The sequence below is a fragment of the Protopterus annectens genome, chromosome 17.part0 (genome assembly GCF_019279795.1).
Source record: "Protopterus annectens isolate FY-2018-M chromosome 17.part0, PAN1.0, whole genome shotgun sequence".
Taxonomy (NCBI): Eukaryota; Metazoa; Chordata; order Ceratodontiformes; family Protopteridae; genus Protopterus; species Protopterus annectens.
The window spans coordinates 694,362,680-694,434,768 of NC_056751.1; the positions used below are offsets into that span (position 1 = coordinate 694,362,680).

Here is a 72,089-nt window from a genome sequence, read left to right on the forward strand (position 1 = left end):
TGTCTCCTGTAACCAAGGTACAAGATTTGGTGCCTGGGTAAGTTAATCAGCTAATGTGCCATCCCCAACTAGGACATTTTGCATGCACACATATAAAGAATGTGTCAGGTTCATCTCTCTCACACAGCAACAAGTGCTGCAGTACCTGCAACAAATTCTCTGTATTTAAATCTGCTGCAAAGGCAGCAGGACGTTCCAATGATTAAATCTGCTGTGCATGCATGCATCTGTCCTTAAAGAAGAAATTGCACAGAAGACATATATATTTTTTAATTGTTTAACTAAGTGTTGTGGTAGCCCCCCCCCCCCCCCAACCAGTAGGCCCAAAGCAACTGCCTAGATCATCTAGTGCTAGATCGGGCTCTGTCAAATAACTTTCCAGTCTGAACCTATAAAAATATATGTAATTTCACTTTGGGTCCAGAAGAGAAATACTATCAAAACCTCATGTACTGTAAATTAAACACTATTTTGGTATGATATACTAAAAATGATATGTCTTTTAAATAATATTGTAAATATTGCTGTACAAAAATGCTGTATTTCCTTTTAAAGAAAGTAAGGAATGCTTCTATATTATGTAGAGAGGTTCCATTGAACCATGCTGGGAACACAATAACCATGTCAGTGCAATGTATAAAAATGAAGGTCCTAGAGATCAATCCAGGTGGAGTTTATGCTTGGATAATAGTTCTAGGAAGTGTGTTATAGCAGCAAAGAGACTCAATGGGTTATCCTGAAACAGTCTTGAAATATTCCGCTGATAATCTAGCCAGAAAGAAGCTGTTTGAATTTATTTTTGGACCATGCCTGGCTGGTGGATAACTGCCATTAGCAGGCTTTACAATAAGAGGAAGAAATTGCTATCTAAGAGTAAGAGGGAGCGAGCCCTTAACGGGAAACATTCTCTCCTCAGCTTAAACAAGAAAATAAGACTTCTTGTGAAGTCCTCCGCAGCTAACTATGAATCCATATTTGCTTCCTCAATTATGGACAACCATAAGGCATTCTTTAGTTATATCCATAACATACAAGGAAAGGCCCAGATATGTGCTGAACTGGTAGTTATTGATACCACATATACCAGGCCTGTGGACATTGCTAACCTGTTAGTCCTTGGGACCTGATAACATCCCAGGCTGTGTCCTACATGGGGTCAAACAAGTATTAGCAACACCATTGGGTATTCTTTTCAATCAAAGTCTAAGGACTGGCTTTGTCCCAGCTGAATGGAAAAAGGCTACTGTTATCCACTTGCACAAAGGCAGAGCTTCCACTGACCCCGCGAACTATAGACCTATTAGCCTGAGCAGCCTTATCTGCAAGGCCAGGGAGAAAAATCATCATGGACCTTAGCAACAAAGACATTTTTAACTTCCAAACACATGACCCTACTGAAATCTGGATTTGTCAAAGGGAAATCATGCCTGTTAAACCTGGTGGACTTCTTCGAGACAGTCACCAAGGCCCTTGATGCAGGGAAATCTGTGCATACAGCCTACCTAAACTTAGTCAAGGCTTTTGACACTAACCCCCACTCAGGCATAATTGTCAAAACTCACCCAGCTAGGTATCAACCTGTATATCATTAGATGGGTTGCTAAATCGCTCATTAATAGAACCCATTTAGTAAAAATAGGGGAATCTACCTCCAACAGTAGACATGTAACCAGTGGTGGTCCACAGGGATCAGTCCTGGGACCTCTACTGTTTTGAATCTATTTCTCAGAAGTGTAAGCTAAAACTAAAGGTCTGTGGCTGACAAAGTTTACTGATGACTGCAAACTGGGAGCAGTCACAGAATCTCCAAATGATGTCAACATCCTACAAGATGGTCTTACATGAACAAATGATTGGTGGCAAACTCATGGCCTTAAATTTGATGCAAAAAAATCTATTATCATCCCTTTCAGTAAGAGTGATGTTTCTGCTAACTACAACATCAATAACAACATCCTAAGTATGTACTCCGTGGTGAGAGACCTCTGCAAACATGTAGACAGCGACCTTACCTTTGATCACCATGTCTCCACATCGATAAGAAGGTCATTCTATATTGCTCATCTCATGAGTAAGGGCATTGCCTCCAGAAAAAAAGAAGTTATAACCTCCCTATACTTTTCCTTTATTCAGCCAAGAATTGAGTACAATGTCCCTTTTGGTATGTACCTTTTCAAGCAGCTGCAGCAAATGGAGAGACCACAAAGTTTCCTCACAAGGAGTCTTTAGCATCTGTTCTATAAGGACTGTCTGAAATCACTGTCATTTTATTCTGTTTCATACAGACTACTCAGAGGCGATGTCTGCCTTGCATATAAGGCAATCTTTGACCCTCCTTTATTTGAAATGCTGCATATCTGTAAGTCAAATGGTACACAGGTTACTCACTCTAGTGGCCTTAACTTGGTATGTGACATTAATAGAACCTGCTGGAGGGACAGATTTGTCTCCCAGAGGTTACCATACCTTTGGAACAGACTCCCGCTTCATGTCAAGGAGGGCACCTCATTGGCCCTCTTCAAATGCAATCTGGAAGATTAGATGGGTAACTGTGAATTCACCCCAGGGGTTCCACCTATGTCCCTCTTAGACAGGGGTGATAGGTGCTGATCATGGAAATAAGGGTAAAACTTGGCTTGGCTTGTAGGGCTCTAGGGCCATTAGCTTAGTAACCTCCTATGATCCTATGAAAAAAATATAAACGGCATCAATGTTACGGGAGAAACTGGCAGAATTGGCATAGAAAGAAAAGTGATATATATGCTTGCAGTACAAGTCGATGACACACCCATCGAAGCCATGAGAAAAACGAGTAAAGTAAGTTTCTTGTAAGACACAAGAAATTCTTTCTGTGCTACCTGGGAGAACAAACATGATTCAACACCATACTGAGACCATTCCTCCAGAAAAGGTTAATTTCAAACCTTAATAAAGAGTCCTAGAGAAAGGCTGGGTAAGTACAAATATGTTTATGATGTGGGTAATATACTTAAGATGTGGGTGATGCAGGCTTCAAAAAATGAGTAGAACAGCCTCATAATGTTAATTCCTAAGCCTCTTTAAGCAATCAGGTTCTATAATTATTTTAAGAAGCTGAACAATTTCATAATTTACAGATACCTAGTGCCTCGAGTTGAAATATTGGGGAAGGCAAGCTTCTTTTTTTTAAACATTCTTATTGACATAACACATTGCATAGTGACATCAGTGCATATTCAATTATAAAACAGAAAAAAACAATGAAGCATAGACACAATGTACATTTTTATAAACAGATACTGCTGTGAAATACCAGACCAGTTGCAAGCTGTTCCTTCCTATTTCTCTAACACAGCTGAAAATCTTAGTTTTTCCTCTGCATGCTCTTTTTTCTAGTTCTATTACTTTTTGAAACAGTTCTACTTGATAAGCTTCATATTCAGCCAGTCTTTCGATCATTTCAGCCTGTGATTTCTCCAGTTTTATCAGTTCATCTGAGTAGCTATGCAGAGCCTCTTTTATTCTTTCCAGCCTTTGGTCATTTGACTGTATGTATGTCTCCAATATCTCACTTAAACAGCTCTGAATATGTTTGATTTATTTTTTCCACTAAATTACTGAATGCCATCTCCTGTAACAATTACATGTGAGGTACTGTTATACATCAGTCCATCTTTTACCCATGATCCTCCTGGTGTAGCACCTACAGTCATTATTGATCAGAGGTTAGTCATGTCCTCTGCGGCTGTTGGGAGGCTCCTTAGTTGACAAGGGAGAGACATTCCTTCTGGCCCTGGAAGAGGGGATAGAGAAGGCTTCCCTACTGTGTCAGAATGCTGTGCCCATCGCTGGGTAACCAGCTGCTGCTATTAGTAACATGGTTGGCCCTATTTTTCCCAGTAAAAAGAAACAGAAAATCAAGCATGTATCTGCTCCTCCTCAACTTTCTTTGGATAAGAGGAGCTTACTGGATCTGGCTCAAGGTTTAACTGAAGCTATTGATCCTTCTTGTAAAATATTTGGTAAAGAAAGAAGGATTCCTCTTTTCCTAAAGGGATTCAAGATTCCGAATCTGAACAGGAAGATGCAAGAATGGATACAGGGTTTTTTTCATCAGATTTCTGATTCAGACTCGGAGTCAGAGTAGGTCTCAGTTTCTGATTCTCCCTGTAGGGGTTTCTCTTTCTAAGAGACTATTGCTAGAATGTGCCACTGTTTCCAGTGGGAGAATACTGAGGTTTCTCATTCCCTCAGAAAATATTAAATGTTGTTACAGAAGGATTTTCCAGATCCTGCACTCATTCTTCCTGCTCTGTCTGCTTTACAGGATGCGTATGTTACTGCCTGCTATTTTCCTGCAAGTCAGCCATCTGCCCCTAAAAAGGCAGATAGGATATATAAAGTTCTTTAGTATTTTAAGTTTATATACACTGTTCCCAAACCTGAACCAGCAGCTATAGCTATAGCTGTTCCTACTGCTGCTAAGCACTTAGGTATTTCCAGTCCCACTCTTTCTGATAAGGATGGGAAAATTATTGACATATGTGGATTGAACCCTCTAAATTAGCCATAGGTGTGAGTGTGCGTGTGAGTGTTTGGCATGAAAGAACAGTTGTGGCAGGGCTACACAGCTGGTGGTGTGAACACTGGTCCTAGATTATTGTTTCTGTTGAAGTAACACCCCAACCTCATTTGCAAAAATGGGAAAAGGAGTTATGGATGGATGGATCTCCTGTGCCAAGAGTAAAACCTGATCAGTTCTAACCCACTAGTGTTTTTCTTCTGTTTTTCTAGTTAATTTCCTTTCACTTTCTCCAGATTTTTCAGTTGCTTACATCCAGGTTGTGCAATGACTAACCAGTAACAGACTTGTACCCAAAACAAATGGATTTTTATTGGCTGTTTTCCAAAGTGTAAGGTTTCACACTGGGAGAGTTCTAATTGGCCCGTTGATAAGTGTGTAACTATCTGTGAAGTCAGGAAGGCAGATTATTGACCATATTAGAGTTGACATAGAGGATACTAGCAAATCCTGGCATATATTTTGGACAAAGTAACTCTGCTGCCTTACTTTGATTTCAGTCTCTCTCTCACCCTCTCTGTCACTCAGTCTTTCTTTCTGTGTACATACACGCGCACACACACACACACACACACACACACACACACAGATATATATTAATATATATATATATATATATATATATATATATATATATATATATATATATATATATATATATATGCATAAAATAGACTTTCCCTCTGATAACAGCAATTCACCAATGAAATGTGTGCTGTTGTTGTGGTGCTATTCATTAATATTGCAACGGCCCCAGCCTGCCATACAGTTTATCACTTGGGATGGGCTGACAAAGAGAGAATGGAAGAATGCATGTGACAGTGCCTTATTCAAGTTGTTGAACAGGGATAATGAGGGCATTGGGCATTCAGCACAGCCTCATTCGTATTTGTCATAAGGACAGTCTTTGTGCTTATACACCCTACCTCTTCCTTTTCCTGATGCATTTGGGCAACACTGTGGTCAAACCTGCATGGTCTTACATTCCAACCTGCACTCTTTGCAAAATGCTATTCATTATACATTCATTTTTTAAGTTATTTATTGGCACATGGTAATGTGTCAACTTTTTATGGTCAACGTTTCAGAGGTCGACATATGAGCTATTTGACTAAAGCGGGTACATAAATATATATATCTGTGCGTGTGTGTGTCTGTGTGTGTGTGTCTGTGTGTGTGTGTGTGTGTGTGTGTGTGTGTGTGTGTGTGTGTGTGTGTGTGTGTGTGTGTGTGTATGTATGGGTGCAGTTCCCTGCCTGCTATTTTCCTGATAGTCAGCCAGCTGTCCCTAAAAAGGCAGATAGGATATACAACTTTCCTCAGCAAACTAGCATTCCTCTAAGGCACGGCATGCACTTTATAAAGTCTTACTGCTTTGGAGGTACACTGAAAGCCACTTGTAAAGTGCTAGAGGTGTTGTACCAAGTAAGACCAAGTGCTTCTGGTTGTGGTAAGTGATGGATTGTGTTTTAATGCCGACATTTCAAATATACTGAAAGATTTGGCATTAGGTGTGTGTGTGTGTGTGTGCATGCGTGTGCGTGTGTGTGTAGGAGTGCTTGCAGGTTAGGGCTAGAGAAAGGGCTAGGTGAAGTGCTAGATTTAATGTTGTGCATGAGAGCTGATGTACGTGAAGCATGCATGTCTGACAATCTTCTTTAGTGTTAGTCTTATGGAAAGGGTTTTTGGAAAGGTAAGTATAAGTTTGTGGTTTGAAGCAGGGCAGGTTTATGGTTAGCACACATTAGTAAGGTATATCGGACAAAGTATACACACTTGCACACACAAACACAAACTTTTTCCTGTCTTTTCTTGATATTCCTTATTCATTTTTACCATGACTATTTTCATATGCACTTTCTTCTTCTGAACATGTAGCTGTCAGTTTCTTGGAGTCCTATCCACATTCCCCTCATAGGACTGCCCTTGTGAGCCATTTTAAACCTAGCTAATTACCTCATGTGAGAATCAAACTCTGCACTTTGTGTCTGTAAGGTAAACACCTTAACCATTATACCAGCCTTCACCCAAACAAAGGCTCAAACCTATGAGAAGAGCTGTAGGTTCATAGATTAGTACTAGGCTAGCCACCGTTGTGGGCCATCTTAAGTCTAGCAAATTACCCCATGTGAGAATCAAACACAGCACCTTGTGTTTGTATGGTAAACACCTTAACTGTTATGCCAACCTCCCAACTCTCTTGCTTTATCCTGAATTCCAGTATTTTTTTACTGTGCTTCTCTTTATAACTCCCTACTCTGTATTACTGGCATTTCTTTGATGAGCCTTTATGCTTCTGTCAAGAAACATGGCGTCTAACAGTAAAGACCACACTCTCATGAAGCTGCATTATCAAGAGGCAGAAGTGAGGGTGTTACATCAGTCTGTACATTGTTTTATCTAAGTGAATTCTAATGAAGCAATTTTGGACCACCTACGTATTGAGCTGGCAATATCAGGCAGTACCAGATATAATAGCATAACCCAGTCATTTTTAAGAATAAGATTCTTTAGTTTATGAACCCATAGTACAGCTCAGTAAAGTAATGCCAGTTTACCAGTTCCTGCTACTCTTTATGTTTTCTGTATAACCTATCTTTTTACTTACTTGCCTTGAGTTCTCTCCCACCTATTTTGTATTGCAATGAGTTCTCTCCCACTTTAATCCAATATTGAAATTATAATCTCCCCAAATCCTTACATATTTACTAGTTTTAATTTTGTTTTCCCAGTATTAAAAATTATTAGTGCATGTGTCTGAGTGTGTTTGCATGTGTCTGCACGCATGCGTGTATGTGAGGCATGCACATGTATGTATTAAATGCTCACTTTTGTAGTATCAGAAAGAATTTCAAATAGCATAACAAACTATTCATCTGGTATTATCCAGTCATTTCTCGCTCCCTCACTCCTTGCCATTTATAAAATGCTGTATTGTCAATATTTTAAAGTTTTTCAATGCCTTTGCTCCACTACCAGACCTACAATTCAGGTTTTTCTGCAATGCTGTAGGTAAAAATCTGGTTGCAGTTGCAAACCCTAAGGGTATCTTCTCTTTTTCTTGTTAGACTGCATAAAGACTGCTCTTCACTATCTGCTATTGTCCCACCCACTACATGCATAGATCACTATCAGGACAAATAAGTGCCTTATAGAAGGTGTCAGACGCCTAGCAGATATCTAAGTAAACATTGTAAACTATGCACTGTGGATTAGTTTTCTACTGAAACAGCTAATAAAATCAGATTAATGTGATGTGCTGTCACTCTGGAATTCTCATAGCCTTGGCACTCCTTTAATGTGAAGGAAATAGGTTTGATGTTTGGTAAAACAGTGACTGTATTGACAAAGGAGCTACTAACAAAATAATGAGTGGTCTCCAGATGCCATTCACAATCTTTCCGCTGATTTTCTATAGAAGAAATGTGTGCATCATTTTGACTCATGAGCCACTGTTGGACTTACTAAACTTTTCAGCAGGAAGTATACCACAGCAGGAACTATACCACAACTATGGATGTTCCCAGATCTTTGCAAAGTAAAGAATTTTGTGTTGATCCATGCATACCTCTCAACTGTACAAATTTTCACAGAATGTCCAGATTGTAGCTTCATATTTTTGATCCATTTCTCATACAAATTGTGGTTTCCTGGCAAATCATTGGCAAAGTATTGAGGGTTAAAGTCAGAAAATAATGACAGACATTTTAGTTTCAGACTTTATACCCTTCAGAAAATTCGTGCTAGTGCAAAACTTGTTATTCTATCAATTTTATAAGTTTCTAAAATCAATATTAAAAAAGCATCCCTATTTTGGGGCATTTGTCCTCCAATTATTGATGGCTTTGGACAGATTTCTTGCTCAAAGAGGCTGAGAGGTATGGATAATACTTTCTCTACAGAACACAATACACATAATAGCTCATGCACCAGTGTCTCACCTGTCAAGCCCTTAAGGCAAAACACAAAGTCAAACATATTAGTCATATGTTATTCCATCGTAAGACACATAGATGTCCCTCTCACAGGCTGGATAAGGAAAAGGTCATGGCCAGCTGTTTGTCAAGTGCTAGGATCCAACATATCACACATGCACTCAAGTCTCTCAAAAACAGGTTCTATTACGACTCCATCATAGTCCATGTTGGTATGAAAGACTCGAGATGTGCCTCTCTGGACTATATGATGAGAGACATGACGGAGCTCTCAGACTATGTGTCTCAGGCAGGTATGTCCCTAGCCTTAATCAGCATTTTACTTTCACCTAGGATTGACTTCAATAATTGGCTTAGTTTCTGGTATCATTCTAAGATGATCTAGTATCTATCAGCCTGGGATTACATGACTGACAGACATTGATGCTTTGCTAAAGATGGTCATCATCTGTCACCCCTGGGATTTCAGCTACTGGTTAAGGTTCTTGCCACCCCATACTGCGTTTTTAGGCAGTGTCTCAAGGTCAAAATTCCTGATGTAAAAACTCCATCTAAAAACAACCTCAAGGTTATACTGCTAAATGCTAGGAGTCTTAACATGAAACTGTACTCACTGGAAGCAGTCCTCACCTTGGAAGACAAAGGCATTTGTGTAGTCACGGAGACCTAGTTCAAGGCTGTGGAGAGCACCCCAGCCATATCAGGTTACACCTCCTTCCATACAGTCAAACCATAAACTGAATGCATGAAAACTAATGGAGGGGGTGTATCAATACTCATTAAAGATAAATTCACCTCCAGATTGGTTAAACAGTATAATTTCCTAGAGATACTTCCGGTGCAATCAACTGTTAGTAGGATACTTATTTAAGTCATTGCCAGCTACAGGACCCTCTCCATGAATCAGGACACCTACTCTGCCTATTTGGATCTACTTGAGTCTATCAAGATACATCCCGACACCATGGTTTTGGGTGACTTGAACTACCCACCCACTGACTGGGTAAGTTACTCATGCTCAAACTCACTTGCCTAAAGGTTCCTTGACTTTGTTAACTCCATTGCCCTGGATCAGCTGGTCAGCACCCCCACAAGGAATGCCAACATCCTGGATCTGGTGCTTACCATTATGGGGGAACCACTGAAGTACCCCCAATGTGAGGTCTTCCCTGTTGAGATGTGGCCACAAATCAGTCTTATTTGAAGTAGTTATCGCACCTGACCCCCCCCCCCCCCAGCAATTAAACTAAAAAACTTCTCCAAAGCAGATTATAACCTCTTATGGGATGGTGTAAATAGCATCAATGCTCCCCCTCAGTGGAATTGGCAACTATACCGAGTTCTATACCAATACTTTATACAAACACCTGTATAACTGCATTGACTCAGCTGTACCTGACAGGACCAAAACAAGCTCCTCAAGGAAGAGCAAACCTGCCGGGTGGACAACTGCCGTTAACAGGCTTTACAACAAGAGAAATAAATTGATGTCTATGAGTAAGTGGGAGTGAACTCTAAACTAGAACCACTCCCTCCTCTGATTAAACAAGCAAATAAGACTTCTTGTGAAGCCCTTCAAAGCAAGCTATGAATCAATATTAGCTTTCTGAAATAAGGACAATCATAAGGCATTCTTTAGTTACATCTGTAACCTAAAAGGAAAGGCCCAGATCTGTGACAAATTGGTAGTTAATGATACCACATATACTGAGCCTGTGGACATAGCTAACCTGCTGGCCAACAGGTTCTGTGAAACTTCACTCCGTTGTCTCCACCACACATACTCCATGACATCTCTACCACCTGTCTTGGATCTCTAAAGAGCAGGTCATAAATGCCCTCTTTAAGGCCAAAAACACAGTATCCATGGTACCTGATAACATCCCAAGCAGTGTCCTACATGATTTTCAACAAGAGTTATCAACGCTATTGGGTACTCTTTTCAATTATAGTGTAAGCACCAGCTTCATCCTAGCTGAATGGCAAATGGCTACTGTTATTCTCTTGCACAAAGTTGGTGCTTCCACTGACCCTGGGAACTATAGACCTATTAGCCTTACTAGCCTTATCTGGAAGACCATGGAGCAAATCATCATGGACCTTACCAAAAAAGATATAGGTAATCTCCAAACACTTGACCCCACTCAGTTTGGATTTGTCAAAGGGAGATCAAGCCTATTAAACCTGGTGGCCTTCTTTGGGACAGTCACCAAGGCCATGCACAAGGGGAAATCTGTGCATACAGCCTACCTAGACTTAGCCAAGGCTTTTGACACTATCCCCCACTCAGGCATCATTGACAAACTCACCCAGCTATGTATCAACCCTTATATCATTAGATGTGTCACTAACTGGCTAACTGATAGAAAATATATAGTCAAAATACGGGAAACCACCTCCAACAACAGACCTGTAACCAGTGGTGTTCCACACGGATCAGTCCTTGGACCTCTACTTTCTGAAATATATTGCTGACTCAAACTGGGAGCTGTCATAGAATCTCCAAATGATGTCAAAATTCTACAACAAGGTATGACACAAACAAATGATTGGTGCCAAAGTAATAGTCTTAAACCCAATGCAAAAAAATGTATTATCATTCCTTTTGGTAAGAGTGATGTTCCTGTTAACTACCACATCAATAACAGCACCCTAAGTATGCACTCAGTGGTGAGAGACCTGGGCACACAGGTTGACAGCAATTTTACCTTTGATCATCATGTCTCCACAGTGGTAAGAGGGGCATTCTATATTGCTCAGCTCATAAGTAAGGGCATTGTCTGCAGAAAAAAAGAAGTTATAACCTCGCTGTACTCTTCCCTCATCAAGACAATAATTGAGTACAATGTCCCTTTTGGTATGTACCTTTCCAAGCACCTGCAGCAATTGGAGAAGTTACAAAGCTTCCGAGCAAAGAAAATTCAAGGTCATGAGCACCTATCCTATGTGGACTGTCTGATATCACTGTCACTTTATTCTGTTTCATAAAGACTACTCAGAGGCGATCTCTACCTTGCATAAAATGCAACCTAAAGACCTTAACCTGGTATGTTACACCTTTGGAACAGGCTCCCACTTCATGTCAAACACAACACCTCCCTGGCCCTCTTCAAACGCAATCTGGACGATTGGATAGGTAACCATAAATTCACCCCGGGGCTTCCACCTGTGTTCCTCTTGGACAGGGGCAGTAGGTGCTGATTGCAGTAATAAGGGTAGAACTTGGCTAAGCTTGTAAGGGCCCTAGGGCCATTAGCTAGGAACATCCTACAATCCTATGATCCTATGAGCCATGGCAAAAATGTGATGCAGTAATGAGTGACATTAAAACATATAACCAAAAAACTTGAAACCATTAACAAAAATAGTCAAACTTCAAATACTGATAAGCATTTTTCAAGGAGGATTTCACTCTCCACACTTTCCTATGTGGAGGATCGTATTCTCACCTTCCTGCATTATACATGTTTGGGACTGCTGTATCTGTGAGTAAGAGGAATTCTCAGAGGAATCACCAGCTCTGTCTTAATATATTTATCACAGCTATTGCACATTAGAATCTTTATTTTTTTATATTTTTTTTGTCTATTTCCTGTCATACTTGAGAGCCATCCCAGGGTCCCATATCATTCACTGGGTATACTGCCATTCCAGTCCCACCCCCATATTTCATACTGGGACCAGTGAGGTGTTTAAGGTTGTCCTGCGTGAGAGTGTTGTCTATCTTCAATTCATTTTTTTTCCTGACCTACCTGAAACGCTGCTCTGTGTCATACATTCACTGACCTCATCCAAGGGCTGCTCCACTGATTGGACCATGCCTTTCTCAGCAAATGTCTTCCCTGCTGGGACGATTCACCCATCCTTCCTTGGCAGTGCCTCAGACACCCAAGATACTAAACAAATCCAGGTAGCCTGGGCCATAATTAGGGTTTTATCCCTCTAAGTCACTGACTTTAGAATGTCAGTCACTAATGCATCACATTTCTGTATGACACCCCATCTGCATCAGCGTTGAAAAGAAGCAGTTTCATTGCTCTTACTTTACTAATCTGTACTGTGGGTTTATAAACTGAAGAATCTTATTTTTACAAATGACTGGGTTATGCTATTACATCTGATACTGTCTGATACTGCCAGCTCAATATGTAGGTGGAAAGGTGTTCAAGTCCAAAATTGTTTCATTAGAATTCATTTGGATAAAACAATGTAGAGACCGACACAACACCCTCACTCCTACCTCTGATCTACAAAGTTGATTTATGCACATAGGATACATTGGGGAACAGGAGATTTGTTCCAATGCCACAGCAACCTTTGCAGAATAAAAAGCTCAGTCACCTATGTTGAGCCTGATTTTGTAAAGGTATTCTCAAACTTTGCAGCTTCTGCATACAGCAGACTATTTCTCTTTGTTTAAAAGGTAATAAAGTAAAAGGTTTATAGTGCTATCATAGTGGGATGCTGCATATGCATTTTCTTTTCCTAAAGCTTTACGTATTTCTATGATTATAATATTATATGGTTATTGGGAGTTGTAATCTCAAGAATGAAATTTGATTTTGAAAAAAAAACGTGACTTTGATATTTTTGGGTAATGTGGGCAGAGCGAAGGGGTGATGCCTGACAGAATAATGACTGTAGCTTAACTCATGGATTCCTTATCATTTGTCACAGAAACAATATCTAAGTCAGTCTTAAAGTGCATCTATCATAATACAAACCTGGCTGTCAATCATCAGTAAACTAGCATTACTGCTAGGCACTATCATTTTAGGAGCAAATATGTTTTAGACCTGTTACACATGGATTCTAACATGGAAAGCCTGGAGACTGAATGTCATGAGGTCAGCCTATCTACCATCAACTCTCTTGATCCACTAGCCAACAGGATTGACAAACTCTCAGATCTCATTTAAAAAGTACTGGAAAATAGCATAGAATTTAAACTCCAAGCATCATCATGGAACACTTATGATATCAATTACTGATATGCAAAAGAGCATTTATGAAATTGACTACAACATTGCAGGCATCAAGGACTGCACACTTCCTTTTCTATGCACCACTCTGTTATCCAGCAAATAAAAAACAAGTCAGAAGAGTTAGAAAACAGAGATGGAACAAAGTATGTATTAAAAATCATCATTATCATCAGCGTCAATCCGCTTTTTCTCCAAGGGGTCAGGGTGTGGCGTCAACTGTCGCCATCCCTCTCTCGATTCGTTTCCACTGCCCTACCTTTTTTGACAGCCATGCCAGACTGGTGCAGGTGTTCTGTCACATAATCCATCCATCTCTTTGTTGGATGCCCTCATTTCATCTTGCCTTCTTCCTCTCTATCCCAAATCTTTTTCATCAGACTGTCTTCTGCTTTCCTGCACATGCCTGAACCAAATAGCATCATAGGATCATAGGACCTTATTAAGCTAACGGGCCCAAGGGCCCTTACAAGCCTAGCCAAGTTCAACCCATGTTCCCAAGGGTGTCTGGTTCAAACAGACACTAAAATCAGCACCTATTGCCTTTGTCCAAGAACGACACAAGTGGAACCCCTGGTGTGAATTTCTGGTTACCCATCCAGTCGTCCAAATCTCCCTTAAATAGGGCCAACAAGGGGCTTTGATTAACATAAATAGGAAACTTGTTCCAAAGATAAGGCAACCTCTGTGAGACAAATCTGTCTCTCCAGCAAGTTCTGTTGATGTCACATACTAGGTTACGGTCCTTTGAGCAAGTGACCTATGTGCCACTTGACTTGCATTATTTCCATTAAAGCTGGGTCAGAGATTGCTATATAAGGCACAGGTCACCTCTGAGTAGTCTGTACAACACAGAGTAAAGTGACAATGATATCAGTCTGTCTGTATAAGACAGATCTTGAAGGCCCTGAAGTTTCTTTGTAAGGAACCTTTGTGGTCTCTCCAATTGCTGCAGGTGTTTGGAAAGGAACATACCAAAGGGAGTGTTGTACCCTGTTACTGGCCTAATTATTATAACCTCTTTTTATCTGGATGCAATACCATTACTTATGAGATGAGCAATATAAAATGCCCTTCTTACCACTGTGGAGACATGGTGATTGAAGTTAAGGTTGCTGTCAACCTGTGTGTCCAGATCTCTCACCACTGACTGTTCGCTTAGGGTATTGCTATTGATGTGGTAGTTTGCAGGAACATCACCCTTTCTGAAGGGGATGATGATACATTTTTGCATTAAGTTCAAGGCCATGACTTTGGCACCAGTCATTATAGGTTTATAGGTTGGTACTAGGCTATCGGCCCTAGAGCCTATACAAGCCTAGCCATAACAATTCCCTGAATATTTCTTCCCACAATATTTACTTCTCTGGACCCCTGTCTAGCAGGGTGACTGACATGATCCCTGGGGTGAATTTTCTATCTCCCACCCAATCATCAAGGTTTCTTTTGAACAGGGCCAAGGAGGCGCTCTGTTTGACATGTATGGGCAGTCTATTCCAGAGTATGGGGAGTCTCTGGGTCAAGAACCTATCCCTCCAGCATGTTTTGTTCATTGTAATGACAAGGTTTTGATCCCTGGAGTGTGTGGCTCTGAGGGATTGGGATTTCTTTAAGTGGAGCATGTCAAACAGCTCAGGGTTTGACATGGCCTTGTATGTTAAGCAGAGATCGCCTCTGAGTAGACGATATGCCATAGAGTATAGCTGGAGTTTTTTTAGACGGTCAGCATATGGCATCTGCTTTAGGCCTGTGATTCTTTTAGTGAGGTATTTCTGTGGCCTTTCCAGCTGTTGCAGATGTCTTGTGAGGTACATACCAAATGGGGCATTATACTCTATAAAGGGTCTAATGAGGGATGAGTACAGTGGGACAATGACCCATTTTTTTCTGGATGAAAAGCCCTTAGTGATGAAGTGTGCCAAATAGAAGGATTTCCTGACTGTTGTGGTAATGTGGTTATTGAAAGTGAGACCACTGTCCACCTGTGTCTCTAAGTCTCTCATCACACTTTCAATGTTTAGTATACTGCCACCTATGTGGTAATTCATGGGTACATGTTTTTTTCCAAAGTGGATAACTATACATTTCTTGGCATTAAGTTTGAGCCCATGGCTCTGGCACCAGGCATCTGTTTCTATAAGGCCCTTTTGTAGAATATCCACATCATTTGGGGATTCAATAATGGCTCTCAGTTTGCAGTCATCTGCAAACTTTGTTAGCCAGAGTCCCTTAGTGTTGGCCTGTACTTCAGAGAAGTAGATGCCAAACAAGAGTGCTCCCAGGACTGAACCCTGAGGTATGCCACTTGTCACTTGTCTGGAGCTGGACTTGGAGTCGGCTACTTTTACTGTCTGGGTTCTGTCAGTAAGCCAGTTGGCAACCCATCGAGTGATGTAGGGATTTGCAGCTTAGTAAGTTTATTTCTGATTCCAGAGAGGGGGATGATGTCAAAGGCCTTGGCAAGGTCCAGATAGGCTGTGTGGACCACCTTATCCTTGTACACAGCTCTGGAGACTGATTCGAAGAAGTCAGTCAGGTTCAGGAGACAAGATCGGCCCTTCACAAACCCAGACTGGATGGGGTCCAGTGTTTGAAAGTTGCCAATGTGTTTGTAAGTTCCATGATAATGCATTCCATGACCTTGCAGAACAGGCTTGTCAGACTGATGGGACGGTAGTTCCCAGGATCCAAGGTGGATCCCCCTTGTAGAGTGGGATAACTGTAGCTGTGCGCCACTCAGTGAGCATGAAGCCTGAGGTGAGGCTATGATTAAACATGACACTTAGGTGAGGTGCCAGTTCATTTTGTAGTTCATGTAGTACACAGCCTGGGATGTCATCTGGTCCCATGGATGCTGTATTCTTAGCTTTGGAGAGTGCGGTTTCTACCTGTGGGGCCGTGATTACCAGAATTTGGCAATCTTTTGGTATTGAGATGGGCCCTTTAGGGGGTGTGAGGGGGGGAGGGTGAAGTTGGCACTAAATTGATCTGCCAGGATATTGGCAATATCCTTGGGATCAGTATATTTAATGCCATTCTGTTGAAGCTCAGAGCAGATCTGAGCATTGCCATTTAGATTCTTGACATAACTATAGAATGCCTTGTGGTTGTCTTTGGAATCTTTGGCAATTTTATTTTCATAACTAGCTTTGGAGGATTTTATGAGGGATCTCAGCTTCTTACTGAGGCTGGTGAGGGAGTTTTTTGCATCCTGGGATTTTCCTCTTTTCTGCAACAGTTTCTTCCTTCTGTTGTATAGTTTGTTTATGGCAGGAGACCACCAGATTGGCTTCCTGTTTTTGGAGGAGAGCATCTTAGTTCTATTTGGGATGGCACGATTCATGCACGGGTGGATGTGCTCATACAGTGCCTTAGTGTAGGATTCTGCAGTCGAACTTCCAGATCCCATCTGCAAGGGTGTCATGAAGTTTGTCACTTCTGACATCAGTAGCATGAAGTTGGCTTTGGAGAAATTTTTTAAGGTTTCCTTACTGGGGGGTGGGGGTGGGATGTGGATGTCAAGGGTGATTTGCTTATGGTCAGACCTGACTAATGAGGGGGTGACCACTGGTGTGGAGCATCTATCTCCCATGTTGGTAATAACCAGGTCTAGGATATTGGAGCCCCTGGTGAGACAATAGATTAGTTGATCCAGGGCCTTGGAATTTATGAATTCTAAGAACCATTTGGAAAAGGACTTGGTACCCGAGTAGTTTTCCCAGTTAATGGCAGGGTGGTTGAAATCATCCAGTATTAGGGTGTTTGGTTGTATCTTAATATTTTCCAGTATGTTTAGAAAGGTGTAGTGAGAATCTTGGGGCATAGTGGGGGATCTGTAGCAAGTTACAGTTTGGATTGCAGTCTTACCTAGTGTTAGTTGCACCTGGAGAATTTCAGATGCATTGTGTTGGGAAACTAGCCTGGAGGTGTGAATATCATTGGTGAATATAGACACTCCTCCACCTTTAGTGTTTCGGTCTTGGTTTTGTGGCCAAAAAGTGTGGTAAGAGTTGTAGCCTGGTATTACAGGGGTGCTCTCTGTAGCCTTGAACAAGGTCTCAGTTACTGCACAGATATCGATGTTCTCCATTTTTAGGAGTGCCTTGAGAGAGTGCATTTTGAGGTTTAGACTTCTAGCATAGAGTAGCATTACCTTCAGATTTTGCATGCTTTTATCTGTTATAATGGTGGTTTTGTCCTTTAAACCTTGCCTAAAAAGGCACTAAAGGGGTGGCAAGAGCTTTAGCCAGTAACCTGAATCCCAGGGGTGACAGGTGCAGACCATCTCTGGCAAGCATCATGGTTTGTTGATCATGTCTTCCCAGGCAGATAGATACTGGATCCCCTTTGAATGACACCAGAAGCTTAGCCAATTGGTGAAGTCAATCATTTTGTCCTTATACTGTGGTATCATTCTGGGCGAAGGCAGGATGCTACTCAGGGCTAGGGTCATACCTGCCTGGGCCACATGATCCGAGAGCTCTTCCATGTTTCTTTTCATGTAGTCCAGGGAGGTGCGTCTCAAGTCATTCACTCCAGCATGGACAATGACAGAGTCATATTTGTGCTTGTTGTGGAGTGACTTGAGTGCATGCATTATTTGGCAGATCCTGGCAGCCGACAGGCAGCTGACTGTAATTTTCTCCTTGTTCAGCCTGGTGAGTGGGATATCAGTGTGCCTGACTATAGAGTCACCGATGACTAAAGTGTTGGGTACGTTGTCTTGCCTTAGGTGCTGTTGTTGGGTGGCACACTGGTGATGTGAGCTATGTGTCACTTTGGTTGTGACTGGTGTTTGTTTGCGTTTCAGCTTCGGAGGTCCTTGTTGCTTGGGCAGGTTTGGTGTTGCTATGTGTGGGTGTTGATGATATGGGTTTTTTTCTTTCACATAATATGGATTTTTATATAAACATGTCTCCTTTTATAAAATATGTTTGTTTTTTTACAAATATAAATTTTACAAATATACGTGTTTTATAAAAACATATTTTTAAACATTTGTAACCATACATGCTATTGATTGGCAGGATGAAATACAAGTGATTTTTTCCAAATACACACAAATATTAGAACGTGTGTATAATACAAAGATTTAAAAAATTTAGTTTTTTGGTTAATTGATTAATTGAAGCTGTAATGGCCAGCCAATGAAGTTTAAAATTGAATGATATAAAAGGAATGGAAACTGTGTTATTTGTGATTCTGATGAAGTCTCCAGAGGGAGATGAAAGCGCTTAATCCGTGCTTTTTTTTTTTATAGTTGTATAATTAAAGTTCCTTTATTTATTGAATTATTTCGGAACGTCTTATTGGTGATATGAAAGTGTTTTAAGAGGGAAGACAGCCTTCATTGCACCGAAGTTACACTTTGTTATCTAAATGTGGTGAACATTCATCCAGGATGCTACCAAACTCAGACCTGATGTTTGTTCTTATTAGTTCGGTTATCAGCTGTGAGCCTGTGAGAATCCAACATATAACTATTCTGTTATGACTTTTTTACCACACTGCATTTGACAAGCTGTATTAAAGTCACCCAGTAGTAAAAAATTTTCTAGAGCAATGATGACTGAACAAAGGCACTCTGCCGTGGAGCAAATTTTTGGCTTTGTCTAGTTTAATATACAAACATGCAGTGTATAAGTACTTGTTGAATCATAGCTATGTCTGGGGGTATATAGAATTATGCCATTTTTTGTGGCTGTTGCATGGACATGCATTGCGCACAGTAGTGTGCTATGCAGAATGGCTCTACACACTGAACTACTATGTAGCATGACAGCACTACAACAGAGGGAATCGTTCCAAGTGGTCAAATTCACTTTCTACGAAAGTACATTTGTGGAAATAAACTGCCAAACTGACTTTCAGTGAACCTCAGTGGTAAGTCTTTTTTTTTCAGTAGGATAAGACCCCTACACATTCTGTATGGCAAGCATATATCTCAACTGTGCAGATTTTTGCAGAATATCCAGATTATTGCCCACATTTGGGGTCTGTTCCACATAAAATTTGTGTTTTTTCTGGCAAATCACCAGGGAATTAAGTCACTAAATAATGGCTCATTTGAGTTTCAGACTTCCTAGCCTTCAGAAAATACATACTAACACAAATCCTGCTATTCTAGCAACATTTTAAGTTTATAAAAGCCATGTTTAAAATCTGTCCCTATATATGGGCCATTATTTTAGGCATTGTCCAGGTTTTTTTGCTTTAAGAGGTTAAGACATATGACGGTGGGTACCTCCATACCCCTAAATCTTATATACACCTATTGTGAGGTCACACAACAGTGGAGAAGAGAAAAATCCACTGTTTCAGAAAATTGTTTTAGCACTTTTGCTTTGATCTATCAGTATTCATTGAAATGCCTCTTGGTAGATGGACCCAGTCTCCAAAAGTGTAGACAATGTCTCCTTGGTAAGGTATGATGCGTGACATACTTTATAAGTAAGTAACTGCTTCCAGCTGCACTGTCCCCTGCTGTCATGGCACACAGGGGATTCCTAAAAATGTTCCCATTATTTGACAATGTAACTGAGATACAGTCATGGCCATAATATGACATAAAATGACAAGGAAATCTTGTGCTGTCTGAACTCCCCTTGGTGAGAGTTCAGCAGGATCAATGCATTGGGTTGAGAACAGTATAGCTGCAGTAGCAGGTTTGCCTACAGCACAGGAAACTCCGTTATCAGTAGGGTATTTCGAATAATGCAATTTTTTTTTTTATTTCTACATTGATGTTGCTGCACAGCTCTGTAAACTGTGCAGCAAGGACAGATGTGGTCATAAACAGCATATTGATTGTAGATATAGGGTTCTGGCCCCACAATATCTGTATTTGGGACCAACCAGTACATACCTGGTGCAGTGCATCTGAATTTCATAAGATGCAGACAGGAAATCATCTGCATATCTTCTCCATGCATAGAGTATTGTGGCTACACAATCCTGGAAGGGTTAATTTGCATCATAACTCTCAAGTGCACCTCAGTATGCAGAATGTGCCTCATCTTGAGTCTTAAATAAAAGTCTATGTTCCCTGTTGTCCCACAATGAAAGGGTCTGTCACACATTCAGAGTTAAGAACTATTTTTAACTGAGATCTATAACAAATTATACTGAATCATTTAATTCATCAAAACACCTTTATATAAGTATAAAATAATACACTTCATTCATTCTATGAGCTTCCACATTGAAGTTGGGCATGCTCCATATTTTATCCATTAGTTCCACATTATGAAAGGTAGTGTTCCACATCCTGGAGATGGAAGGCTGACAGCTATGATTTGCATACATGTTCCATGTAAGGAGCACTTTGTTTACACAATGAAGTTAGATCACATACATGATCTTACCCCACGATGCAGCTGTCTTTGTGACTCACAAAGGACTTTAGTATACCATTGTAATATGTACCAGCCCTACCCAGGGCAATAAAGTTCATAAATGCCACCCAAAGAAGCCTGGAGTATTGAATTATTTGTCACAAATGTGAAATATCAGTCATCAGTCTAATACTGTCATTATATGACTGGTCATTACATCAGGCTCAAACCTGTGTTACTTGTACTGACAGTGAATATAGCATATGACACACTTAATAGGAGAAGGACATTGGTGAGATGGACAACACTTGAAAAAAATGTGACATGCAGGATGGAACTCTCCTTTTCCCAGCAGTTAGGACACCATGGAGATGATTACACAAAGCTCAGGATACCTGGGTTAAAGCATCTGCATGTATGGGATAGGTGTTATCCTCACACAAAAACAGTTTTAAGAAGCAGTCTTGAAAGTTGTATAAATGCTGTTCTGTCAGCTGATTTACGGCATAAATGATATGCAGTTCCATCCATTACACTTACTGTGTACCCACATATAATTTATTCTCACAGTGTAGAATTACGGAACCTGGAGTCTACACTGTAACCATATTTCTATAAAAGCATGTAATATGCTCCATTCATTCAGGTATTTAGCAGTCTGATACTTAAGGCCTGTATCAAATTGTTCATTCTGAAATGTTTAAATTATTGCCTTTAGGTACTCTTTAAATGTCAGTTTTAGAATATCCACACATTGTCTTAAAATAGATTTGTCAAAACTATGATGTAGAATAAAGACCTAAGCTTTTAACATGTTTCTTGAAACCCACTCCAAGGATATGAGGCTTGATATGGGTTTCTCCATGTTTTCAGGATGTCAGTGTGCATTCCCCATTACATCCTTCAATAATGTTTGCATATAGAACCGCTCTATAACATGTGGTACAGACATGCCCCTCTATATTACACCTTATGCACGATGTACAAAACTAGTTGTGTGTCAAGCATAGCAGGGAAATGCATCATTATTTATTAAGCAATAATGATTCAATTCTAAGACATTTCAGAATGTTCTGTAAAAATACAGTGTTATATTTCTTTCATTTTGAGTTTGCACACCCAGCTCTTTTTTATTTTTTTTATTTGTCCCCACCCCTATTACTTCATATCTTCCAGCTGTCCCAGTGTCCCTCAACCATCATCAGGTCTGTCACTCACAGACTTTTTTTCTGATTTTCAGCTGGGGATGGTGTTGAACCAAAGGGAATCCTGTAGGGGTGTCATGCCAGCAACTGCTGCTGCTGGGAAGGAGCTTTTTCTTTAATGCCCTATCCTTTTGTTTTCCCCATGCCTGCAACTGTATTTAGTGATGTAACATCTGATGGGCTATTACCCTCTTTGGATCACACCTCCCCTCAGGGAGAATCATTGGTTAGTGGCTTCCTGCTGGGAGGGGCATGTCCATCCTGCCTTGCTATCACCTCAGATGCCCAAGCCGCTTCTCAAACCAGAGTCACATGAGCCATAGTCAGGTATTTATCCCTCAATGTCACTGCCCTGGCCCAACTGTTAAGTATTCTAGTGCAAAGATGAGTTTTGGTATTTCAGCAGTTTTGTAACTGTAATTTATACAGCCAGATGTTGATCAAAAATGCTATGTGTTATAAGCAGCCAAACATTTGAGCTGCACCAGTATTTTAAAGTTTTTTTTAGTCATATTTATTAAATGTCCTTTGACAACTTTTTTCCCCTTTTTCAGTGATTAAAATACTCTACAAAGCATCTTATTTATTGATTAATGCCATACCACATGGATTTCATTTATTCATTTATTTCTCATATGGCAGAATTGCATAATTAGTGTATCAAAGCTGCCCTTTGTGTGCATTTAATATTCTGTCTCCCCCCAAGCTCTCCATTTCACCTTATCAGTTTCCACTAGTCCCTTTTTTAAAATCTTGGATTCTCCCTCTACTGTTCCTTCCAGTCAGTATACAACGTTCCCTGCAATGTACTGTATTTTTGCATCCAGAAAATGGGAGTGAAGGATAAATATAAGAAGTCAATGACAATGGCAAGGGACAACCTAAGAGAGGAGTTTAAAGATCAGTTAAGGATCGGAGAAGCTCTGCCACAGACCGCTGCGAGGGAAAGGTTACTTTGCTTTTCCTTGTACTGCTCTTTTCTATGTTATGTTGTTTTCTTCTGTTTTGCATACTGTGGTGTATTTTCATTATATTGTCCTTTAATTGCATTCTGTTTTCTATTACATATTTAAACTTAGAAAGAAACCAAAGCTGTGTCTCCTGCGAGTCACATATAAATTGGATTTGCTCCCACCTTGACGGTGTTTGCTTCTTCAACTCACTCTGTCTCTAGTTAACTGCCCCTTAATTTCACCACATAATTCCTTCCCTGTCCTCATTCACTGGCTATTCTCCGTATGCTGTGGCTATGATCAGTAAGGACAAAATTATCTTGAAAAGTCACTCCCCCTTAAGATATTTAAATTCATTTGTCCAATCAGTGTATTCCATAGAACCAGAATACTGTGTATGCACCTCCCTTCCAATCCCTCTTTTAGAATTAGTGACTTTCTCCTCAGACTGCTAACGCTCGAGTTAGTCCAACTTTCATATCTTCCTAACTGCATAATGCATACTGCAGCTCATAGGATATTAACGCTTTATTTCACCTTACCTGTAAAATCTGCAACACCCGGTCTAAGATCAGCGATCATTGGAGATTCCACATTACTTCTCAGTAGTCATATTGGGATCAGCATTTCTGTTTCACCCCTGGCATGAGAATGAGCATAAAAACATTATTTTCTGGAGAATTCTGATCACCCGGAAGGTGGATAACTGCTTCGTAGGAGCCAGCTTTGAATTTATGCTACTGTTTTGCTCCTAGTGAGAGAAGGAACAGGAGGTCAGTGTTTGCTGACTGTCTCTGACTGGGCACCAAGTGTCTGTGCGAGACATTCCTGATTGGTCAGTTTTCTATTCAAGGCATCTAGCAGGAAAAGGATAAAACAAGTCTAAAGATCCCTGCATTATCTGGGACAAGACTGATGATCACCAAACAGTCTGTGGCCTGCTTCTTATCTTATGATTAGTGCCACTGTTTTGTTTCTGGTGAGGGAAAAAGCAAATGGACATTGAATTCCAGCGGTCTGAAGCTGTAGTGAGACCAGCACTTCTAGTACTTAGATGAACCCCCCACTAGTCATCATTCTAGACAAAGTTGATTAATTCTTTTCAGTACTGTTTGATTAGCTACTGTCTAACCTAACTTCATATTATCACCCTAAATACCTTAGATGTACATCCCTAGACTATATGAAGAGAGACATGATGGACCTCTCAGAATATGTGTCCCAGCATTGAGCAGCATTGAGCAGCATTTTACCTTCTCCAAGGATAAAGCTACAATACAAACAGAATATGACTGACTTTAATAATTGGCTTAGTTTCTGGTGTCATTCTAAGGGGGGTGCAATATTTATCAGCAAAGAGGGAGATGATCAATACCTTTGCTGAGGATGGTCTGCACTTCTCCCCTGTAGGCTTTTGAATATTAGCTAAAACATTGTCCTTCTCCATAGCACCTTTTCAGGCAATGCCAACTGACAATCCTTTCAACATAGGGAATTGAAACCAAGACAATTTAAAGGTGCTACTGCTCAGTGCCAGAAGTCTAAACAAAAACACAACTCACTACAAGCTCTCTTTTTTTCTAGCGAATGCTGGTGATTATGCAGTCACTGAGACATGGTTTAAAGCTGCCTAAAGCACCAATTTCAAGGCTGTAATGCCTTCCACATGTTTAGACCAGCTACTAAACAGTTAGGGACTAAAGGTAGAGCTGTCTCAGTTTATATCTGTAATAAATATACATCAAGGCTGGTGAAACAGTAAGATTCATTTGAGCTTCTCCACATTCAAATCACCATAGGCTAAATCCCATACTACTTCCTTATAAGCTATAGGACCCCCTATATGACCCAGGAAACCCATAACACATATTTAAGCTTACTGGAGATCCAAACCTGTACAATATTCATGGGCAACTGTAATTACCCTTCTTTTAACTCAGAGTCATATACAACAGCAAATGTGCAGCCACAGAGATTCCTGGACTTTGTAAACACAAACTCCTTGAAACCAATTGTCAATACACTGAGCAAGGGCACAAACATACTTGATCTGGTACATATTAATATAGGAAAGTGCTGTACACCCCCTAGTATAATGTCCCTTCTGGTAATGTTGGACTAAAAAAATGCTCTCCTTTGTTGTAAAATTAAAATTCAGACTCCCCCCCCAGATAACATTGATATATTCAGGAACTACTCTAAGGCTAACTTCCTACTATTAAGTGATAACCTAGTAGACAGGAGAAGCAATCAGCCAAACCTGATTCAGGTTTTTCACTGCATTCCTGGTGGACCTGATGGGGGATTACCAGTAGAAATAGCCAATATGAACTTCATTAAGGCCTTTTATACCATCCCACACAAGTCTGAGCAACTGGATAGCTGTGTCACTGATTGATAAGACACAGACAGTTATAGTGAGATGGGCAATGGCAGGAATTAGGGAAATTACTAATGAACTACAATGGGGGGAGAGAGTCCATGCTGGGTCTAGTACTCTTCAGTGTCTTTGTCTCATAAATATGATAGGGAACAAAGGTCATGAACATACATTTGTTGCTGCTGATACAAAGATAAGTACAGCAGAGCAGAGTGGAGGTAAAATCTAAAAAAGAATTTAGAAAGGTTGAATAAGTGCGCAGAAACATGGCACTTGAGCTTCAATTCAAGCAAATGCAAATTTACTGCACTTGGGCCACCAAACAGATTTTGCATATCAGACAGAAGAAGTGGACACGTGGTACGAGAGCAGGAAATTATTTGGGGGCTGTTCTTGACAACTGGGACTGGACCTCTGGCAGCACAATGAGAGGGCCTCAAGAGGATAGATTGTAGAATAAAAAAAAGCACTAATACTCCACTCTTCACGGCTTTGGTCAGACAAAGCTTTGAGTACTGCGTACAGTTCTGGATACCATATAAGGAAAAGGTCATTAGGCTGCTGGAAGAAATCCAGAGGAAAGCTACTAGGTAGATCCATGTAATGGAAGAAAAGAAATGAGATGGAAGGGTAGAGGAGTTAGAGCCCTTCTCACTATTTTTCTAACACATTTATTAAATTAAATTTAGTATATGGGCTAAAATACATTTGTAAAAAGAAAGAAAATGTTACCATTTACAAATATTATACAACACATATATTATTTTGTATAATTGCCATCGATCCAACATTACATAAATTGCTCATTTCCTGCCTTCCCTTAAACCTCACCCCTTCTCTGAACCATTCTGCATGAATTGTTCCCACATTTTCTGTTTATTTCTATGTAATTTGCTCCTACCCTTTTTCTAAAGATTCCACTTCCACTTCTTTTATCTTGGTTACAATATTCAATATTTCAAATATAATTGGTTTAGACTTTTATTTTCATGTTCTAATAAGTATGAACCAAAAGGCTGCTAATGTTGCCAATAACTAGTCCCTGAATTTTGCAGAAACAATGTTTATTGTAAAACACAAATGACATAAGGATAAGCGCTTTCGTCACAATGACTTCATCAGAACAAGAAACTGTTGTAAAAATACCCATTTTATACAATTAATATTGTCAAATGACCCAAGCAATTAAGTTTTAAAAAAACAGTCATAAAACATGTCATATAGAAAACTTTAAAAATCTAAAAAACTATGTAAATAAAGCCCTATGTAATACAGAGATACAGGTTAGTGTTTTAACAACTTTAGAATTTATAATTTATACATTTAATTAAACTAAGCCCTGGAAAAACTTGGTGATTCCAGGGCAGATGAAAAAACAAAAGCTGAACTAGCAATTAAATGCCAAAAGGAAACTACACGAAAAGGTTGTTGGTGTCATAATTTACAAGCCCTAAACCTTAATTCTGGTTTGATGCTGATAGCATCATTTAACCCTGGATATTCAGCAGCATTTAACCTTAATTGCCATTTAGCTTCAGCCCTCAATAGTTTATTTTTCCAATCCCCTCCTCTAAAATCCACCTGTACAACTTCCAATATACCAAACTTGAAACTATGAAGTGGATTCTCCTAAATATGTTTAAATAGGGCATTTTTTTTCATCCTTCCTGTTAATACAATAGCAATGTTCATATATCCTACGGTTTAATTTTCTTTCCGTCTTGCCAATGTAGTAACAAGAACAGGAATTACAACTAGCAAGATAAACAACACCTGAAGTGACGCATGAACCAGATGCAAAATTAACATCAATGTCATAAGGGCCTAAGCTCAGCTTAGAATTTTCATTAATATAACCACAATAATCACAACAACCACATTTGTGGGTACCTTTTTTCCTATTGTTTACATTAGGTTTATTTTCCAAAATATTCTTCAAATTGCTGCCAACCCTATAGGTAAAAATGGGTTCTCGGCCTATTACTTTAAAAAGGTCACTATTTTCCTTCAACATGGCCCAATTGTTTTGTATGATTTTTTTTACCTCATTGGATGTTTCACCATATGTAATAACCATGGCTTGGGAAAAATCATTTTGATCACTTTGATTGACATTTGTTAGTTCTACCCCAGCCCCTAATAATGGTTGATATCTACCATTCCAATCATTCAACACTTGGTCCCTGATATTCTCTACAAAATCTAATGGATATCCTCAATGTAAGAACATTTCCATAACTGTTTTAGTTTCTGCCTCAGCCAGGGTCCTATTGGAACACATCCTTACAACCCTAACCATTTGCCCTTTAACTATGTTCCTCTTGATATGTGGGGGGTGGTTACTTGAGAATTCAAGGTAATCGTTGGAGAAAGTAGATTTCCTATAAACCTTAGATTGAAATAAGTGGTTAGTGGTATCCTTAAATATTTTTACATCAAGAAAATTAATTTCTTCACTATTACCATTTCCAGTAAATTTAAAATAGTCACATATGGTATTCGTATAATGGAGAAATTGTTCAAAAAAGGTGTCCCTCTTCCACAAAATAAATAGATCATCTAAAAACCTTAGGTACAGGTGCCATTCATTTTTGTAGATAGAAGGGAAAATGAACTGGTTCTCCCATCCATATAAAACTAAATTAGCAAAAATGGGAGCACAGCTATTACCCATAGCAACTCCTCGAACCTGTTTGTAAAATTCCCCCTCAAAAGTAAAAAAATTGCTTTTCAACACAAGTTCCATTAATTCTGTTACAAAACTGATCATACTACCACTCAGATTGGTTCTACTTACTAGGACTTCGTTGAAAAATTGTAATCCTACCTCATGTGGAATAGAGGTGAAAAGATCCACTACATCAATAGTAGAAAAGTAGATATCCTCATTAAAAAGTTAATTCTTGATTCTCCTTAAGAAATCCCAAGAATCCACTAGTACATACTCTAATGGGGTTAAGACATGCTTAACCATTTGATCAATAAAGACCCCAAGGGAATAGGTGATACTGTTGTGCCCTGAGATGATGAGCCTGTAGGGTGGATCTTTTAAGTTTTTGTGAGTTTTGGGGATGCCAAAACAAATAGGTATAACAGGATGCTCCACATGTAAAAAGTTAAAAACCTCTTCATTTATTACACCTTGCATCAAGGAATCCTCCAAAAAATATTTTATCTTTCTATAGCTTATGTGAATTTGATTCCTAGAGACAATCTCATATTTTGTGTTGTCATTCAAAATATTTGTTATTTTATTTTTATAATCAACCGTGTTTACAATAGCCATACCCCCACCCTTATCCGGTTTCATAAATCTAACGTTCAGGTTATCCCTTAACTCAAATAATAACTTTCTCTGCCGATGTCAAATTGTGTTTCCTATAAATATGTGTTCGTAGGGTTTTATAAATCTCTTGCTCAGTAACTTTTTCAAAAGAGTTTAATAGGGGTATAAGGGGGGGGTTCCAACAACTTTTTTTGTATATAACAGAATTCCTTTTATTGTCAATATTTACTTTGTCTCTGTTTAAACATTTTAAATTCATTTTCCTAACAAAAATCCTAAAATCAGTTAAAATTTTACTAATTTCATCTCTATTAGAAGGCACAAATTTCATTCCCTTCATTAGTAAATGAAAAAGATCCTTACAAATAGGAAATTCAGCGTAATTAAAAATCTTGAAACCTTTATACAAAAAAACATTGTTATCAGATACACTAATACCTTCATCATTGTTCACATCTTCATTGCCAAAAACTACTGGTAACTGTTCTTTCTCCGGTAGGAGGGATTTCTGTATTTGGATCCCGCTTCCCCTTCCCCCCGGGATCCAAAAAAATCAGTTTCCTGTCTACTCTGATTTCTATTGAAAATCCTTTCGAATCTTCGTAGTGGTGGAAATTCAGTGTCATATTCATTCCCATCACTATTAAACCTGTTGAAATTCGTGTTGTCATGGATGTGTTGTGATGAAGTTGTAGTGTTATCTTTGTTCAAGTCCACCCCTAAATAAGCTTTGGGAAAAGGGTATGCCAAACCATTTTTGTACTCAAATTCATCCCTAGATAATTTCTTCTTTTTCCTAAAAATGTTACTATTTAATTAATTCTCTACTTTATCGAAAATAATATTATACCTAAAAGAATACTGATAAAAATGTGCATCATCCATCAAAGACCTGTTAATTTCATCCACTTCTTTTAAAAAATCACAAATCTTTTTATTATTAATGTTCACAATAAATTCAATCAATTCAAGCCTATGACGATCAAACATTTGAATGAGCTCTTCACACTCTGGGTCACCCTTTTTTAACCCATTAGGAAATTTGAACATGCGAAGGCCCTTAGGAACCCTTTTACTATTAATACATTCCCTTAAATACGAATTATCACATTGTAATGCTCTAATTTTGTGCATTTTCGTTTCCAGAGCCACTAACCTACTGTCCATGTTGTTTTTATCCTTATAATTGCTGTTGGTACCAAAAAATGAATTTTCCCTTCTGGATCAGTCCTTCAAGCGGTTGAGTGTAGGAATAAAATTACAGGTATCAGTTCTAGTTCCAGTACTGTTGATACCATTCATATCTATTCGATTTTCCAAGTTGCCAGCTCCTTGTAGTCCAATTTCCTTGTTATTTACCCCACAAGCGCCAGCTCCCTGTATTGTAGTTTCCTTAACACGTAATACAGTCCCAGTTGCTGCCATACCTCTGGAAACAGGAAGTGTAACCTCCTTAGAATTCCACAGGATCGTCGCGAAAATGTTCGTACCTGCGTTATTGCTATTCTGTAGTTGTTGAACTGCACCCTGCAGTTCAGTGACCTTTTTGGTTAAAGATAGAATACGTTGAAACAAATTGTCGCTAGTAACTCCAGCCTGCTGACTACAAGGAAAGGTAGGAGAGTCTATTTCCTCCTCGAACACTGGCGAGAGCTCGTTGATATCCATATTGTGAAAACGAGTCTAGTAGGCAACCAATGCACCCAAAACACGAAGAAGAAAGTAAATGGTGCCAAAAGCAGCGTAACAACCATGAACCAAAAGGCTGCTAATGTTGCCAATAACTAGTCCCCGAATTTTGCAGAAACAATGTTTATTGTAAAACACAAATGACATAAGGATAAGCGCTTTCGTCACAATGACTTCATCAGAACAAGAAACTGTTGTAAAAATACCCATTTTATACAATTAATATTGTCAAATGACCCAAGCAATTAAGTTTTAAAAAAACAGTCATAAAACATTTCATATAGAAAACTTTAAAAATCTAAAAAACTATGGAAATAAAGCCCTATGTAATACAGAGATACAGGTTAGTGTTTTAACAACTTTAGAATTTATAATTTATACATTTAATTAAACTAAGCCCTGGAAAAACTTCGTGATTCCAGGGCAGTTCTTTGCCACGGAGGCAAGGTGGGGAACCAAAAGTGAGGAAGCCAGTAAGTGGGAAAGACAAAATGCTAATAATGGGTTGTCTTGAGAAAACAGGGGTATGGAACTACCATCCTGCAGATGTCCTGAGAGGGAAGGATTTGGATGAGGCAGTACCATGTAACTATGCATTTACACACAGTGAGGCTAGGAGACAAGCATGTGGGTCTGGTAGCCTGGGGGAGACCCAGATAGACTGCAAACCTGCAGCCAGGACTGGTGAGGTGGTTACTTCAGGAAGTGAGCTATGCTGTAGCAGTGAGACTGAAGGTGAGCCATAACTGCTTGTGGGTACTGATGTTTCCTTGGACAGGGTAACTGCAAAGGTTGAGGTGAGTAGTAGTACCTAGGCTGACAGTGATGCACCACTTTCAGAGGATGCCAGACTTCTTGTGGACGGGGAGCTTGGAACGGTTACAAGAAGACATTTGAGACAAGCTCAGCTCTCAGACCCTACATTGCAAGGTCTGGGGCAGGTAGCTAGGCAGGCACCTGATTCTTAAGGGAAGGGGGAATCTGTATACTGGGACAAAGGGTTACTATACAGAGAGTGGACCCCTGAGGGAGGGCTAGAAGGTGAGAGAGTACAGCAGTTGGTAGTGCCTAGAGCCTATCATCTGGCACTTCTAGCCATAGCCCATGATATTCCCTTTGCAGGTCATATGGGCATAAAACATACAAAGAGGTATATTATGCAAAACTTCTATTGGCTTGGAATTTACAGAGATGTAACAGGGTACTGCAGGACCTGTGAGCAGTGCCAAAAGGTAGGCAAGGCAGGAGACAAGGTGAGAGCTCCTTTGATGCCTTTGCCTGTGATTGAGGAGCCATTTTAGAGGGTAGCTATGGGTATTGTGGGCCCTCTGAGTACCCCAAGTTCCACAGGGAAAAAGTATATCCTAGTGGTAGTGGATTATGCTACACAATATCCTGAGGTAGTGGCTTTGTCCTCCATTGAGGCAGAAAAGGTGGCAAATGCTTTGTTAGAGATTTTCAGCAGGGTAGGTTTCCCAAAAGAAATATTGACTGACTGAGGTGCCAATTTCATGTCAGACGTCCTGCTTGTCTGTGGAAGTCCTTTGGGGTGAAGCACATTAAAGACCACCCCCCTACCATCCCCAGACTAATGGTCTTGTTGAGAGGTTAAACTCTACAATCAAGTCCATGCTATGGGCATTTGCAGATCAGTTTCAGAGGGAGTGAGACAAATATTTGCCCCTTCTGTTGTTTGCTTACAGAAAGGTTCCTCAGGAATCCACAGGTTTTTCACCCTTTGAGTTGCTGTATGGGCATAGGGTGAAGGGACCTTTAGATTTAATTCGAGAACAGTGGGAAGGTGAGTGTGAGTCTCACAATGTGTCTGTTGTGGCATATGTCCTAAACCTCAGGACAAGACTCAGGGAACTCATGGGTGTGGCCCAAGAGAACCTGACAGAAGCCCAACAACAGAAAATGGTGTGGTATGACAGGAATGCTCGGGCTAGAGAGTATGCTGTGGGGTAGCAGGTAATGGTTCTCATTCCTGTCAGACACAACAAGCTGCAAGCAGCTTGGAAGGGACCCTACAAGGTGGTAAGAAAGGTAAGTGATGTTAATTATATGGTGGAAGTGCTAGGCAGATGGAAAGGGCACAAATTGTACCATGTTAACATGATGAAACCTTACCATGATAGAAAAGCCCTTGTGCTGAGCATTCGCAGTGGATTGCAGGAGGAGTCTGAGGGAGAACTGGGGACTGATCTCCTCAGTGAGGCTCAGGCTGACAACTTGGTGGAAGGGGTAGCAATATCCCAGCAGCTATCTCCTACCCAGGTTCGAGAAATCCAAGCAGTGTTGCAGGAATTTGGGGACATGTTCACTGGAAAATCAGGGTGCACCCACCTGCTGCAGCATCAGGTGGATACAGGACCCCAAAGGCCTATTAGGCAGGCCCCTTATAGGGTGTCTGAGAGAGTTAGATGGACTCTGAAGGAAGAGATACAGGAGGTGTTGGAACTAGGGGAGATTCAAGAGTCCAACAGTCCCTGGGCCTCACCAGTGGTTCTGGAGCAAAAGAAGGATGGCAGCACCAGGTTATGTGTGGATTTCAGGAAATTAAATAGTCACACAGAGTCAGATGCTTACCCCATGCCTAGGACAGATGAGGCCCTACAGCAGCTGGGTGGGGCTAAGTATCGTACAACAGTTGCTCTTACCAAGGGTTACTGGCAGGTGCCCTTGACTCCCAGTGCTAGAGAAATGTCAGCCTTTGTGACTCCTTTTGGCTTGTACAAGTTCACAAATATGCCCTTTGGGATGAAGAATGCCCCAGCAACCTTCCAGAGGCTGGTGGATAATAGCCTAGCAGGACGAGGAGGGTTTTCCCTTGCTTACCTAGATGATATTGCCATCTACAGTCATTCCTGGCCAGAGCACCTTCAGCATGTCAGGGAGATGCTGGGCAGACTAAAGAGGTCAGGGCTGACCATTAAGCCGAGCAAATGTCAGGTGAGTATGGCAGAGGTCTCCTACCTAGGACATAGAGTAGGGGGTGGTAAGATAAGGCCAAAACCTGCCAAACTGGAAGCCATTGAGGCATGGCCTGCACCTGTTACCAAAAAGCAGGTGAGGCCATTCTTAGGGACAGCAGGGTACTACAGAAAGTTCATCCCCAGTTATAGTACCATGGCTGCTTCCCTCACAGACCTGACGACCTGATAAGGAAGAACAAGCCAGATAAGGTAGTGTGGACCCCAGCAGTTGAGCAGGCTTTTCAGAAGCTTAAAGAAGCTTTGGGAGGACCCCATGTGTTAGCCAGTCCAGATTACAGCAAAGAATTTGTTGTGCAGGTGGATGCTTCAAACCATGGTGTGGGGGCTGTACTTAGCCAGATTTCTTCAGAGGGAGAAGAGCACCCAGTGGTTTATCTCAGTCGTAGGCTCCAACCCAGGGAGGAATGCTATGCAGCTGTAAAAAAGGAATATCTAGCCATAGTGTGGGCATTGTAGAAACTTCAACCTTATCTGTATGGAAGAAAATTCACTCTTATGACAGATCACAACCCTCTAACATGGTTAAACAGAGCCAGTCAGCAAAATGCCAAGTTGCTAAGATGGAGCCTGGGGTTGCAAGCATATGATATGTCAGTGCAGCACCACAGTGGAAGTAGCAATGCAGATGGGCTCTCAAGACAGGGAATGGGGTGAGGTACACCCAGATAGACCTAACCTTCTCAAGCAGCGTTTCTCAAGGGTCACTTGAAAAACTAGCTTGAGTTCTCCAGGGGGGAAGAGATGTGAAGATTGGGAGAAGATGGGCGAAGACTGCCAGCCTAGTCAAATAGAATTTGATACATAATTCTATCATTTGTATATATAAATGTAAAATACAGGTTTGTGTTCTTATATGAAAGAAAACACTGTAAAATGTGAACTTTAAGATTGTTGCAACATTGCCATCTGCTGTAAGGAAAACTAAGCCAAGCATTTCAAATGTTCTTTGAAATAAAATTATCTAAATAGTCATGCCGAAGCAGTTGGCTAAACACATTCTTTCTATTGTCTTAACTTAAGGAATAATTGCTAGACTGTACATGTGAAATGTCTTTTATTGTTGTAGTTTCATGAGCAGGTGTTAGCTTGCTAAATAATGCAGTTTGTTGGTCTGGGAACTCCAGACTAAGTGTCAAAATGATGTAATGTATATACTGGGAAAATCTAAGTGTCAAAATGATGTAATTTGGGAGGACCTAGCAGAGCTGTTTGTTAGTGGGATTAAAAAATGTTAGAGAGAGAGATAGAGACTGTGAGCATTTTGATCTAGATATCCCACTTATCAGCACTCTGCCTGTTGTCTTATGTAAGTAGTGTCTTGGAAAAATGTTTTCTTGTAGTAATAGCTAGGAACTTAGAAGAAAGTTAGACAAGTGTTTTTCTGTTATATCAGAACTTTCCTACTGTATTGTTTTAAGTTTGTGTGTGATCTCTGAACTCTTAGATATCAATGTGGTGTAGTAGTATTGTCTTTTGTTTTTAATTATTTATTAAATATTTTTAAAAACCTTTACCTGTGGCTGGTTTGTGTAGAATTAAGTAAGCTCTAGAGTACATTGCATATTTATAGAGTTTATTGTAATAAGCCACTCTAATAAGCCTTAGACTAAATAATCACATTACCAATTGTATAATAATATTGCACAGTAATAATTGGACACCATTTTAAGGGCCTTTGGGTAGCTGATAAGTATTAGCTGGTGGTGGCAAAAATTACTACTGTATAGTCTGGGTAAAGGGGCATAGATGGAGACTCTGTGTCAGACTTTCCCAGGAGTGTCTGTGAAGTTGTATAAATACTTATCTCAGTGTGTGTGGTGTGTCAGCTATCTGGGCAGGAAGATGAAGCACTGATGGGACAGAGAGGGTACTGGAGGTTAGCTTGCCAGCTAGGCTGAGATCTGGACCCTCTAGCTGTATCAGTGGAGAGTCTTACTGGGGACCTGGAGAGCAAGGGAGCAACCAGTCCCAGACTGACTGATCTCTGTGTACACTTGGGAAATTGTACTTTATTGTGTGTATTTGTTATCCTTTCCTCTTATATGAGACTGGTGTTAGTGCTGAGGATTGAGGCTCCTTGATTGCTGGGCCAGGGCACAGTCATCACAATACTAATCACTTACAAAAAAAAATAGCACTGGGTATGTAATAATCAACCTAAAATTGCTGCTAGACAACCAGAAAAATATACAGCTTAAACAATTAATAACCACTGTTAGTAACAATAATAAAACAGAAATGCACAGAAGAAATATAATCACCATCACATGGATGACACAAAACTGCATCACAGTATATATATTTTGGAAGGTCAGGTTGCTAAAGAAGTTGCTGATGACAAATGAAAAACTGAACACACAGGCCGTAAACGAAGAATTGTTTAACAAAACAACAAAAAACATTTTAATGCACCACCATGTGTGTTACTATCTCTACAGGCTGAGAATATGCACCACCATGTGTGTTACTATCTCTATATGCACCACCATGTGTGTTACTATCTCTATATGCACCACCATGTGTGTTACTATCTCTACAGGCTGAGAATACCAGTGAAAATAGTAGGAATAAGTAGGCCCCGCCATGGCACATGTTTCATAGTTTCATAGTATAGTACTAGGCTATCTGCCCTGGGGCATTTGTAAGCCTAGCCATAGTGATGTGGCTTTTGCCACCCCATGAAATGGTACAAAAATGTACAGAATAAATTTAGAATACTGTGCCTCTGTCTAGCAGTGACACAATGAAGGTCCCCTTATATAATAGAATTAGTTTACTGTACCCCTGTATAGCAGTGACACAGATGTGACCCCTGGGGTAAACTTACGATCTCCCATCCACTCATCAAGATTTCTCTTGAAGAGAGTCAGTGAGGGGCTCTGCCTAATACAAACTGGGATCTTGTTCCAAAGCATGGGAAGCCTCTGGGTTATGAATCTATCCCTCCAGCATGTCCTATTCATACTTGTGCCGAGGTTTAAGTCTTTAGCTTTCGTGGTCCTGATGGATTTGGATTTTTTGAGGTGGAGCATGTCCATCAGATCCTGATTGGACATGGCCTTGTCGTCAGGCAGAGATCACCTCTGAGCAGGTGGTATGCTACTGAATAGAGCTGAAGTTTCTTTAGTCTGGCAGAATAAGACATATGTTGGAGACCTTTGATCCTCTTGGTGAGGTACTTTTGTGGTCTCTCCAGCTGTTGCAAATGCCGGGTGAGGTACATACCAAATGGGGCATTGTACTCAATCATGGGTCCGATGAGGGAGGAATATAGGGGTACAATGACATCCTTGGATCTGGATGTGAATCCCTTCATGATGAGGTGTGCAAGGTAGAATGTTTTTCTAACCACTTTGGCAACGTGGGTGTCAAATGAGAGGTCGCTGTCGACTCGGGTCACTAGGTCTCTGATTACTTTTTCCATAATCAGTGGGTTGCTGTCTATGTGATAATTTGTGGGTACTTTGTTTTTCCCAAAGGGGATGACTATACATTTTTTGGCATTTAGTTTAAGGCCGTGACTCCGGCACCAGTTGTCCGTTTCTGTGAGGTCTTTTTGTAGGATGTGTGTGTCTGCTGGTGTATCGACTATGGCGCCTAGTTTGCAGTCATCTGCGAACTTTGTCAGCCACAGCCCTCCCATGTTTGCTTTAACATCTGAGAAATAAATGCCGAATAAGTGGGGTCCCAGGACAGATCCCTGTGGGACACCACTTGTGACTGGCTTTGAGTCTGACATTGCTCCAGCGATTTTAACTTTATGGGTTCTGGAGGTGGGATATGTATATCCAGGGTAATTAGTTTGTGGTCAGATCTCACTAGTGAGGGGTATACTTCCGGTGTGGAGCATTTTGTCCCCATGTTTGTGATGATCAGGTCTAGTATATTATCTCCCCTAGTGGGAGAGGTGACTAGTTGTTCCAGTGCATTTGAATTTATGAATTCCAGGAACCTTTGGGCTAGGGTATTTGGGCTAGAATAATGTACCCAATCTATGTTTGGGTAGTTGAAGTCTCCCAGTATGATGGTATTTTGTGATACATTCATATCCTCCAATGTTTTCAGGAAGGCTGAGTGGGGTTCTTGAGATTGGGAGGGTGGTCTGTAACATGCTACCAGTTGTGTAGCAGTTTTGCCTATGGTTAGTTGCACCTGTATGGTCTCTGATGCTTCATGTGTTGCTACTAACCTGGAGGTGTGGGTGTCCTTGATGAATATGGACACTCCCCCTCCCTTTGTGGTTCGGCCCGGGTTTTGGAGCCGAAAAGCATGATACACAGTATAGCCTGGTAGTGCTGGGGTGCTCTCAGGAGCCTTGAACCAGGTTTCAGTTACTGCACAGACGTCGATGTTCTCCATGCTGAGGAGTGCATCAAGTGCCTGCATCTTGAGATTTAGACTTCTGGCGTTGAGCAGCATTACCCTTAGTTTTTTTCCATTTTTGTTTTCTAAGGAGGTGGGTTTGTCTTTTGAGCCTTGCCTAAAAAAGGCACTATGGGGGTGGCAAGAGCCTTAGCCAATATCCGGAAGCCCTGTGATGACAGGTGTAAGCCATCCCTTGCGAAGCAGCGTGGCTTGTCCAACATGTCATCCCAGGCAGACAGACATTGGGTCCCCTTAGAATGACACCAGTACTTGAGCCAATTGTTAAAGCTGATCATCTTGTCTTTGTATTGTGGTATCATTCTTGGTGAGGGCAAGATGCTGCTCAGGATCAGGGTCATACCAGCCTGGGCTACATAATCGGAGAGCTCCTCTATGTCTCTTTTCATGTAGTCCAGGGAGGTACGTCTCAGGTCATTCACACCAGCATGGACAATGACGGAGTCATATTTGTACTTGCTTTGGAGTGAATTGAGTGCATGTGTTATGTGGTGGATCCTAGCTCCCGATAGACAGCTCACAGTCACCTTCGCCTTGTTCAGCCTGGTCAGCGGGACATCAGTGTGTCTGACTAAAGAGTCACCTATTACTAGTGTATCAGGCAAGGTGTTTGGCCTTAAGGGCTGTGATTGGGTGACACACTGATTTATTGAAGTATGTGCTGCATGTGTTTTGTTTTGAGGTGGTGGATTTTTGGATGTCTGCTTTGGGAGCCTCTCTTGTTTTGGTAAGTTTTTTATTAGAGCTTCCGAGTATGTCTTTGTGTTTGTATGTGTTTGGTTTGCAGTTGTGGTAGGTCTATGTGGGACTGGGATTGTTGTGTGTGGTTGCCATCTCCTCCTATCTGGTCATGCCAGCCCTGAGTTGAGAGAGTTCAGCCTCCAGTTTGGCTATATAGTTGCATCTCTCATATGTATTTGTGTTTGTTGGGAGGAGGAGAGGGTTGTCTGTGTACATGAGACAATTGTAGCATTGTCTCAAGATACCCAGATTGACCAGCTGAATTGGAGACAACGCCAGTAATCTACCACTCGACATGCTAGAACAGTATAAGGGAGTGCTGTACCTTTAAGGGAAGTGGATATTCACAGGGGTGGTAAGTAGATGTAGTGCTTTACTTAGTACGAGAGTGCTTACTTAGTAGAGAAGTATTGAGAACAAGTGCTAGGCTTATAATATAGTGAGTAGTCTGGTTATACTAAGAGTAGAGCTTCCTTAAGGGAAAATTTGAAGAGCAGACTTGGCGGAACCAGAAAAAGTTTAACCTTGTTTAATCGGCGCTGCACTATGCGCACAACTGCTCAAAGCCATGCAAACGCGGATTTTAAACAGTGAACTACAAAAGAGCTAGAAATGGTCCAAAACAACCAATTACTACAGCTTCTTGTGCTGAGGTCACTTCCTACAGGGACAGGTAGGCTGCTCAAGGCTCCCCACTCCCACTGGTGAGCAAAGAAACTTCCTTCTATCCAAGTAAGGCAATGGACAACACAGGAACTACACCACAGCCCAGAATACAGCAATGCCTGTAAACTGGTCTAAACTAGTCGAGGAGAGGTGGGAAAACAATAGAGAAGTATATACATGTAAGAAGTAATGGAATGTTATGGGTAGCAGCTTAAAAGCTGAGAAAATAATTACCCATTTTTAAACATAAATCATTGGGAAATACATTTAGAAAAAGAAAATGTCAGCTAATAATCCTCATTTGTTAAACCTATAGAGGCATCAGCCTGTATGTAAAACAAACTGTTTAATATGCTTAAAAGTAAATCCAAGCAGGGTAAAGTGGAAGAGATTACAGTGCAGGGGAAATGGGTTGGGAAATGACTCCAACTGGTTATATAGGTTGATTGGTAATGAATGGAGAGACGCACAAGTATCCTTTAATAATCATTAATTGCTATCCTTCTCCACTGACACAGGAAGGTAAATCCCTGACAATGACCCAGGTGACCTAAGTTTGCCTAGTGACACAGGCATCTGCTAGAGCTAACATACCAGGCAGAAGAGTGAAGGGCTGAGCCCATTAAACTCATTTGGGAAAGAAGAGTATGGTACCTGCCTAGAGAACACACGGTACATAGACTTCAACAACAGAGACCTGGGAAATGTGAAAAAAATACCTGTTCTAGGGGGTGGGATCATCTGCTGGGTTGCATCAATTAGAGAATATCAACACATAACCACTCTGATTCCTCCTTGAAGGAAAGCCTTATGGGCATGCTTAAGACATTAGGGCTTAATGTGAATGAATGAATGAATAAATAAATAAATGGCTGCTATATTTAAACTGTTACAGCCTCCCCCATTTGTCTTGCCATGTATCTGATACTGCTATTCATTTCTTGTACTTCCTCAAATTCTCAGAAATTTCACATTACATTTTACATTTCCATATAGTCTATGTAGACTCAAGTCTAACACTATGTCGACAGCCCTTACCCATATCAGTCTATCATTTTTGTGCCTCATCCTTTCTACAGCCATTACATGCTATCATGCCTTCCACATAATCTCCATTTGGACCATAATAGGATCCTATAACTACTCTTTTATCCTCAAAATGACCCCTATATGCCTCCCCCACTTACCATTTGCCCCAGTACACTTTCCCCCCACCACAATCTTCCTCCCTCTTGAACTAGTATTCTACTTCCTGTTTTCCTCCCCCCCCCCCGGTACAAAGTCTATTCCCACCGATTTACCCACCTACTTACACCCTTTCTTCTACATCTTCCCCAACTCCCATGTCAATAACTTTAGTTCCTTTATGCATATAATATCAAACGTTTCCCTTTTTAATTCTACTCAGTATATGTTCTCTCTGTTGAATTGCTCACACACCTTGCATTCAAGCTCCCTACCCTGCAACCCCCCCTTCTCCCCTATCCCCTGACCTACTCTACACTTCTCAGAAGTTAGACCCAATGGGTCACTGGGCATGCCACATTGGTACACCAGTGCTCCCCCCAACCATATATGTCAAAGTCGCTGTCTGTCACCTGCCTTAACAGCCACATGGATATTGCTCACTGCGTGCTATTTAACCCCCCCACCCATTTGATTCCTCTATCAACTTTTCATCTTACACCTCACCCCAATCCCAATCTCCTGAGCTTCCCTCCTACATATGATATTACCCTAATCTTTCTCATCTTTTACTTTACTGCTCATGAATTCTCAGGATATTATGTTTGTGTTGCAGTGCAATTTCTTTTGACCAGTTTTGCTTTGACATGACTTATACATACAATATGTTTGCCCACCCATAAAATGTTTTGTAAAATACAGATTGAACTTTCAAACCCTACTCATTAATAAATCAACAGTGGATATCCCCAGACCCCCAAGCAATTCAACTAAGCTTCCTGCTCACCCAGGCTATTACCACACACACACACACACACACACACACACACACACACACACACACACACACACACACACACACACACACACTGTATAAAAAGCTTACTATAATAGAACTAACTTGTGTAATCTGAAATTCACGTGACTCCTGCAAAGTGTAGTTTTCACATAAGACAGATGTTGGTATAGCTTAATCATTATGCAAACTGCATTTCACTAACACAAAATGCATTCAGCTCCTAACTTTTTATATTTAGAGTACAATCCTTCCCTACAAGTAACATGAATGAACAACCTGATATTTACATTGCCCATGTACCCTGCAAATATCCCCTGTTACTCTTGGCAGGCTTAGAGGATAACCCCTCCTCTAACTTTGCCCACATTTTCACATGTAAAACATTTTAAACCTTGAAGCATTTTTTTCATTCTGATTGGATATCAACTCTTCTTTAACCAAAATAAAGTCTTAACTCAGTATGAAATCTGAGTTCCTGTCACTTCATTCTCTTACTCCTCAAACCATTAAGACCTGTCCTCTAAAGACCAAACTCCACCTGCAGCTCACCCTCTTGACTTTGTACCTCACCTGTAAGACACATGGGACAGAAAATAAACAATTAGTGAAGCACCATTTGTCTGAGCCCCCACACACACAAGGGTCCTGCATATGTACCTTATCTGTGACACACACAGAACAGAAAATAAACACTTAGTGAGGCATCATTTGTCTGAGCCCCCACCCAGAAGAGAGTCCTGCATTTTCCCTGGCTCCACTTTATCCCTAGTTCACACTGTAGAGTCTAAGCCTGGCATATCTTTTTCTATGTAGTTAACCAATGCATTATCGCTGTCATCTGCCTAGGTATGGATTTTTTTCTGGCCTTCTCCTCTGCAAGTCCTCTATTAGGAGCACATCTTGACTGATTTCTTCATCTATTCCACTCCATTGCTCCATTACCTTGTCCTCCTCCTTTAGATCACTTTGTTTAATCCATAACAATCTTCTTACTTTCAATTCAAGGTGTTTAAATGGTAGTCTGAGCATATTTATTCTCTGGTCTACCTCTCCCAATTAAGGGTGTCATAACTTCCTCAAACTGCTGACTCTGCTATGCCACCTCCTGCTGCAGAATGACAAACCTCCACAGACCGTCACTCCCTCACTATCTCTTCCTCTTCTTTTTTGATGGTTCCATTGTTCTCCTCCAGGGACTGTCTGTTCCCACCATTGTTCATATCTCTCACTGTTTCCACATAAAATGTAACTGCTTCCACTCTAGTATAGGAATAATGTGCCCTTCTCTGCCACTAGATGTTTCTAATTGCTGAATACTCCAGGCAGCGAACTGCCTTCTCTTGCTTTAACTGCCATAACATTGGACTCATCTCTACTCCATGTTGATGTACCTGTGCCAAAATTTCTCCAGGTACATTTGCATTCACTTACCTTATCATCAGGCCACCCTTTCAGACAGTCTCGCTCAGGATCCAGTCTCACTTTTGATGGTAGTGCGCCTTGCTCAGGATTCAGTCTCACTTTTGATGGCAGTGCATCTTGCTCAGGATCCAGTTTCACCTTTGATGGTAGTGTGTCTTATTCAGGATCCAGTCTCACCTTTGATGGTAGTGCATCTTGCTCAGGATCCAGTCTCAACTCTGATGGTAGTGCGTCTTGCTCAGGATCCAGTCTCTCCTTTGATGGTAGTGTACCTTGCACAGGATCTAGTCTCACCTTTGATAGTAGTGGGCCTTGCTCAGGATCCAGTCTCACCTTTGATGGTAGCATGCCTTGCTCAGGATCCAGTCTCACCTTTGATGGTAGTGCACCTTGCTCAGGATCCAGTCTCACCTTTGATGGCAATGCGCCTTGCTCAGGATCCAGTCTCACCTTTGTGCATCTTTAACAATTATTTACTGGCCCTTTGAATTTAAGACACTATTTGTTTTTTCTACCCTGTGGGCTCTGGTTGAATTTTGGATTCAGATCATCACTTTTTTCTGCCAGTTCAGTGATCCAATCCTGCTCAGATTTTGTTGTGTCTCTCTCCTCTGCACCTTTCTCCACTTCCATTATTTAAACTGACTATCATAGACTTTGACCTCATCTCAAAGTTATTTTATATATCTCTCTCTCTTCTCTCTCTCTCTCTCTCTCTATATATATATATATATATATATACATACATACATACACACATACATGCCTCATAATATTATTTAGTTTTGGCTCTTGCAATGATCATTTTTGTTCAAGTCATTCAGTATCCATTGTAACACAGCCTACTATGGCCTGTGTTTTCCACACATCAGCCACAATGGTGTCTGGTTTCTTCTTCTTTTCACAGTTAGGGGTCGCCACAGTGGATCATCTGTCCACTCATGATTGGCAGTGGAGTTTTACGGTGTCGAGTTGCCAGCCCGGTGCCCAACCTTCCACAGGAGGCACACACACACACACGCACTCACACCTAGGGCCAATTTAGAGTGTCCAATTCACCTATTGCATGTCTTTTTGGGATGTGGGAGGAAACCGGAGCACCTGGAGGAAACCCACGCAACCACAGGGAGGACAAGCAGACTCCACACAAAAGGCACCCCAGCCGAGAATTGAACCAGAGAACCTCTTGCTGTGAGGCAGCAACGCTAACCGCTGCACCACCGTGACTGCCCTCACCACAGTGGCCAGCCTGGTGTCTGGTTTAATATTAAATTATATCTGTCCTTGCTATTTTAATCTTTCTTCTTCTTGCCCAGTCTACCATATAGCACATGTAGGAATAAGATTTTTTTCTGTTTTTTGTTTTTTGTTTTTCTTCCAGCTGATCCTTGTAACATTTCAGAGTCCAGTTATTTAGGACCCACATATGATGCCATCTTTTTTTAGTCTTTCCACACGTCTGCTGCTCTTTACTCATTTTTGTCCAGTGGCTTCTTTAAACTCCTTCTTGTCTAGGTTAAATATTAGTAGCAGTAGGTCTTTACTGGGTCTGCTGCTTAGTCACTTTGCTTGTATTACTATAATGTGAGCTCTGTTGTCCACTGGACATTCAGCCCTCTTCCTGTCCACACTTTGTTCCTCATGCTACCTGACACCCTTCACATGCATTTCTTCCCCCTTCTTCCTTCGATGCACACAACAGTGCTTTATTTCTCCCCTTAGATTCCTTCCCATGACTCAACCCAGTGATGGTGAACCTTGTGTGCTAGGAGATGCCAAACTCAAAATAATTTGGTGCACTTCACATGAGCAATGGATGCAAAAGCAGTGTCTTTGGTAATTCAGGTGTTGGTGATCGCTGGCATGTCACTCAAAATATTGTGTTGTGTGTCATCTTTGACGAGTGTGTCATAGGTTCGCCATCACTGACTCAACCTCTCCTTACCTACAGTAACCCACATACCCACCACTCACATTTAGAGTGGCTACTTCTTTGTCCTGCCACCCTTTCCCATTCTGAAGCCTCTACTCAGGTAAAAGACATATTCCCTAGTAGACATCTTCCTTAGCATCTTCACAACCCCCCCCCCCACTGCCTGAACCTCACCCCCATCCCCCAGAGGGCTTATTCCATTTCTCAAAACATATGACTTCTTCAGGAATTTGAGGAAGTAAATGACAGAAGTAAAGCCTCCTACTGGAATTTTGTCTTCCAGGATTTCAAAACTTTATTCAAAATATAAACCATATGGAAAATTATGATTAGATTTCCCTAGTCAAAACATAACCACGTCATTTATCTAATTACTATCTGCTCTAGTTCATATGTTCATAGCTAAATACTAGGCTAGCTGCCCTTGTGGGCCATTTTAAGTCTAGCCAATTTCCCTTTTAAAGGTGAGAATCAAACCCTGTACTTTGTGTCTATGAGGTAAAAATCTTACCTATCATACCATATTCCCTAAAAAAACACTTAAAGTTCATGGGTAAGCACTAGGCTAACCTCCCTTGTGAGACATTTTTCCTTTTTTTTTCCAAGTGAGAATTAAACCCTGCATCTTGTGTTAAACACCTTAACCATTGCACCTGGTCCCAACCCCTTAGTGTTTTAGTGTTACAATGCTTGCACAGATCTGATATCTATGCTAACAACAATTATTACAAATATGTAGAGGCTTTTCCCTCTATAGTACACTCTCTGTCACAATGAAGAACAATCTATGATGTGGGCTACATTACCTAAGGAGTGGCTCCAAGAAAGTACAGAAATGTTTTTGATACCAATTTATCTTTTAAAGGTCTTCAAATTAGGTGTGTCTTACTTAATTATTCAATTGTTAAGCAGCTTATTTCCAGACATTTCACAGCATGCATGATGTTACTATTCATTTTATTTATTGGCATTTGTTTACCAGGAAAGTCCGACTGAGGAGTGCTCAGTTTCAGTGCAGGCCTAAAGAGAAAAGTTCCATTATACAGACATCATGGACATCATACGTATCATTTTATTATTTACAGTCAATTTCATTCATGAACAACTGTTCCATTCAGACAGCTTTGACACCAGTTACATCATTTGCAAACAGTTTGATTAAAAATAACAGTTATATGGGTTGTATATGAATACATTATTTTTTTAGATTAATAGTTAGAGCAGCCCAAAGAAAGAAAAGAAGGCAGCAGACATATGGAAGCTAAAGAAAATGAGTTGATAGAGGAGGGTATAGTTGTGAAAACAGTACCTTAGGTTTTGTGCAACAGAGAGTTGTGGCACAAATTCATATAGGTACATTAGTACCAGTTTAACCAAGGGTAGTGCAGGTGCAGAGAGATTCATCTATCAGGTGTTGCTTTAGTTGGCATTTCATGTCTTTTAGCTGTCAGACAGTTCTTAAGTAGAGTGGGATGGTATGCCAGCTATTAGCAATGCAGTGTGAATACAGAGAGTATCCCACTTTGGTGTTAGGTTTGGTTATGGACAGTAGGGATTTGTCAGTCAAGCGCTGTAGTCACTTAGAAGTATAAGGTTAAACTGCAGAGTGAAGAGATGGGTATTTTTCAAGGTTATGCAATAGTTTGAAGGTTGTAATTAATTATGAGTGCAACAGAGAATTATTTAGTTCAAGTCAATTTAGTTGTTTTAGAGAGAGGCAGTGATGTAACCTATACTACTGGTTGGTTACAAATTTAGCTACTTTATTGTAGCATTGTTGTAGTTTGGCTGATAGAAAGCAATTGAAATTGGTTAGAATAACAAGAGGCATATAATATGGAGGGGTGTAGAAAATAAGCGGCTGCGTTTTATCTAGCAAAGCCAGTAAGGTAGTGTTTACTCTGTAGGGGAAGCTTCGTTTTTGGTGTATCTGCTTTATGGCTTGCCGAAGGTGGAAATTAAATTTCGAGTTGTCGTCTATAATCACACCTAGCAGTTTGGTGTGGGATACTAGCTCTATATTGGGCTTGTTGGATGACAGTATATTAAAGGTAGTTTTGCAAGGAGAGATTTGGGAGAGAGAGAACAGTAGTACTTTAGTGGGTTTTTTTTGAGTTAGGAGAAGTTTAGTTTTCAAGCTTCTATGGAGGAGAATGATTTCTGGGTTAGTGTTTGGAGTGTACCTAGTGTCATAAATCAAAAGGCATCCTAAATGCTGCTCTGAAGGTAAAATAAATTTTAGTTTATCATAGACACTACCCAGAGTTGTGTGCTACTAAAAATGGAACTATGTTAAAGTGGTTAAGCCACTAAATGCAGTGAATGCCGCTAAATAATCCTTTGACTGGATTTTATTTTAACAATTACTAAAGTATACAGGAGCTATGCTGTCTCTGCTTTCTACTGACAGAATAGTTTATGTTTACCTGCCTTCTTATCATACAAAAAGAAATATTAATCCAGTATTCACTGTTTTCTTATATTTAATAAACTGTATTAAATAGCATAACAGATGCAGATATAAAAATTGACCAGTCATTATGTAGTGAAGGAGTAAAGATGTACACAGATAAAACACTATACATACTGGTATATTAGTTCAGGTACTAATTTACCCAAATTTGCCTCCAAAAAGGCCACGGGCACTTTGTAATCGTGATTTAATATTGAAATGGCTCTGTAGTAGGATGTTAATAAATAGAAGGTCCTTATCCTGTTTATGAGTCACAACTGAAATGCCTGTTCATGACTGGGCAACATTCCCCATTGTTTAACGTATAAAGGAATAGTTTACTTAGAAGATGACAAGCCCTGTCTACATCCATCAACCAGAAAATCTGAAGGAAGCCATCTGCAGTCAGTGTCTTCCCCAGAGATTGACTTCTAACATATTTTATTTCAACAATATCAACAATCAACAGACTGCCTGACTGTCTGTAGTTAAAGTTGGGAAATGGACCCAAACTCTACAATTACATTTTCAGCAACTGTTGCGATTTACCCAGTCACCTGCTGCATACAGAGCTGAATGATAATTTGAAATAAATATCCAGTCAAGAAGGAACCTCCCAGTTGCATAATCACTGTGTCTAAAAGCCCAAATCAAAGCAATACAAGGACAAAGTGACTGGAGAGACTCTTGTCGTGTTGTAGGAGAGGTAGTAGACCTTCAGAAAGAAAAGGTGCTCCAGGTGCATTGTGCTGTAAGAGAGGTAGTAGAGCTTCAGTAAGGAAAGGTGCTCCCTGTGCACTGTGCTGTAACAGAGGTAGTAGAGCTTCAGTAAGGAAAGAGTCTCCAGGTGCACTGTGCTGTAACAGAGGTAGTAGAGCTTCAGTAAGGAAAGAGTCTCCAGGTGCACTGTGCTGTAACAGAGGTAGTAGACCTTCAGTAAGGAAAGGTGCTCCAGGTGCACTGTGCTGTAAGAGAGGTAGTAGAGCTTCAGTGAGGAAAGAGTCTCCAGGTGCACTGTGCTGTAACAGAGGTAGTAGAGCTTCAGTAAGGAAAGAGTCTCCAGGTGCACTGTGCTGTAAGAGAGGTAGTAGAGCTTCAGTAAGGAAAGGTGCTCCAGGTGCACTGTGCTGTAACAGAGGTAGTAGAGCTTCAGTAAGGAAAGAGTCTCCAGGTGCACTGTGCTGTAACAGAGGTAGTAGAACTTCAGTAAGGAAAGGTGCTCCAGGTGCACTGTGCTGTAAGAGAGGTAGTAGAGCTTCAGTAAGGAAAGAGTCTCCAGGTGCACTGTGCTGTAACAGAGGTAGTAGAGCTTCAGTAAGGAAAGAGTCTCCAGGTGCACTGTGCTGTAACAGAGGTAGTAGACCTTCAGTAAGGAAAGGTGCTCCAGGTGCACTGTGCTGTAACAGAGATAGTAGAGCTTCAGTAAGGAAAGAGTCTCCAGGTGCACTGTGCTGTAACAGAGGTAGTAGACCTTCAGTAAGAAAAGGTGCTCCAGGTGCACTGTGCTGTAACAGAGGTAGTAGAACTTCAGTAAGGAAAGAGTCTCCAGGTGCACTGTGCTGTAACAGAGGTAGTAGAGCTTCAGTAAGGAAAGAGTCTCCAGGTGCACTGTGCTGTAACAGAGGTAGTAGACCTTCAGTAAGAAAAGGTGCTCCAGGTGCACTGTGCTGTAACAGAGGTAGCAGAGCTTCAGTAAGGAAAGAGTCTCCAGGTGCACTGTGCTGTAACAGAGGTAGTAGAGCTTCAGTAAGGAAAGGTGCTCCCGGTGCACTGTGCTGTAAGAGAGGTAGTAGAGCTTCAGTAAGGAAAGAGTCTCCAGGTGCACTGTGCTGTAACAGAGGTAGTAGAGCTTCAGTAAGGAAAGGTGCTCCAGGTGCACTATGCTGTAACAGAGGTAGTAGAGCTTCAGTAAGGAAAGAATCTCCAGGTGCACTGTGCTGTAACAGAGGTAGTAGACCTTCAGTAAGAAAAGGTGCTCCAGGTGCACTGTGCTGTAACAGAGGTAGTAGAGCTTCAGTAAGGAAAGGTGCTCCCGGTGCACTGTGCTGTAAGAGAGGTAGTAGAGCTTCAGTAAGGAAAGAGTTTCCAGGTGCGTTGTGCTGCAGCAGAGGTAGTAGAGCTTCAGTAAGGAAAGGTGCTCCAGGTGTTGCCAATAAGAAATAGGAAGATGTGCTGAGATACAATTTGTTTAAAGTAAGTGCATTTCTTTCTGCAATCCTGCAAATGGAGGTACAAAAATGTTTGTGTTGTGAAATACCTTCTACGTTATATTTGGTAGTAGCTGTGAAGTCTTGCAAAGGGAGAAAGAAAGTAGCAGTTGAAGGCTATGAGGGTGCTGTGCAGAAGGGATACTAAGGGTAATGGGAGACACTACCAGCAGCAATTATGCAGTGCAGCCTTGAGTTAGGACATGATGGCACACTTTCATGGGTGTATAGGATATGTGCACAGCACTTATATGGTGGATTTAACCATAAGAGCAGGACACTGTTATTAGTATGCTCACCTGAAAATAACAATGATTTTTGTTTGGGGGGCAGGATTCATTGGTGCTTATAGGGCTGACATTGTGGGAAGCATATATGTGCTCAGTTATGTGTAGGAGAAATAATCTCAGTGGGGTATACATCAGCAGCATCTGAGGATTTCAAAGCAAGTGCAGATGCAAGAGGCAAATGAATGGGTGAGGCTAATTGGAATGCCGCAGGTCTCTAGCATGTCAAGTTCATGTGAATAAGCAACAGATGGTATCAGTCACATTCAACTATTTGCCTCACTACCCACTCATTATAACCATTTTATGGACCATAAACACCTCAGACATCTGACTCCAGTCAACAAGGCCAGCCTTAGATGAATGGAGCCCTAGACAAAGATCTCCATACACCCCCATTGCACACTGACCCCATGCTCCCGCCGTTGCACACTGCACCCATGCACCTCCCCCATTGCACAGTGGCCCCATGTCCTTCCCACACACACACGCACACAATCACACACTCACTCTCACACACACACACACACACACACACACACACACACACACACACACACACACACACACACACACACTACAACCACCGCACCCCTCAGTGCTTTACACACTCATACACCAAGCCCTTCATAATGCTTTCTGCAAAAATCCTCCTCTAGTCCAGCTCATACAGAGAGTGCATTTTTACTTTAGTATTGTCTGCAGTACTCACATTCCCTGAGGAAGACATTTCACACTTCTGCTCCCTCTGCCACCTGTGCAAATGATGATACCTGTGCCCTGCCTTTTGTATTTTGTTACTGGAGTTGTCTATATCCAATACACAATGTGGCTAACAAATGCATATGTACGTGCAGGCTTTTGTTGGGTCAGCATGCATCATTTTTACTGTAATACAGATGCTGTTCTATGGGCTGAAGCTATGTGCCAGTTTCTTTGCCATGACATGGTGTACTGTGCCCACTTCTATCTAGCAAGTCCATCCTCTGTTGCTGTGTCCTCCATGGCTTCCTCATCTGGCTCAGCCTCCACCACCATCTACTGGTGACTGTTCTTCTTGCAACTGTATATTAAGTATGATATTTTAACTTAATGACAACATTTTACCAGACATTGTAGGGTCATACTGCAGGCACCACCTGATACATCCAGCCAGAAAAAGCATGATTTTAGCAGCCTGAGTACACACTCCAAAATTACCTGACTTTGTCTTAGGGCATAGTTGTACCACTGATCTGTTTCATTCTGTGGATTTCGTATTGGAGCTATAAACCAAAAGGCAGCGCATTACAGACCATTTGGCAGTTAATGGACAGATACTTGTACAGAGTAGAGATACATTCACCCCAGACCACAGCTGGAGCCTTTATTTCAATGTAGGTGCAGTCTATGGCCCCCAATACCTCAAGGAAATGGTCTATATCACAAAAGCCCCACATGTTGTTCACTCTGTCTTGTCTGTGGTAAGTGTAAACCACATATGTTCCCTCACATACTGCAGTATGGCACTGAGAAATTGGTAAGACTATGCTTGAGGCAAATGACTGAAAACCCACCACTGTTTCCCAAACTGGTTGCTAAAACATCTCTGTTGCTAGTATATGTAAAGCATCACATACTTTGATATCTAATGTAATATGTAATCCCTGACTCCAACAGGTCTGTAGATGAGGCCAACACGTCAACAGCTCCTGCATGGTTGTCCCTATGCAAATAGTAGCAGTCCAACTCCATAATGTTGATGTTGTGGAATCCATTAAATGCTAAGTGTGGAAGATTGCACCCCCCAGTGGTGATGATGTGCACCAGCTTGGTTACTAGCGGCAATTATAGCGGTTTGAATATGCACATGAACTAATGCTGTGGCATCCCTTAATATTTCCCATAGCTCAAAGAAATGAATACAAGGATTTAGTTGTGAACAACAACAGTGGTGTTAGAGCATCATACCATGCTCCTTATGCATTTTTGAATCACTACTCCATTTTGGTTTAACTCATTTACATACATGGCACCCTCATTTTAACACTGTTGCTCATTACCATCTGCTTATACAGCCATTAGTATATACCATTACTAGGTCAGCTGCTTGGCATTCACCATTTACACTATGTGTGCCTCTGAATCACACATACCGTGCATGTGTCCGGTTGTCACACAAAAGTGCTTACCACAATGCTGCTATGGCTTCTGAATCCCAAGTTCTGTTTCTTTAAAGGGATTAGTCAACCAATTAGTGTTCCAAGAAAATGCTCTTATACCCCTCTGCAGTTATTAACTTCATAGCCCTACATGCCTTGTAATAAACTCACACTAAGACAGCTGCCATGGAAACCAAATAACAATCCATGTTCTGGTAATGTCCACCCATCCTTGCTGAGTAAAACTTCCTTTAGGAGTTTGCAAGCAAGTGCTGACCATACCGGGGAAATGATACTGTAATTATGGATACAATATAGGTACACAGTATAGGTAAATATGGATACTAGTAATAGATAGAAACAGCTACTGAATGCTTTATCCCATGCATGGATCCCCTCAAATTATCTATGGTGTGATCCCAGTTATTCAGATTAAGAGTAATATATAAATATTGGACATGGGATGGGTAAGGTCAATCTATAACCTAATGGGATAGGTTATTTCAAGCACAAAAAGGGAAATTAGCTAGGCTTAAAATGGTCCTCTAAGGTAAGTAGCCTTGTACTTACCTATGAACCTATAATAATTTCCCTGCAGCCATCATGCTATGAATACACAAATTGTTACTGTATGTTATTTCTCTATTCAATCATTAGCCAATTTATTTTAATTTCTCTCTTGTTTTCTGTGCTAAAATATTATGCTTACGTAAGAAATATTTAAAAATCATGTAAATAAGCTGATGTATAGAAGTTTTTACCAAGTAATTATGAATGTATACCATGTGTAACTTTCTCCCTGGGCCACTGCTGAAAATGACTTTTGCCCAGTCTGACTTTTGCTGCTGGTTAACAAAGACAAATAAATAATAGATATTTATAATACACAAGTAATTCAGGTGCTAAGGGTTTTGGTAGAAACTTAATGAAGAGATTGAACATATTCCCAGATATTATTAAGGCAGAGCAGGTAGGTAATGTCAAGGGTAGGTGTATGCGGATCACTGGATGACAGTACCTGATTTGTGTCAGATGGGCGGAGTTAAGAGGGGTGTAGGTACAGTACTGCTGGATATACTGGAGGTTTTAACAACATTAAATGGAAATTGCCTTATTATTTTCTGGAATAGATGGTGGGGTAAGTAAAGTGGTTGAAAGCAGAGAAAGTGTTGTACAGGAGACCTTCGGTAGGAGTAGATACAAGAAGGTGATTGCAACAGGAATCAACCTGCAAGACAGCTAAAATATTCCATTTACATAAATCAAGCAAATGAGGCACAAGAGGGTCAGTCATGAAGTATAAATACGCTTGTCAGTTAAAGTGATTGACAAAATTACAGTCAAAACATCTGTTTTTATACTCTTTCTAACATAACATCACCTCTGTACTTGCCTTTTAGATTGTAAGTACATCTCAATGCACAGTTTCTTAGAAGAGATTACACAAGAGTCTGGGTTACTCCCTTATTTGAAGTTTAAGGGTGTTGCTTGACCAAATGTTTTTCAAAAATGTACTAAGTCTGATGGTGACTCAGAAAGGTGTGGTTAAAGATTGTCAAAACACAAATAATGTTTTAATAAATATTAATTATTCACACATAAACTTAAACATTTGTACAGGTGGCAAAAACTTAACACAATGAATGTAATCTAAGTATTCTCTGCACAAGTCCACATAGTACACGAGGAATACAATCTAAATATTCTTTGCACATTTCTACAATGTACAATGTACAAAGCTCGCTTTACTATTATTCATTCGCTACAGATTCTGCTGTGTTGTCAATTCAGAAGATTCCCAAACTAGATTTTATTTATCAGTTTTAGGTTTGGTGCTTTATGTCTTCTCCATTGGAGTTTTTACTGCTCTTGATACATAATAGAGAAATAACTCAGAAATCCATCATTTCCTGTGTCACAGTGGCAAACTGCACCAGAATGCTGTCTGCTTACTACATGCGCTCAAAAATGTATCTGATTACTTTTTTAACACTGTTGTAGGGAAAGCGACTGGGAAAAGGTGGTGTGAAGAGGAGGAGGGACTGGTAGAAGGAAAGAGCAGGGGTAGGGGCAGGGGCAGGGGCAGGCTGCCCCATGTTTTAGAAACGTAAGAAGGCTAGTTAAGGATGGTATAGCTCCTAGTGTTAGAGGGACTGTATCCCAGGCCTAAGGTTCTGGGACACAGAATTCACATTTACAGCTAGCAACGTTATAAAGGGTCTGTTAAGTTTATAGTGGCCCCATCTGTAGAGTGCTGTATCAATATGTGCATCTTTCTATACTATAAATAGATATAGCTATGTCAGAGCTTGGCAAACACAGCATCTAGCATGGATGCTTTACGCTTATGATAATCCTGCATGTAAGAGAATGCTGTTTCATAGCAAGCCACTCCATGGGTCCTTTGTATGAGCAGGATGTGCCCTTCATTGCAATGTACTTGTGTTCTACATGTCACTTTCCAGTCAGTCCTGAATTTTCTCAGATGACTTTTCTTTTCTAGAAAATGGAAATCTTTTCTGAAACTCTAACTATGTTAAAGTCTATAACTTATGTGGACCTGCTCTGCTAACAGAAGACTGTAGACGTAAGTAGAGAATTATTTTGACATTTGCACAAAGTGAATGGACTTCCTTGCTTCTCGTCTATTCATGAGTGCAAACACTGATTACAAAGAATTCAGAAAATCTGTATCTTCGAAAACATGCAGCCAAGAAAAGACTGTCATTTACAGATTCCTGTCTGCTGATTCTTCCACTAATATACACGTTTTTCAAAGCTTGAATCTGCTGCAGAATATTTCATTTTCATAACCTAGATTCAGTTTTGGAAGATGCGGCATTATAAAGGGAATGAAATGCATCAGCATGCAATCAAAAATGGCAACAGGTCACCTTACGTGCATCTTCATATGTTGTACATTATTAAGACTAGGTGCTGATCATACATTCATTCAACAGGTCACCTTACGTGCATCTTCATATGTTGTACATTATTAAGACTAGGTGCTGATCACACAGTCATTCAACAGGTCACCTTACGTGCATCTTCATATGTTGTACATTATTAAGACTAGGTGCTGATCATGCAGTCATTCAACAGGTCACCTTACGTGCATCTTCATATGTTGTACATTATTAAGACTAGGTGCTGATCACACAGTCATTCAACAGGTCACCCACGTGTATCTTCATATGTTGTACATTATTAAGACTAGGTGCTGATCATGCAGTCATTCAACAGGTCACCTTACGTGCATCTTCATATGTTGTACATTATTAAGACTAGGTGCTGATCATGCATTTATGCAACAGATCACCTTACGTGCATCTTCATATGTTGTACATTATTAAGACTAGGTGCTGATCACACAGTCATTCAACAGGTCACCCATCTTCATATGTTGTACATTATTAAGACTAGGTGCTGATCACACAGTCATTCAACAGGTCACCTTATGTGCATCTTCATATGTTGTACATTATTAAGACTAGGTGCTGATCACACAGTCATTCAACAGGTCACCTTACGTGCATCTTCATATGTTGTACATTATTAAGACTAGGTGCTGATCACACAGTCATTCAACAGGTCACCTTACGTACATCTTCATATGTTGTACATTATTAAGACTAGGTGCTGATCACACAGTCATTCAACAGGTCACCTTACGTGCATCTTCATAGTTGTACATTATTAAGACTAGGTGCTGATCATGCAGTCATTCAACAGGTCACCTTACGTGCATCTTCATATGTTGCACATTATTAAGACTAGGTGCTGATCATGCAGTCATTCAACAGATCACCTTACGTACATCTTCATATGTTGTACATTATTAAGACTAGGTGCTGATCATGCATTCATTCAACAGGTCACCTTACGTGCATCTTCATATGTTATACATTATTAAGACTAGGTGCTGATCACGCATTCATTCACTGTTCAATTACCCACGTAATCCAGTTCAGTACTGTGGGGAAGCTGCAGCTTATCGCAGCACTCAGCTGGCACATGGCAGAGATAATAATCCTGGAAAGGAATGCAGACCATCACAGTAGTTACTGATAATTTTTCACATTAAATATCTATATCATACCCCCAGTGACCTCACCCAAAACAATCTATGGGGAGTGGGATTGTGAGACCATGACACTGTAGGGCTGCTGGGCTAACTTTTTTTTGCTGTGTGTTACCTTCTATACTCCCCTGTGTCCAACATGCAATGTCATCAGTTTCATAAATTCATACACACTTCAGTACAATTGCCTGCTGTTGATGTTTGCGCATTCTGCCTCTGATAACTGCTTGTTGCAGGCTCCACTGTCTTCAACAAAGGGCTGTCAGACAGTTCTAAAATCTATAGCTTGCCCTTGACAGAGGACAGGTGACAAGTAGCAGCTTATGGCCTCATTTCTTCCCTGCATCTCTGCAGCACTTAGTTCACAGAATGAACCTGTAGTACAGACAGATGTACCTCTGTTGCATTCATCTGGTAAGTCCGTGCATCGCCAGGTAAGAATTATTCATATTAATTCTGCCCTAAAACACTTAACAGGACCAAGCTTATTATTTAATTTAATGGCAGGGAGAAATCCTAACTGTTAAAATAACTAGCTCCTGGGAAAAACAAGGTAGAGCACATCACAAATGACTAATTTCTTTATCAGCTTTTGAAAATTATGCAGAAAAAATATTAAGAGTATTGCAGAAATTTAATACAGGCACTCAAACAGGCAGTCAATTCAGAATCATATGAGAAATCAAAAATGCAACACTTGGACATAAAAGAAGTTGGAGTCCTGCTAATATGTCAAGTGACACTGTAGTCAAATGAAATGGGAATCGGGACTTAATGTCAATTGTTTCTTTAACTGTGATTTTTAAATAACTGTAATATAGGAGGGTAGTGGTAGTTGAGTGATTTTGTTTCGGTTATTTGGGGGTAGATCCATATGTAATGTTACTCTGTTAGTGAATGTTTTGTAAGTGCTGGTATGTACAATCATGCAAAAATCCAAGTAAAGGTGCTTTACCCTTCTTTGCATTGCTGTGTGACCTCAGAGTTGATATTTTAGTTAGTAGGGGTATGGAAGAATCAGAGGGCTTGCCCCTTAGCAAAAACACTTGTTTTTCCTTTTTCAGTGTATTGGTTCTTTATCTTTTTGACATTTGTTCTTGTGTTTTATATATATATATATATATATATATATATATATATATATATATATATATATATATATATATATATATATATATATATATATATATATATATATATAAACTAGAAGTTTCATTTTGTGATACCTTAAACCTCCTGTAGTTGAGGCCAATGGTATATATGCAAATGACCCTTTCAGGGCATAAAATGTTTCAGCTACATGGCTTCTGAATGTCCATAACTTTTTTTCTACTTTTTAAGTCTTTATGGTTACATTCAGGCCAGTAAAGCCAAATCCCACTAGCTGTGGGCATGCATGTTTCAGCTTTTTTACATGCATTCCGCAACTAGTAGGGGTAGTTTATTTAGTTTCATGCAAGTCATGCTAAGGTTTTTGTATTGGCAAATCTGAGAGACACCTGAAACTGCATATTTATAAGCATTTGTATACTATATGCAAGTGAGAGAGTAATAATGTTTTGTAAAAGCATTATGTATTGTGTTCTCATTTTCATAGATTTGTCTTTTTTGTTTTGGAAAGAATATCACTCATTAAAAGGAGGCAATTAGCAAGCCATTCTTGAATGCAGGGAGCTGCTTTGGCATCTATTACTGGAAGCAATTTTGTTTCCTGGGTTGAATGAAACGGGTCTATATTAGAAGAGTGAAGCGATGAAAGAGCGAACACTCTTTCGTTGACACGTAAAACCCAAATTCTGAAAACAGTGAGGTTATAGAACAGTGATTTTTTTTCCCAGGGAAAAATTGCTGGGCCATTCTCAGGACTTTGCTGTTTTCTCCATTGTGGTACAATCTTGGAGTTGGTATATTTAAGTAGGAGGGTGTGGGGGGTGAAGCCCCCCACTTTATTTTGTCTTTATATAGATATAGATATTTTTTTTTTTTGGAACAGTGATTTTTTTTTTCCCCCCTGGGAAAAAAATCTCTGTTCCATAACTTCGCTGTTTTCAGACTTTGGGTTTTAAGTGTCGACGAAACAGTGTTCACTCTTTCGTCATTTCATTCTTCTAATATAGACCCAAATGAAAGAGTATCTATTAATAACACTTTTGAAGGTTATAACTGATACAAATATATGTATATGTTATAGTTTGCAATATTCCACTTATTACAGGCATTAATTATATACAATGTTTTACTGTGTTTTGTATTTATGTATTTTTGGTGAATGTTTAATCATAATTAATTGGTGTGGGATGTATTTTATTGGTGGTTTTTCTTGATGCATTTAATACTTGACTTGCATAAGTAATTTATTCTGAAGAAGTCCTGGTTAGCACTTAATAAAACTTTATTATTGCATTAGTGCAATTCACCTGCTATGGTTAGTTGGCAGGTTTATTTGTCTGTTTAAATGTTGTAAAGTCAATACATTGCAGTGAAACACACAACTCTGTATAAGTGAAGGTGACCTTTTCATCTACAAAAGAAGCACATTACCTCATTTGTGGTTGTATATGTGAAATGTATACATTTTCATTTGTTTAATTTGGACTGTGTATATTTAATCTTTTAATTACAAAGCTATGTATCTGCACCCTCCACTGAGACTGAAACAAGACATTTAGTTAAATAAAAATATGCATTCAACATCTAAGCACATTTAATTAATTATATCTTTTTAGCATCTTTACATGTCCTGACAAAACAGCATATTTCACACTCGCGCTCAGTGGGCTGACAAAACAACATATTTCACCACTCGCGCTTAGTGGGCTTTTGATTGTATACTGTTCTTTACCTTTCTAATAACAAACCTCATTTAAGGTGTATGCAAGTGCAACCATTTGCATCCTGTATGAATCAACATACTGAACAACTGTCATGGTTCTGCTGCTGTACGCTATACCAATTTTAGAAAGGAAACATTATTTTTGTGGACATGTTTGTCCACACAGATAATACCTTTAACAACTGCAGGTGCACATAAACTGCATTCACCCTCTTAGTAACATGTTGACTTTGTTTTTAAGTAACTCACTCTTTTATATAAAAAGGAGGGGATTAGCTTTGAACATTTTCTTTGTCTGTTTTACAATCAGTTAAACATTAGTTGTGAAACTAAACTTTCTCTGCTAAATGATTTTACAGTGTTACACTTAAATACTACATGCAAAATATATTTTTCCAGCCCTTCTAAAGGAGTAGATTTAATGCAATACACTGCTAGATGCTGCAGTGGTGGTGCTGCGGTAGCGTTGTCGCCTCACAGTAAGACGTTGTCCTGTTCGATTCTCAGCTAAAGCATCTTCTGTGTGGAGACATGAGTGAATGGGCGTATCTTCATTGAAGGTTGTGCATCAGAGCTGGCAACTTGGCATGTAAAAAATCTACTGCCAATCATTAGCGGACCGGAGTTCCGCTGTGGCGACCCCTAACCGGGAAAAGCCGAAAGACACAACAACAACACTGCTAGATTGGAAATCAGTGCTACACAGATTTGTAGGTTAGTATTAGAGTTTGGGGGTAGGCATACATAGAAAATAGAACTACGAACAGATCCAAATCAGAAATTAGATAACACTATTTATTCCACACCATATACGCAACAGCATCCCTGCTTATTTATGTAGGCTGTGCCTGTATATGTGTATCTGTGGTAAATTGTAAATACCTTTATACTATTATTTTCAATACTAGACACCATCTAGGCTACAAACAAGATTATTTTGACTTACAAAAAGTACTTTCCATGTATTCTCTTGCCCACCTCCCTCATCTGTCATTGTCGCTGCTGTGGTGACATCATCACACCTGATGTCAGGGTCATGGACACATGTTAATGATGTGCGGAGAAACCAGTGCAAGTAAATGGTGATTTCAAGGAGTCATTCTGAGTTTTGTGGTGCCCTGTTATTTTAAGATGAAATTCATCATTTTCTAGCAGATACAGGATAGTTGAGAGTTACGTAGGCCTGGCATGTTAAAGTCCTTGAGGTCACTTAGACTCTGATCTGACCATATAACTAAATAACAGTAGACACTACTGTTTTAGTGATAGGAAAAGAATTACAATGGGCATTATATTTTGGTAGTATGGTCACACTTTACAGAAGGCCAGTATATCTGCCAACAAAACAATATGATTACAAGTCATAGAGGCAGTACATATCTATGGAGATAAGAAATGATACCCTATAGCCCAGATGAAAACACAAACTGAGTTTGGGAAATCCTTGCATCCTATTGCAACAGTACCCTGCTTAATGCACAAGATAGTTAAAAAGGATTTCTCTAGAACTATGAAAACAATAGAAAGGGAGTAGTGAATTTAAATAGTACCACAAAGTTAAAGGAAAGGACCCACAAGGAAATAAGCCCACAGCCTTACATTTTTTTTTTTTTTGGAAAGGGGATATCAGAAACTGTTAAAAAATCTATGTATAACAAAGGCTGAGGCTTATGTTAGAATGTCTTAAGAGAATAAGGCTACAAGTAGACATGCAAACACAGGAAGACTATACAGTCCTTTCAAAAATTTGGGTGGGAGGTTGGCATAATGGTTAAGGTTTTTACCTTATAGCCACAAAGTGCAGGATTTGATTCTTACATGTGGTAGTTAGTCTAGTACTATCTATGAACATATAAAGTGTAGCTGCAGATTAAGTGTTTTTCTGAACCAAAAATAGAGTACACTGAATGAAGCTAGAAACAACCAGAACAAAATGTAGAACCAAAAAAAAACCAGAAGTCTTTTGAGTTTTGAAATGCTCAGAGTAAAGAACTTAAGAAAAAAGAAAAATAAGAGGCAGTAAACACTGGGAACCAGGCTGTGGCAACTAAAGATAAAAAAAAAAGTTTAGATGTAATTCTCAGAAGAGAGTACAGTTGGTGGTGTTACTGAGTATTGGTATGAACTACCTTTCCTAGGAGGAGTGGGACAGAGAAATCCTAGTGTCTGTACTCTCAGAAGAAGAAGACAAGCTGTTTACCTCACAAGAAAATCATACTGAAAAAACTCTGATTCAGCTGACCTTTAAGTGAGTTTGTTAAACTTCAAGAAGGCCCAGTGAGAGGATGAGACCTGAAGCAGAGACAGAGGGGACATATCCTGGGTGGTGGGACACAATTCTGGCCTAAGTACTATTACTTCCTATCACTATTTTGACATACAAAATGACTTCCTGTAGAGAGTAAAGAAAAAAAAGATAGAAAATATTGGGGGGGGGGCACCTACTCATGGAAAAAAACAATACCAGGATCATAACCTGCTTCTACAGGCTGGGTACAATGGACGAAGAGAATGTCTGTGCAAGATGACCTGAGTATTAGAAAACAGATACAAGCGCTTGGATTTAAGAATCCCTTAATCCCTTAATCCTGATTCCTACAGGAAAGGCATTTTTTAAACTGAATTACTATGGATATTGTTAGACCTTTTGCCAGGTCCACTAGTGGAGTTGCAGTATATACTCTTAATCCTAAACTATGCACCAAGTATCCTGAAGCAATCAAATTATGCAAATGCAATAGTAAAACTAAGCAAAGAAGTTGTTTTTTTTATTGTTCTCCAGAATGCAGATACAAAAATAAAGCCTTATTGATCAGGGAACCCCCCATTCAGGTCTTAAATAATGCATTACTTATACCGATGTTTTAAGTTAGACAGCTGTACTTCCTTCAGACTGCTGGACTGGTGGAGAATTTCAATGGGACCCTACAATGGATATTAACAAAAGCATTTGAAGACAATAGGAATAATTGAAACTAATTGCTGCCTTATCTTTTATTTTCCATCAGGGAGGTACTAAAGGTGTCAACAGTATTTAGTCCTTTTGCACTGCTATATAACAGACATCCCATGGAGTGTTTAGAAATGACCAAGGAGATGCAGGAAGAAGTAAACAGAAATTCAGGAGTGTATTGGAACACTACAGTAATATAAAAGACAGTTTAAAAGTACTTATGCATATAGCCTGAGAGGGCATGCAAAGGGCACTTGCCAAACAGCAAAGGATCTATGACAAAAAAGCCAGTAAACGATAGTTTCAATTTGGGGAATAGGTGACAATCTTATTCCCTAAGTTAAGAACAACAGCCATTTGAGGTCAGAGAAGAACTTAATGATGTGAATTATAAAGCCGCACACAAGGAAATATGTCCTAAATAAATATATAATGCAAACATGATCATGTTAACATTTTAAAGCCCTGAAAAGTGGTCCAACAGTGGTAGTAAACTTGACAGCTAAGAGGAAACCTGACAAAGAAAGAAGGCTGCTTCCCATACCTAAGGTACAATGAGACGATATGTTGTCAAAAACCACAAAAACAGGAGACACAGGAGTATCTTTTGCCAACAATAAGATATTATCAGAACTGCCTGGTAAAAATGAATCTAATCTAGTGCCATATATTTACAAGTCCTGGAGAACGGGTAACGTAAAATCCTGTTGGATCCCTGAATCTCAAAAAGAAGATAGTTTCAGAAAAGGTAAAAAAAAAAAAAAAAAAAGATTATGCAATTACAGGTCATTGAAGAGTCTGCCAGTGAATACAATAGCCCATAATTCTCTTTCCAAAGCCAGATGGGACCATTACGTTCTGTAATGACTTTAGAAAATTGAACAGTACCTCTAAGTTCAATATTTACCCTATTACTAGAGTGAATGAGCTAACTGAACAGCTAAGGAAAGCAAGGTTTTTAACCACACTGGACTTAAAAGCCTTCTAGCTGACTCTCCTGATAGAAGACTGCCTTCTCCATCTTGGACGACCTGTTTCAACATCAGGTTCTCATTTTTCACCTGTGCATTGATCTGTCTACCTTGCAATGGTTGATGGATACTGTCCTGAAACTTCACAACCCCTATGCTGCTGCATATTAGATGCGTCAATCATACCACTCTGAAAACTGAGGTTCCCATCTTCACAAAATTCAGGCTGAAATAATATCCCTACTGCAAGCAAGACTTCTAAAGATAAAATAGAATGACAAAGATAAAGCACCTAGGCTTCATGACAGGAAGGGGAACCATTAAATTCCAGAAGAAAATAACAGAGACAATAAAACTGGCTGGTTCATCAGACTGAAAAGCAGGTTAGAGCTGTTTGGGAGCTAGCCAGATATCATGTCAAATTTTTCCCAGTCTTTGCCACCATCGCATGTTGTCTCACAGACTTGATTAGAGGGAAGATGCCCATAAAGGTCAGGTGGAAAATAAAAGCAAAAACAGCTTTCAGACAGCTTAAAGACATGCCAGGTTTTGAACCTGTGCTGGCATCCCCTGACTTTACCAAGCAGGTTCTATTATACAAATGCTTGTTATGAGGGCCTGGGTATGCTTTTGTGTCAAAAGATTAGTAAAGACCACCTCATTTGTTTGAGTACAAAGCTGACCAGGAAAAAAGCTTAATGTTCTACCAATGAATGCAAGTGCTTAGCCATTAAGAGGGCATTGCGATGTTACCTGCTAGGTAGGGAAATTTTTTCTTTAGATCAGAGCATGTTCCCCTACATTGGCTGTACCAACAAAAAGAGGACAATATGAAATTAAACAGAAGAACACTATTACTGCAGACCTTCAGGAATAAAGCATAGCACAGATTTACTCCTGCACATCCCAACATGGATAATCTATCAAGGGCACGCAGACTATCCAAATGGCCCAAAACCAATGGTTTCAAGTTGAGGGTCAAATTTAAAACTGCATGGTATATTTCGCAAGGAGTATGCAAGGATCATGCTAGTATTACTGGAAAATTGGAAAAAGACATGAAAATATTGTAAAAAATGATGTTCGTACTCCATGTGTAGAAGTTATCAATTTAAGGGAATTGAATATAACCAACAATTATATCCAGGTGACAGCAAATATATATAAAAAAGGGTCAGTATTAGCCCAAATCAAAAATTACCAAAATCAGAAAGGCAGAGAGAGACAGCTATAACCTTTGAAGAAGGGGATTGGAGGCCCAGTCTAGTGGCTTTGCAGAAGAGACATTTATCCACAGAACAGTTTGCCAGAAGGAAAGAGAGATGAGATCAGTCGACCTGAAGAAGACAAGAAGAAGAAAATGTATTTTGTGTTGTGTTCAGCAGAAGAGGTTTTCAAAGGTGCTGTAATTTCCTTTCTGTTAATGAACACAAATTGCATTTCATCAAAACCTGACACCAGTGGCAGGCTTTAACATGAGTGCTGAAGGCCAGTGTAAGTCCTGCTGTCCTCAGTCTCTACAGGCAATAAATCAGGTTTCACTGGACTGTGACCATGTGGTCCATGTGTCAGTCACTGTCCAGCCAATGATAGCCAATAAACCAATGATATACATACATACATTATTTACATGAACTCAGGTAGGAACTTGCAACACCATTAGGCACTCTATTCAACCAAAGCCTAAGTATTGGCTTTGTCCCAGCTGAGTGGAGGACAGCCACTGTCATCCTTTCGCACAAAGGTGGAGTGTCCACCGATCTAGGAAATTATAGACCCATCAGCCTATCTAGCCTGATCTGCAAGGCCATGGAATAGATTATCATTGACCTCACTAACAAGTACATTGGCAACCTCCAAACACTCATTCCCACGCAGTTTGGTTCCATCAAGGGGGGGGGGTCATGCCTATCAAACTTGGTCAGCTTCTTTGAGACAGTCACCAAAGTCTTGGACAAGGGGAAGATGTTGCACACCACCTACCTTGATCTAGCCAAAGCCATTGATACTATGGACCACTCAGGTGTAATATATAAACTCTCTCATCTAGACAACAATCCATATGTTACCAGATGGGTAGCAAGCTGGCTCACTGATAAAACTCACCTAGTCAAAATAGGGGAAGCTACCTCAAGCAGTAGACCCGTGATGAGTGGTGTACCCCAGTGATTGGCCTTGGGGCCTCTGTTTGGGATATAATTTTCTAAGGTGCAGGCCAAAACCAGTGGGCTATGGCTGACCAAGTCTGCAGATGGCTGCAAGCAGTCATCAATTCCCTTAGTGATGTCGATATCCTCCAAGAGGGTTTCACGCAAACAAATGACTGGTCCCAGAAACATGGCCTCAAACTGAATGCCAAAAAAATGCATCATTATCCCCTTTGGGGAGAGTGATGTCCCCACAAATTATCACATTGATAACATGGTCCTAAGCATGCAGTCAGTCATGAGTGATTTGGGCACCCAAGTTGATAGCAACCTGACTTTTGACCACCATAGTGTTTCCATTATATGGAAAGCTTTCTACATGGCCTAATTCATTAGGAAGGATGTCTCATCCAGGGAAAAGGTCATAACATCCCTTTATTCTTTCTTTATAAGACCCATTATTGAGTACAATGCCCCTTTTGGCATGTACCTCACAAAGCACATGCAGCAGCTGGAAATACCACAGATGTTCCTCATCAGGAGAACCCAGGGCCTCAAACATTGAGTCTATATTATAATATCGACATTTCAGAATGTCGAATCCCACTTGTTTGACACAAAAATGTTGAACTCCAAGGTTCCCTAATGGCCAAATCACTGTTGGCCATTCTGTTTCACCTGCCCTTTCCCTAACTGTAGTGTGGTCTCGGAGCTAGAATATTTAGTTAGGGGTGTGTGGGGGGCACAGCCCCCCCATGTTGGAGGGTGCGGGGGGTGAAGTCCCCCACTTAAATATGTTTGTTTTTCTGTGGTGTTGTTGTTTGGCCAACTGATTTCTTTCCAACGGAAAGAAATCAGTGATTTGGCCATTCAGGAACCTTGGAGTTTGACATTTTCGTGTTGAACAAGTGGGATTCGACATTCTGCAATGTCAATATTATAATATAGACCCCAAACATCTACTCTCCACAGATGGGCTAAAAGTCCTGTCCCTCTACTCGGTCACATACAGACTCCTCAAAGATGACCTCTGTCTGGCACACAACACAATCTCAGACCCCGCCTGATGGGACAGCTGCATATCTGCAAGTCAAGCTCCACTTGAGTAATCTGCACGAGCAACCTCAACCTGGTCGGTGACATCAATAGGACTTGTAAGTGGGAGAGATTTGTGTGTTGGGACTCCACCTTCTGTGGCATAGACTCCTTCTCCACATGAAGCAGAGTACCTCATTATCCCTTTTTAAGCACAACCTGGATAACTAGATGGGGAACAGAAAATACACTCCTGGGATTCAACCTGTGTCCTTGCTGGACAGGGACATTGGGAGCTGACTTGTCAGAATATGGGCTAAATTCTTGGCTAGGCTTGTAAGGGCCTCAGGGCCAATAGCCTAGTAACTTCCTATGATCTTTAGCTCTGCATTTAATACGGTGGTACCAATGCAGCTGATAGAAAAAACTGGCACATTTAGGAATCAGTAAACATCTCTGTAATTGGATCCTGGACTTCTGATTGAAAGACCACATCAAAGTGCATCAGAATTAACACTACAGATCCATAGGGATGTGTTCTCAGCCCACTGTTCACCATCCTGACCCATGACTGCTATGCTAAGCACAAGTCCAAACATATCATCAAGTTTGCTGATGACACCACAGTCATGGAGCTCATCCCAAAGGAGGATGAAAAGACATGCAGGAGATGGTGGCATCGCTGATTAGTTAGTGCAAGGGGAACAATCTTGACCTGAATGTAAGCAAGACCAAAGAGATTTACTTCGACATCAGGAAAAGGAAAACAAACCACCAAGTGCTCAGGATCAACAGTGAGAGTATGGAGAGGGTTACGAGTACAAAATTCCTGGGTGTACACATCAAAGGATCTCTCGTGGTCAGGAAACACCAGCCAACTGGTCAAGAAAGTGCACCAATGCCTCCACTTTTTAAGAAGGCTGAAAAAAGCAAAGCTTCCTCATATTCTCTCCACCTTCTATAGATGTGCAATAAAGAGCATTCTCACTTGCAACTTCACAGTGTGGTTTAGAAGTTGCACAGTTATAGAAAGGAAGGCGCTACAAAGAGTGGTGAGGGTTGCAGAGAAGGTAACCGGTTCCAGTCTTCCATCAATAAAACATTTTTATTCTGCAAGAACATCCAAAAGGCCACCAAAATAATACAGGACAACATGCATCCTGCACATGGACTGTTTAAGCATCTGGCATCATCCAGGAGATATTGCAGCATCTGCTGCAGGACTACAAGATTCAATAACAGTTTCTACCCTTTGTTATTTATTTGTACAATATATACTTATATATATTCCAGGTAAATGCAATATTTATTATATTCATAGCCAGTATTTAACCCACTCAAGTGCAATATTAAACAATAACTTAGGCATTTCAATCTGTAGTGTGTTTTATATTACTTTAAATAGAGTAGATAATTTAAGTCAGGGAGGGTATTCGTTTCATATGAGTGTCGGTAATTGTCTCTGCTCTTTCTTGTATGTATTGGGAGTAGTATTAAATTTGTTAGTTATGTTTATTCCTCTACTTGCATGTGTTGTTTCACTTTCCTTTTAATCTCAAGAATTGAGCTGATGCATGAAACTTCATTTAGACTGCATGTGTGTAGTTCTAAATAACAAAGTTTTACTTTGACTATATATATATATATATATATATATATATATATATATTTAAGATTTGTTTACCAGGAAAGAGACCATTTTCAGAGGAAACCCACACAAATGCAGGGAGGACATGCAGACTCCACACAGAGGGCACCCCAGCAAAGAATTGAACCAGAGAACCTCTTGCTGTGAGGCGACAATGCTAACCGCTTCATCACTGCACTGCCTATATATATATATATATATATATATATATATATATATATATATATATATATATATATATATATATAATTAGTAAGGTGATTCACGGACCATGAAGAGTGGGGACAGCAAGACTTACACCTCCCCTGTACATTCCCTTTTAAAGTCCCTGCTAACCCTAACTCTTAACCTCCCCAGCCCCTAATGCTAACCCTGCAGTTTACCTTTCAAAACCTCTTTTTTGTATCATTACCATTAATCAAGATAGCTTGGACACACATGCACACCAACATGCATGCATTACACTGCATTGTTGAATGAGATAGTCTCACCAGGCTAGTAGCCTCTTTTCACAGGTAACCCAAAGTGGTGTTTACGCTACTAGGGGAAATTTGTCCAGGGCATCAGGGAACTTTGCCTACTTATCATTTTTGTGAGTGGGACCCATTTTGCAGGAGCACTTCATGTTTCCAAACCAGGTGCGGAGGCAGCTTAGAGAAACAGGGAGGCAGATGGAGAGAGATTGAGATGATGGAGTGGTGAGAGAAATGGGGGAGAAAGCAAATATCAACACTGGAGAATGTGTGCAGGATTCTTAGGAGGTGTTTCAAAAAAAATCTGTTTGGAGATGCCTCAGCAAAATATGAAGATATAATTACAACCTCCAGTTGGGAGGGTTGTGGAATGATTAACTTAAAGAAATGATGGTGCAAAGTAAGCCAGAAAAATGAAGGAGATATTTCCTGGAGGGACATTATGGCTAAAATAGAAAAGGAGGATGCAGAGAATCCTGAAGAATAGTGGTGAGATGGAAAGATGGAAAAGAAAATATATACAAAGAAAGTGAAAGAAGGTAAACATGGAGTAGCAAAAAAGATGGCAGAAGAAACTGAAAAATGGAAGTACATGGTATGGATTCCAATTAAAGGAGACAAAGAAATGGACAGGTTTGAAGTGTGAGACAATTTAATAGCTCCTTTGGGTGTAAAAGCATATGAGGTAATAGCATTTATTCTTATTAACAAAGAGACATTTTGTGACATTACATTTGAGGCTATTTTTTTCAATGGAAAATTTTCTTGGAGAATATGAAAAAAGAGAGACTGTATCCCATGGGATCTTTATGTGATAAAAACATTTAACAGGGAATAAAAAAGAAAATGAATGTAAAATTTCGAACAGAGGTAGAAAGGTAGACTTTGAAAGGACATTTGAAAAAAGTCTGTACAAAATTACTGGGCATTGCAAAAGTTTATAACAAAAGGAATTTATGGACTGGTGGCTAGGAGTGTAATATTGTGTTAAAATAGAAAGAGAAATAATTATACATATACCAAGCATGATACATGTGAAGGGGACTGGATGTGTTGTAAAATACTGGGGGCAACCCAAAACATGTTTTTTGTGGAAAAGGGCATTTGATAAGTAACTGTGACAAAGAAAACGTTATTTTGGGGGGAAATGGGACATGATGCAAAAAATGTGAACTCAAATGTTATAAGTGTAATAAAATTGGACATTTATGGATGGACGGCAAAAATAAAAATAAGAGTAAGGAAAAAGAAAGAGAAGAAAATATGCAAAGAGAAGAAATGTTAGAAGTCGTAGAAATAGAAGAAAAATTGGATGAGGAAAATAATGAAGAGGTCATAGAAGAAGGTTCTGAAAGAGTGATGAAGACATAAATTGGGAAGTGGGAAAAGAGAAAAATTATTCTAATGGTACACGGGTAAAAGACAGAAAAAGAAAGTTTAAAGGGATAAGTACAAAATTAAAAAAAGGAAAATGGGTGATTGGCATGCTCTAATGATGGAAGGGTTTTACTCACAGACACAAGATATATTGGAAGGGAAACTGGCAAGGCTTAGAATGGCCTATTAAGAAAGCTAGCCTAATAATTGGCTATGAACGTATAAAACATTCTGACCAGCACTTGGGGAGCACACAAATAGTCCTTTTTAAGACTCACACATAGCAAAAACAACAAAGATCTGTTCAAGAAGAAGGACAACGGAGATCGACACCACCGCGGAACACCAAAGGACACAACAGCAGCTCTTCCCAGAGCCCATTGTGTCCATACACAAAACAGCTCTTTTCAGAGCTCACGTGGATCTGTACCTTACACCAAACAGCTCTTCTCAGAGCTCACAGTACACCAAACAGCTCTTCTCAGAGATCACAGAGATCTGTAAAAGCTCTTGTAAGAGCAACCGGAGACACATTGAAGAATAAAACAAAAAAGTTCTTATTAGAGCTACCACCAACACCCGAACAGGCATTCAAAACACAAATCGGCCCTTCTCAGAGCTCACAAAAATCTGTATCAGATTCAGTAAGACCAGCCAGAGGCACAGACACAGCTTCAGTGAACCAAACAAAACAGTTCTTTTTAGAACTACCGCATCTGCCCGAAAAGGGCATTCTAAACACAAAACAGCTCTTCTCAGAGCTCATAGAGATCTGTAACAGCTCTATATAGAGCTCCAGCTGCCCACAGGGCTAAAACAGCTCTTTTTAGAGCTAGCTCCACCGACTACATGTGAAAATCTGTTCACCGTTTAGAATCAAGAGTGAAAGGCTTTGTAAAACATTGAATGTAAGGAAAAGGGAAAATAAAAAATTGAGTTTTCTGTAAATATGAATAATAAGAATATAGTAAGAAGAATAGGGTTTTTGAAGTGGTGTAATACATGTGATGTAGATGTAATTATATTAGAAGGCACAGGATTTTTAACAAATGAACAAAGATTCCAAACTGAGAAACTATGAGGAGGAAAGACAATCCGGAATTTGGGAAATGAAAGATGTTCTGGAATAGCAGTATTCTGTAGAAATACAGTAAAGATATTAGATGTAACTTTAGCAAAAATGGGACGATTATCCATTGTAGATTTAAAATGGCAAGAACAAGTATACAGAATTATAACATTTTATGCTTATACTAATTGTAAAAAAAGGGAGAGGTCATTTCATAAGACTTTACACTATGTAGTTTTAACTTTGAATATTATAATAAGAGACTTTACTTAAAGAGAGGAAATGGTATAGGAAAAATGTTAGACGTTATAAGATGTGGTAAGTTAAAACTTTGGAACAAAAAATCATGTATTTACAAAAGGGGTATGTACAGGATTGAAATAGATTATTTTATACTATCAGAAGGTTTTGTTATAGCAGAAAGGGAGATAGTTGCAACAGGACTTTCTGAGATAAAGGAAAACAAAGCTTATGTAAAATAGGCAAAGGATTAAAAAGGATAAATGAAAAAGCATGGAATGAAGAAGGAAAGGGATTAGTAATAAAGTGATGGAAAATTCGTATTACTATGAGAACGTTTTATAAAATGATCTGAATGGTGGATGATATTTAAGGAAAATATAACAATTATTTTGTTACTGTGGCAATATGATGTGAGAAAAGTAGAGAAAGAAAACTATAAAAGAACATAGAATGATGTATTGGTAGATTTAGAACTTAATGGTAGAAAGTACTTTGACAAAGAAAAAGAATTATATGAGAGAAATCAAGAAAAAATACAAGAATTACTATATAAATAAATATATTTTTAGAGGGAAAAATAGAAATATTGAGTTACTTCACCAGATTAGTAAAGGAAGATGGCAGTGCAATGAGAAAAGAAAATGTAAAAGGAGAAATAGAAAGAACTCAGAAAAAATATGTATAGTGCAGTACAATATGTACAAGAAATGGTTAAAAAAAACATGAAAAGCAAAAAAGTTAACAGAAAAAGAAAATAAAAAGTTGGAAAAAGAGAGTTCTTTAAATGAGCTAGATAAAGTATTATGACAAGTAAATAAAGATTCAGCTGCAAGACCACATGGAATAGGGTTTGAAATGTATAAACATTTAATGGAATGGCAAAAATATTAAAGATTTTGAATTAATGGTTAAATGAAGGTTTTATGTATAAAGAATTATGTAGTGGAATATTTAAATTCATATGGAAGAAGGAAGATAGAAGATAATCAGTAAATGGGAGACTGGTAGTATTATATTAAATAATGATTATAAGATCTTTATGAAGATAATACAAAAGAAATTTGAAAATATGGAAGATAGTATATAATATAAAGGCAGACCTCCCAACTGTCCCAAATTATTTGTTTTTTTACCGAGTTTTGGGGTCAAAATGAAGGGATGCCACGATTCCCGAGTGGCACCCCTTCATTTCCGATTTCTTCGCTTTTGTTTTTTTTTTTTTTTTTTAATTTTCGCACTGTCGGAGCTGATGTCATCCCGTACACAATGACGTTAGCTCCGTCAGCACTACCAGCCAGTCGGAATTGAGCTTAAGGAGCTCACGTCATCATTTCTGGCTGGCTGCGAGCAGGCAGGAAGTAAACAGTTGCTGCCAAGAGAAGAATGCTGACTTTGCAGGTGGGAAATGCCATTTTGGACAGAAACTGCTGCCGAGAGAGGGGTGCTTTGAACTGTTCCTGCTGCCTGCCATTTGGGAGAGAAGAATGCTTGCTTTTCTTAAGTTCAGGGACTTGCCAAGAGATGGTTGCTTTGAACAGTTGCTGCTGCTGCCGACATGACTGCCATTCAGGAGAGAAGAATGCTGACTAGGTAAGGAACAAAATAAACACATATGCAAATGGCATACAGTACACTTGAATTCTGCTACTGTTTGTACGTACACTGTCTTATTGCATATAATAGCCATTGGCAAGCTTAATATGAAGGCATGGTGCTTTTTGG

General features: G+C 40.0%; 1 protein-coding gene across 1 annotated transcript; it reads left to right on the top strand.

Moving 5' to 3' along the window:
* Nucleotides 1-30,633: 30,633 nt before the first annotated feature.
* Nucleotides 30,634-49,065, top strand: LOC122791499 (pro-resilin-like). Its single transcript, XM_044059241.1, has 2 exons — nt 30,634-30,668; nt 47,604-49,065. Exons 1-2 carry the CDS (start codon nt 30,634-30,636, stop codon nt 49,063-49,065), a joined length of 1,497 nt encoding a protein of 498 aa, XP_043915176.1.
* The last annotated feature ends 23,024 nt before the right edge of the window (nt 49,066-72,089 follow it).

Bases quoted from the DNA above. Each gene is read 5' to 3' on its own strand.
- LOC122791499 (XM_044059241.1), top strand. From the start codon at position 30,634: ATGGAAATAAAGCCCTATGTAATACAGAGATACAG. The intron at 30,669-47,603 runs GTTAGTGTTTTA...GTCGTGTTGTAG, and splicing joins TATGTAATACAGAGATACAG to GAGAGGTAGTAGACCTTCAG.